Source organism: Dermacentor variabilis, chromosome 1, assembly GCF_050947875.1.
Source record: "Dermacentor variabilis isolate Ectoservices chromosome 1, ASM5094787v1, whole genome shotgun sequence".
In the NCBI taxonomy this organism is placed as follows: Eukaryota; Metazoa; Arthropoda; class Arachnida; order Ixodida; family Ixodidae; genus Dermacentor; species Dermacentor variabilis.
This window is the reverse complement of record NC_134568.1, coordinates 102,867,253-102,939,341: the sequence shown is the minus strand read 5'-3', so window position 1 is coordinate 102,939,341 and position 72,089 is coordinate 102,867,253. Positions and strand designations below refer to the sequence as shown.

General features: G+C 45.9%; 1 protein-coding gene across 1 annotated transcript; it reads left to right on the top strand.

Moving 5' to 3' along the window:
- Nucleotides 1-19,506: 19,506 nt before the first annotated feature.
- LOC142582186 (dual specificity mitogen-activated protein kinase kinase 7-like) lies at nucleotides 19,507-69,863 on the top strand. The gene is made up of 9 exons (XM_075691597.1): nucleotides 19,507-19,689; nucleotides 27,116-27,203; nucleotides 30,223-30,463; nucleotides 34,685-34,885; nucleotides 45,331-45,483; nucleotides 58,117-58,197; nucleotides 58,897-59,039; nucleotides 59,134-59,179; nucleotides 60,832-69,863. The coding sequence occupies exons 1-9, from the start codon at nucleotides 19,536-19,538 to the stop codon at nucleotides 60,922-60,924; spliced, it is 1,200 nt and encodes a 399-aa protein (XP_075547712.1). The 5' UTR covers nucleotides 19,507-19,535; the 3' UTR covers nucleotides 60,925-69,863.
- The last annotated feature ends 2,226 nt before the right edge of the window (nucleotides 69,864-72,089 follow it).

The following is a 72,089-nucleotide window of genomic DNA, read 5'->3' as shown; positions in this document are numbered from 1 at the left end:
TTTGTACACATACGCCCCTCACCAAAGTGTACAGCCAAAATTGAGCTCTTTCTGGAGACAGGACCAATTACGCACGCGTGTAGTGTCGCAACGGAATACCCGGAAACAGCGGAAACAGCGAATTGCGCTTGCGCTTACCGACCCCCTCTGCGAGGTAGTTTTTAGCGACTCACAGTCACAGTTCGCAACTACGCGCGCGGGCGCATTTCCTCCGAAGCTCTCCAGATTCTAAGGAAAGCTGGTCGACAGCACTTCGATAGCACCGCGATCATATGGTTTCAAGCGCACGTCGCCACCCCCACCGATGAGGGCCTCATTAACTTGAACGAGGTAGCACACCGCTCTGCGCGAGAACTGACCCGCCGCGCAGAATCGGAGACCGCCTCTTCGAGTTCGGAACTCCTGGTTCAAAACACGCGAGAACGCCTGGTCAGGTACAATGACATCACCAAGCACTACCAGCTAGGCAGGCGGTTGCTGCCCCCACCTCACCCTATGCTGAAACGTCGCCAGGCAGTCATCTGGCGACAATTGCAAACACAAACATTCCCCAGTCCGGTGCGATTGCAGCACATTTTCCCCGCGCAATACCCGACTGCTCTTTGCAAATTATGTCAGGAAAATAGAGCGACGCTGTCACACATGTTGTAGGAGTGTCGGGTTACATCAGCTACAATGACAGTAGCTCCGGAGGCTCTTGCGTCGAAGTGGGCCGCCGCTCTGCGCAGCTCCAACCTCAAGACACAAGAGTGGGTTGTCCAGCAAGCCCGAGAGGCAGCGACGAGGCAAGGCCTCGAACTCCCCTCATGGGAGACCTGAGCCCGCGTCGTCAAATTTGCCGGATTCAAAATAAAGTTGTTTCCATCCATCCATTCCTGAACACACAGAAGTCCGGATACTGGGGCTTTTCATTGATCAACATAGACGGTCGAACACTACCCTGGCAAAGCTCCGTAAGGTGGGGGACCAGGTTGGCCGCATGGTCCGCCGGGTTTCCAACAAACGCGGGGGCTTGCGGTGCAAAGACGAGGATGCACTCGAAGTCATCCTCCGCAAAATTATTAAGAGAGCCCTCGATCTCCCCGTGAACACCTCCAACCAGCGTCTCCTGGGTCTAGGCATGGTGAACACGTTCCGGGAGCTCCGCGAAGTCATCCTCCGCAAAATTATTAAGAGAGCCCTCGATCTCCCCGTGAACACCTCCAACCAGCGTCTCCTGGGTCTAGGCATGGTGAACACGTTCCGGGAGCTCCGAGAGGCTCTACACACGCCTCTCTAAGACACTGTCGGGTCGCCGCCTCCTTGCCCGACTACACATCCAACACACCACCCTTATGGAAGAGCGAGTACGACTCCCTTTCGAGTGGAGATGCGCCCTCCACGTACACCCTCTTCCTAACAACATGACACGTGAGGACCATAATGGTCGGCGCCTGGCGCGGGCGGAAGCCCTGGGCCGCCATTATGAGTCGAAACCCGGCACTTATTACGTGGACGCCTCCGGCCCCCACCATGGGGGATGGTACACGGCCGCAGTCGTCCACCAGTCCAAAACAGTTAACGGGCTTACATTTCGCGCCCGCGACATAACTCATGCGGAGGAGGTCGCCATTTCACTGGTTGCTACCCACTCTGATTCCAAAACAATTATCTCCGACTCGCGAGGGGCCTGTCGGAACGTCGAGTAAGGCTGGGCTCCATACTTAGCCTACCGACCACTTCAAAGTTGCACCTACACCGGGGACTCCGCTCACCGGAACATAGTATGGGCTCCTGCTCATATGGGTCTCGAGGGGAATGAGGCAGCCGATGCCGCCGCCCGCGCGCTCTCCCTCCGGGCTTCCTTTCTCGACCCCCTAGATCAGGATCTTGAATTTAATCCTGCGTATTCTTTTAAAGACATTGTCCTGCATTATCAATCTGGTCACAGCCTTTACCCTCGCCCGAGTAAAGGGCTATCAAAGACGGAGGAGCGGCTTCTACACCGTCTCTATATGAACACTCGGCTATGCCCGGCAGCACTCAAACATTTTGATCGTTCTTTCACGGGCAGTTGTCCGCACTGTGCGGAGAAGTCTTCGGACATCTACGACATGGTGTGGGCCTGCCAATCTAACCCAGCTATTGCCCCTCACCCCAACCCCACTCGGGATGACTGGGAGGCGACCCTGCTCGGCTGCTATGACGCGCCCGGGCAGCGGCCGACGCCACTGGGGTCCCGTACTAGGGATTCCACCTAGTATTTTAAGGGCCGGGCCCTGAAGGACCGGCCCATATGCGTACCTCCACGTGCTTCTCGTCTGAGAGCAATACAAGTTTTTCACCACCACCACCTTCAGAGAACCAGCGAGGACAGCGCTAACCAACCATGAACTTACTTCAGAGAACTGCGGACAACCGGCAGCCATGCGGCGGGAGTCAGCCCAGGGGAGTGCTCGAGGGGAGTTAATTGGCGGAGCCTCCCCATGCGCTTTTCTAGACACCAGACAATGGACCGCGGCGGGGGCCACTGTGCGAGGTCCGCTCTGGAATTTAGAGGCGCCGGCTGGGGTCGGGCGTGACCACTTGGCTACGGGGACGCAGGACAATGGACACCACGACGACTGCGCTACAAAGGTCGTCTGCCCGCCGAGGGGGCACTGAAACCTGTGTGTGCGTGTGTGTGTTTATAAAACGTCCCGCAGAGAGGCGGCCTGCTTACGATGACGTCGAACGTTCTGCCTCACCTAGGGATCTAGAGAACACGAAGTGGATATAACCAGCTGTTGTCGGCGGCTAGAGTGTGCTCGTCGTCGTGCTCTGTGCTCGTCAATGTACTCGTGAGCTGTGTGCTTGTTTGCTGTATGCTTCGTCTTGCGGGCTCCATTTGGGAGTCATGCTAGACTGTGTAAATGTATCCCATGTTCAAATGTAAATACTGTAAATAAACCCTGTTCGCCTAGTTCCCCTCTACGACCTTCAACGCTTACAAATGGTGGCAGCGGCGAGATCGTCCGACAACTCCTACAACTGGTAACAGCGGTGGGATCGTCCGACAACTCTAATAGCGCAGCGTTTTCAAGAAAGGAAATGCGGGTAAGACACATGACGATTATTTTTGTGTGGCAGATATGCACCCCAAAGGGTGTAAACTTCTTTTGAGGGAACAATAAATGTCATCTGCCTTGCCCGCATTTCCTTTCTTGAAAACGCTGCGCTCGTTACTTTCCTGTCGAGAATGCTCTGTCATGCTGATAAAGCGCATGCCGTTCGTGACTTGGAAATACCGGGCTCGCAACGTTAGAGAAAGGAAATGCGGGCAAGACATATGACGATTATCCTTGTGTGGCAAATATACACCCCAAAGGGTGCAACTGTATTTAGAGTGTGCCCACCACAACATAACAGCCATTGTGCCCCGACAACATAGCCGCTACAGAAAACACACACACACACACACACGCACACACGTGACTTTCTTTACGCTTTTCTCCTAGCGCACAGAGGGTGTGGGTATGGTGCAGTGGAATAGGGTAGTGAGTCGTCCGGCGGCGAAAACGTGCCTCTTTTTGCGATGACCGCCGGCAGTGCTGGAGCGTGCAGGCACTAGAGTTACTGTATATGCTACCATGCTACCTTTGGTAGCACATACAGTAACTCTAAGCCGGCACGGACGGACGGATGGATGTTATGAGCGTCCCCTTTTGAACGGGGGGGGGGGGGGTGGGTTGCGCCACCAAGCTCTTGCTATTATACTGCTTAATGTCCTGCCTAAGCTAAGAAAGAAAAAAAAGAAAAAAGAAGCACACTATGACCTTACACAACCAAATTTTCTGACCCCCTATTGCTAACTTTGCTTCTGTACGTCTCCGTTCTTTTGTCGTTTCTCATATTTTCTTCCACCATTCTTCCAATCGCCTCTTACTAATCTCTATTGCGGACATGTTTACTTTTCCCTGCTCTCGCTGAACTCAAGGGTTTCAAAGATGCCAGTGGTGCCTAAATCGACCGCTGGGCCGACGTCTTCACATTCTAATAAAACATGCTCCATAGTTTCCCTAGCTTTACCGCAGCAAGCACCATGTTTCTTCTTCCTTCTTATATCTCGCTTTATAGGTGCGTGTTCTAAGGCATCCCGATTTCGCTTCGAAAAGTAATGAGCTTCCCTTTGAGTTATCATAAATTCTTTCTTTCCTGATTTCGTTTTTTCCTCTTAAGTAGTTACTCTTGGCCGGTTTCTTAATTTTCTATTGCCGCCACCCATGAAATTATTTCAGCCTCTCTGATTTTCTGCTTGACGTTCTTTGTTGCTGTGTTGCCCACTCTACAGGCCGCATACTTGCTGGTAAGCTTCCTAGTTCTTTTCCTCCACTGTGAATCAATGTTTTTCCTGTACAGATACCTCAACACTCTCCCAGCCCATTTACTTTCTTCCATATTCCTCAGTCGTTCTTCATAATCAATTTTACTGTGAGCTTCCCTCACTTCAAAACTAGTCCAGCCCGTATCACACTGCACAGCTTCATTTGTAGTCTTCTCGTGAGCGCCCAATGCGAGGCGTCCCACTGACCTTTGGTTCCCATTGAGTCCTGATTGTACCCCTCATTTCAAGCAAACCGCATTTCTAAAAGTAAGTTCTGGAACCATTACACTTTTCCACATACCCTGGAGCGCCTCGTACCCATTGTATCCCCATAGCGATCTGTGCCTCATTATGACTGCATTTCTCTTCCCCTTCACTGTTATTGTTTTTTCCTGTGTTTCCATATATCTATTGCTTTCGTTTATCCATATACCAAGGTATTTATATTCTCTTACCCGAGGTGTTTCCTGGCCCTGTATTGCCACTGTCTGTTCACTGTTGTCATTGAATACCATAACACCTAATTTTCTCGTCTAGCCCTGTGGCTGTGCGCTTAGGAATTTTCTCTTCCGCTTTCTTCCAGTTGAAATTTCTCAGCACGAGCTCCTTTTCCATCTGGTTCTATTTCATGCTCTTTTTAGAGCGCAGCTCTTTGGCGTCCGTTCCTGGGTTTCGCGTCGTCGTCGGCGTTGTCGTCGGCCTCGTAACCAGCTCCGCCCCCCTTTCATCCCCCCAGCGCTAGCAGCGACCGACTGATACCGCTGGATGCCGCTGACGCCGCTAGAGAGTCAAGATAACGTGACTGCATAGAACACCGTCGCCGCCATGCAGAAAGAGGAGGAAAGGGTCCCCCCCCCCTGTTCTTGTGTGGCGGATAGGGTGCTCTTCAGTTGCTGACGCGCCGGTTATTTCACGTAGGCCCCGGCACGTCGACGAATACGTGACCACCTTCCCACGGCTAGACCTGGTTCTTAGCGCTGCGGAAGCGAGGGTATCATATTGTTTGTGTCGGCATCGGCGGCGTTGTCCCTGAAACCAACTCCGCAGCTGGGGTTGACTCACTATCGGCGTCAGCGGCATCAGTCAGTCGCTGCTATCTCTTCCCTCCTCCCTTTATCGTGTTGTCCGCTTGCTGCGCGCGCTTCTGCCCCCATCGTTTGCCGCTGGGTGTACACGCCGCCCCCCTCCCCCCTCTTCCTGCGAGTCTCCGGTTGTCAAAGCGCCGGCTCGAACTTAATTCCTTTCTTCGTTCCTCCTCCAATGCAACCCCTGTGCGGTGGCAATCAGAGAGCCAGATCGGTGGCGGCGGATCTGTATATGTGCACCGCCCGAGCCGAAATTGCCGCTGCCGTTCGCCCTGTGCGGTGGCAATCAGAGAGCCAGATCGGTGGCGGCGGATCTGTATATGTGCACCGCCCGAGCCGAAATGGCCGCTGCCGTTCGCCACTGCGAAATTATCTGCCAGTTCTTTCTGAGCCATGAGCGAGACGACCGATGGAAGTCCTCCGTCTGCTGCTGCTGCTGCTGCTGCTGCTGCTAAACGAGCTGCCAGAGCAGAGGCCCAGCGCCGTCGCCGTCAGAATCCAGAGGTGCGTGCCGCCGAAGCAGAAGCTTACCGTCGCCGCCGTCGAGATGATCCAGGAGTACGCGTCGCCGAAGCAGAGGCTAAGCGCCGCCGCCGAGAAGACCCTGCCGTTCGCGCCGCCGAAGCGGAGGCTCATCGCCGCCGTCGAGAGCAACCAGCAGTAAGCGAGGCTGAAGCAGAAGCTCATCGCCGCCGCCGAGAAGACCCTGCAGTTCGCGCCGCCGAAGCGGAGGCTCATCGCCGCCGTCGAGAGCAACCAGCAGTAAGCATACATGTGTTGCTCGATTTCTTTGCCTCAATCTATCGAAAAGGTGAAACAGCTTATTTGCTGCGCTCAAATTTCGCATTAGGAAGTAACGTAATCGTCGGTAATTTTTTTTTCTTCCAATATACAACCTCGTCATTGCCTTGGAAAGATTCGGCTGTTATTTTTCGGCTGTAATTTAAAGCCGCTTCCCCTTCCAGTTTGTTTCCATCTTCGTCTAGGATATTTGTATTGTTGTTGACGCCCTGCCTAATAATTTTATATGGTTCCAAAATATTCTAGGTGCGGCCTTCCTTTTCTCACGTATTTCTGACAACCAACGTTCACATTCACCTTTTATCTTATCTTGCACCAGCATTTGAACCAGATACTTTTTCTCCCGGTATATTTCCTATTTACTGGCTACTTCATCCTGCGGCAACTGCGCCTTCTTTGCCTGCCTGTGCTCTCGGGACCATTTCTGTCGTTCGGCGATCGCTTCTCGTGTCTCCCTGTTCCACCAGCTTTTCGGTTTTTTTTTCCTTTCCAACGAATGTGTTGTTTCTCTTTCCGTATTTCTGTCGTTATTACACTTAGAAGCTCACTGTACTCCCACTCTTTACTTAGCCATTTGCCAAGTTCTTCCTCGACTCTTGTGATTATATTTGTTATTTGCTCAGCGTTCAAATTTGGATTGGCCATTTTGCACTCCTTGCTCTATTTCCCAACTACACATTGTTAAGAACGGCCCGCTGAGGTGCAAGTTTTGCCAGCCAGTTGCGAATGCGGCGTCAACTTTTCCTGGAACGCCACCGCAACCCTCTAGCCACACGGCGTCACTAAGTCTAGTGTGTCCGCAGAACAATGCGCCACGTTCGCCACTCTGCGTCGCAGGATTGCCGAGATGAGTTCGACGAACCATGCTTTGTGACGGAACCCGCCACCGCCGACCCGGTCTGCTGTGAACAAGGGAGACCCCGAGGGAACGCAGTTCGAGGCCCCTTCCCACGCACCGTTCCTGACGTCAGCCCCGAGTTCTGCGAAGACCATCTGACCTCGGTTGAGGACCGTGAACCTGTGCGGAACTGTGTGTGTGTAATCCCTCGCGCAAAGAGGCGGCTCGTCTACGGTGCCTGGTCGGCCGTTTCCCTGACCTTGGGATCGAGGTAGGACCTAGTGTTTATAAACCGCTGTTGTGCGGCTGCTCAGTGTACTTTCTCTCGCAGTCATGCTAGACTGATGAACTGCAACGTCCTTGTGTAGATACTGTAAATAAACCCATATTCCTCGTCCTCGATGAGAAGCAATCTTTCCCTTCAACAACATCCTCAGCGTGGATAAGTTGGACGACGGCATGGGCCAGCTACCATCTAATTCATGCCCGAATCCAATCTTGACAACTGGATACGAGCGGTGGGATTGACCTCCCAATCCTCACAACATGCCATTTTCAAAATGATTCATTTATGGTCGCTCCCTATGCTGATATACCCTTCCTAATCAATGATCATTTCTCTCAACTTATCATGAATTCCTTCTATCATCAGACAATAATCAATTGTTGATTGCCGGTTTCCCACTTCCCACGTGATCTACCCTTTACACTTAGGCCCTGTATTCACGATAACGAGGTTATGTTGCTCACAAAGGTTTAGCATTGGCTTCCCGTTGTTGTCGGTATAGCCATCTAAATCTTGTATGTGGGTATTCATGTCACCTAATAGGATAATTTCAGCATCATTCCCGAAATCCGTAATATCAGCGCTATGCATTCCACTTACTCTTTATTCTTCTCTGTGCAATTATTTCCGGTCCACAAATACTTAACGTCCAGCCAAGTTTTTCCCCATTCATTGTGCCTGGTAACCAAAGATGCTCTTGACATTTTGAATGTACTCTTTTCCATTTGGCTCCCTGATGGATGAGCATTCCGACTCCCTCTCCCTTTCTTTCCGACTTAGTTCTGTTGCACCCTTGCCAAACAAATTTCTCAATCACTGGCGGCTCTTCCGAGTCTCTAAGGTGCGTTTCAGTAACGGCATACGCCCCTATTTGTTCTCTATTTAACTGCTGCTCAATCTCTGCCCACATTTCCTTTCTTCTGCCGCCCTGCGTGTTTATGTGGCCTATTGCATGGCGAGCTCTCACTCTCTCTTGCTTTCCTCCTTTTCATGTTTTTGACGGCAATGCTATTCTGAGGTTCCCCTAGGGGACCTTCTTCATTACTACCTACTATGGCCTCCTGAGCGCCCGTGGGCCCCCTAAAAAAGCAACAGCGCGACCAACAAGTCGCCAGCTCACTTCTCGTGCAAGCCTGTAATTGATATCCCGTCTCGTTTAAAACCACCACACCTTCTCCCTTCCCCGTTTACTTCGACAACCTCGAAGCCTTTCTCTCTGCTCATTTTCCATATCGCCTCATTAGCAGCCACTACTGCTCTTTGTACGTGACTGTCATGTACAGACACCTCCGGTACCGTGCAAACTACGATCTGCACCTGAAGGGATAGCTTGCACAAGTCGTCAACCCCCTTCGCCAAGCACTGGGCTAGTCCTGTCCCTTTCCTGTTTAGGACGTCATTTAGCCCAGCTGCTACTATGAAAAGGTTGCGCACGTGGTCACTTTCCGCGAGTTATGCTCGCTCCATGACTGAACCCAGTGTCCGGCCTGGAAAAGTCCCTACCGCCACTCTTCTATCGCCTTTCATCCTCTCCACAATTGCTTCTGAGCACCTAGCCAGGTTTGAGTCGCCGGCAATAATCACCATTTCACTCTCTCCCTCCTCTGCCTGCTTCCCTCTGTCCATTTCCGCGTGATTCGGACTCGACAAGGAGCATTGACCCCTGTGCTCTTTCTTTTTCCGCGTGGCGGCCTCAAGGTAGGTGCCGCTCTTTCCAACTAACCCTTCACCACGTTGCACGCATTCCTCGTACTTTGCTGGCACTCCCTCTCCTATCACGTAGGGCGACTGTGTTCCATTGTCACGACCATTCTCGTTCACAATGGCGGCCCTGTTCAGCATTTCCTCGGCTGCTTCAAGTCTTTTTTCCACTACCTTCCGTGCATCACGCTCCCTATTTAGCTCATTTTTGAGCTCTTCCACCTGTTTGGCACGCCGGTCTACTGTAGCGCCATGTGTTGCTGCAGCCTGGAGTCATTGCTGGCAGAAGGAAAATAATGGTGCAACACAGGGCCTTCGGGATTGGCAGTTATGGTTATCGCGGAGGTCATGCATGTAGGTTTGGAGCTCGCCGATTGCTTGCGGTGGTTTTTCCTGCCGCGTTCGCACATCCTTTATGTGCACGGCAAGCGCTGGGTTCGCAAATGTACTTTGCGGGGGCGCGCGCGCGCGTGTGTGTGTGTGTGTGTGCACGCGCGTGTGCATTGAGGTTCTTGCATAACGGTCACAACTCTGGGCTGCTTGATGGAGGAAGAAGAAGCCGAAGTGTGTGGACGAATTCAATTCGGCTCTTGTTTCTACCAATGTTTTCGTGGCGAATTTTCACGATTTCACGGGAATATTTGTGCACAACGGCTTCGTGAAGTTGCAAGGACTCTGTGGACACTTTCCAGGACACTGTGAGTGTTTATCTCTACCTTTACAGCGGTTTTACCATCTTCGCTTGGCCGCCTCGCTAGCCCTAACGAGGGGAGCCTCTAATCCAACGTGGCGAGCGCACGCTAGCGCGGCGCCGCTTCTGGCACGTTGCTCTTTCTTCCACGTCGTCACCGCCGCCGCCTGGGCTGGAATTTTTGTGCTCAGATATGGAATACCAAGTGGCCGTGGCGGACATTGCCCTGGATGAAATCACCCCGGATCAAGGCTGGCAGACTGCCACGTCTCGCCGCGCCGCAGCCAAACGTGAGAGCGTTAACGCTACTCCGCCATATATGCGAGTTAAAACGTGGAGGAACTGAGACCCGCGGCCGTGAAAACGTTATAAACACCATCATTCGCGCGAGCAGACTGCCGCCATTGCCAAAAGATGATATCCGTATTATTTTAAGGCCTCGTGGGGGACTTAACATAGCAAAGCTAGGTTGGCCCTGCGGTGCTTGCCGACGCCATTGCCACTTCGGCCGGCCTGCACAACAACACTCGGACACGCTATGCCCCAACAACAAACAGAATATCTTAGTGGCAAGCACTCCGCTCAGAGAAAATGCTAACCGCTACGTGCGAGTAAAGCAAATTTGCATCCAAGGCGTTACCCACGAGATCAGCGCTTAAGAAGCGGCACCACAGTCCACTTGCAAGGGAGTCATCCGTGGGGGCCCCGTGCAAGACGGGCCGACGGACATCTACTCGGAAATCGTCAATGACAGGAATCCACTGGCATTGGCCGCCAAGCGCATAGGCACCACCACCGCAGTAATCGTGGCATTCGACGATCATCGAGTGCCCAATTTCGTGCGCTACGGATCGGTTCTCATGCACTGCATGCTATACCGCAGGCAGGTCGATATATGTTACGCCTGTGGTCGGTTCGGCCACCATGCGGACGTGTGCCCAATCGCCGGGGACATTATCTGCCGAGGCTGTGGTGCCCCAAACCCCACTTGGGAGCATCCCAGTGCACCCAAATGTATAAGCTCTGTGTCGGCTCCCATCTCACCGCCGGCAAAGGCTGCATGGAACGCTGCCACATTCCATACTTGGTGCGACGACGGCCATTGGATCGGTCGACGCTCGACGAAGATCGGCGACGACTGTACTATACAATGCCCAAGTCCGCCATCGCTACCACCGAAGACGACTACCCGCACTTCTCTGGAGGTGCCCGGGCCGCTGACAACAACCGATCCCAGTCCAGATCCAGGGGCCGATCCCAGAGCCGCTCCAGGCGGGCATCGACATCCCGGAGCCGACCCTGGGCCCGCTCCCGTGGTGCGCCACGCGGCGCGTCTCGGGACCACTCCGTTTCTCGCTCCAAGTCCGAGCCCGCGTCCCATTCCGGCTCCCGTTCTGGATCCCGCTCCGGGCCCTCCTGTCAATTATTGTCAAACTCGCCGGCACCAACAACGAGCAACAAGAAACGAGGCACCCTCACCTGGACGGACCTCGTCCAGGGAAGAAGAAACGACACCAGATCATAGGTAGGGTCGGGCTCACTTCCAGAGCACGATACAGACACTATAACACATCGGAGATAGCGTTACTCAAACGCGAAAACGCCGCTATGAAAGAGACAATCCTCAAACTTACGGCCGCGATTGCCGAACTACAAAATGACAGGAGCGCGCAGCCATTATGCCCGCCGCCGAGAACGCCGCCAAGGCAGTAGCCCCGTCACCACAGCCGCAACCTGTTAGCGCTGGTAGCGCCGACGGCGAGAGCGCGCCCAAGAAACGCTCCGTCGCTCGCGCCCTATCAGAACTGAAGCCCGATGTTAGACGAGATTAAAAGTACGCTGTCGGCAATTAAAGCGAGCCTCCGCTTTCTCGGAGAGAATATGGCCCGCGTACAGTACACCCTCACGGCCCACGGTAATTGGTTGTGGACAGTCGAAAATTATCTCGAAAACTTCGTAGCCTCCGCCATTGCCGCTAGTAAGCCGGTCCCGCCCCAACACTCCACGCCTAATCCAACCCCACACGCGGCCCCCATCCAACCGTCAGGCGCCCGGGCCGACCCCCACAGGTCAGGCGAGATGAAGTGTTCCGCATCTGGCAATGGAACTGCAGGAGTTTCACTTCGCGGAAAGCGTCCCTGAAACAATACCTACGCAGCCACGACGCCAAACCCCACGTAATCCTACCGTAGGAAACTCTCACACACACTGCCACGTTCACCGGTTACCAGTGGTTACCCGGCCTCGCGGGAGGACGTGGTACCGCCACGCTGGTCTCTAAAAAGCTCACCTGCCTCGCGCATGACCTCGGCACGTCCGAGGGGGACAACGTGATGACGGAGATTCTCCCAAGCGATGCGTCCCGACAAAGTATGTACATCCTCGACGTGTACAGCAGCCCCAGACAAAAGAATCAACGTTTCCGACGCCTATTACAGAGAGACATCCGTCTTGCAGGCCCGCTCGTGATAGCTGGCGGCTTTAACGCTGCGCATCGCACCTGGGGTTACTTGTATGACACCCCTAAGGGTACCGCGCTGTGGCAGCATGCGAACGAGCTGACTCTCACCCTAGTGACGGACAAGGCGTTCCCTACCCGCATCGGCACGTCTATGCACAGAGATACCGCCCCGGATCTCTGCTTTGTGAAGAACACAGCCGATGCCCGCTGGTCCAATCTTGCGGAGGATCTTGGCAGCGACCATCTCATGCTGGTCGTGCACTTACCCACCATGATCAGGAAGCCCAAGTCGTACACGTGGGTCGACTGGGACCTCTTTCGCAAGACTCGCGCCTCACGACTCCCTCACGACTCCCTCCCGGCACTGCCCCGAACCTCGAGACGTGGACGGCTCAGTTCAAGGCCGACGTCGGTAAGGCGACGAAAACATTCAGCACGGATATGCCAACCGAGACGATGGACAGCCGCCTCGCCCATTTGCTCGAAGCCAAACAGTCTCTACTGACACGATGGAAGAGCCAGCCTCTCAACCGCAGGCTCCGCAAAGACCTTGCAGAACTGAAGAAGACCATAACGGAACACTGCAGCACCCTATCCAAACAGCAATGGGACGAGGTCTGTAACTCGGTCGACGGACAGGTCCGCAATGGGAAGACGTGGAACCTCCTCAAACACCCGCTCGACGACACCAACACCCCCACGAACCAGCGCCACTCGCTCACCAGAGTCCTTCACCAGGCCAAAGGCACCGCTTCGCCGGATGACGTCGTCAAGACACTTGTGCATAAGTACCTGTCGATACCCACAGGCCCGCCGACCCTAAATCCCGATTACACAGGTACCGACAACACCCTCCTCGACGCCGAATTTTCAGTCAGAGAGGTACGCCGAGCTCTCCACGAACTGAGCGGCAGTTCCGCCCCGGGCCCCGATGGCATAACTAACAAGCTCCTGCGAAACTTAGACGACCCCCCGGTCGTGTACCTCACGGGCGCCATCAATGACGTGTGGAGGCGGGGCGAGTTACCTGACGCCTGGAAACTTGCCCAGGCGATCCTCATTCCAAAACCTGGCAAGGCGCCTGGCGTCGATAACCTTCGCCCCATCTCGCTCACCTCGTGCGTGGGTAAGGTGGCCGAGCATGCAGTACTCAACAGGGTCGGCCGGTATCTCGAAGACCAAGACTGTTTCACACACCACATGATCGGCTTCCGACCCGGGCTCTCGACGCAGGATACGATGCTTCTCCTGAAACACCAGATTATAGACGCCGGGGCCACTTGGGACACCCGCGCCATACTCGGCCTCGACCTGGAGAAGGCGTTCGACAACATCGAGCACTCGACAATACTTAAGGCGATCGCGGACCTAGGGCTCGGGCGCCGGTTCTACGAGTTCGTCCGCTCTTTCCTGACCTGTCGCAAGGCCGTGCTCCGTGCCCGAAACCTCACGTCGGAAAAAGTCGAGCTCGGACAGCGCGGCACCCCCCAGGGCTCCGTCCTCTCACCGGCGTTGTTCAGCCTGGTGATGATTGGGCTCTCCGAACGCCTCTCGAAGATACAAGGCCTCAACCATACGGTATACGCGGAAAACATCACCATCTGGTGCTCCGCGGTGTCGGACGGCTTTATCGAATCCGCTCTGCAGGAGGCAGTCGAAACCGCCGAGTCCTACCTCGACCACACGGGCCTCAAGTGCTCCTCCGCCAAATCGGAGCTGTTGTTGTACTGTCCAAAACGACAAGGCAAAAGGCCTAAGGGGTGGAAACCTCAGACCGAGCGCAACCTCACCGTCCGCACCAGAGACGGTCGCCCAATCCCCAGGGTCGACTCCATCCGAGTACTGGGAATGATAATCGAGGTGGGCGGATCAAACATCCAAACGGTCCACAAGCTGACTACAAAGACGGACAACGGAATATGACTCGTACGCAGAGTGGCCAACCTTCACCACGGCCTCAAAGAAGACAATCTGCTGCGTCTCGTAAGCGCGTTCGTCTTACACTCTACACTCTAAAAACAGTTTGCACCCTTTGGGATGTATATTTGTCCCACAACGATAAGCGGTTTCCTTTCTTGAAAACTCCGCGCTCGCTACTTTCCTGTCGAGAATGCTGCGTCACAGTGACAACGCGCATGCCGTTCGTGACTGGGAAGTACCGGGCTCGCAGCGTTAAAGAAACACTCTTCACTCTTAAAACGGTTGCACCCTTTGGGGCGTATATTTGTCCCACAACGATAATCGTCATCTGCCTTGCTTGCGTTTCCTTTCTTGAAAGCTCGGCGCTCGCTAATTTCCTGTTGAGAATGCTGCGTCACACTGATAACGCGCATCCATTCGTGACTGGAAAGTGCCGGGCTCGCAGCGTTAAAGGGACCCTGAAACGCTTTTGACGATTTTCTACAAACGTACTGAGTCGTTAGAGTAGGTCCTTCTGATCATTAATTGACACATCTAAGTGCCCCGCGTAAAGCGTGTAATTTATTCATCATCATCATCATCATCATCAGCCTGGTTACGCCCACTGCAGGGCAAAGGCCTCTCCCATACTTCTCCAACAACCCCGGTCATGTACTAATTGTGGCCATGCCATGCCTGCAAACTTCTTAATCTCATCCGCCCACCTAACTTTCTGCCGCCCCTTGCTACGCTTCCCTTCCCTTGGGATCCAGTCCGTAACCCTTAATGACCATCGGTTATCTTCCCTCCTCATTACATGTCCTGCCCATGCCCATTTCTTTTTCTTGATTTCAACTAAGATGTCATTAACTCGCGTTTGTTCCCTCACCCAATATGCTCTTTTCTTATCCCTTAACGTTACACCTATTATTCTTCTTTCCATAGCTCGTTGCGTCGACCTCAATTTGAGTAGAACCCTTTTCGTAAGCCTCCAGGTTTCTTCCCCGTAGGTGAGTACTGGTAAGACACAGCTATTATATACTTTTCTCTTGAGGGATAATGGCAACCTGCTGTTCATGATCTGAGAATGCCTGCCAAACGCACCCCAGCCCATTCTTATTCTTCTGATTATTTCCGTCTCATGATCCGGATCCGCCGTCACTACCTGCCCTAAGTAGATGTATTCCCTTACGACTTCCAGTGCCTCGCTGCCTATTGTAAATTGCTGTTCTCTTCCCAGACTGTTAAGCATTACTTTAGTTTTCTGCAGATTCATTTTTAGACCCGCTCTTCTGCTTTGCCTCTCCAGGTCAGTGAGCATGCATTGCAATTGGTCCCCTGAGTTACTAAGCAAGGCAATATCATCAGCGAATCGCAAGTTAGTAAGGTATTCTCCATTAACTTTTATCCCCAATTCTTCCCAATCCAGGTCTCTAAATACCTCCTGTAAACACGCCGTGAATAGCATAGGAGATATCGTATCTCCCTGCCTGACGCCTTTCTTTATTGGGATTTTGTTGCTTGCTTCATGGAGGACTACGGTGGCTGTGGAGCCGCTATAGATATATTTCAGTATTTTTACATACGGCTCGTCTACACCCTGATTCCGTAATGCCTCTATGACTGCTGAGGTTTCGACAGAATCAAACGCTTTCTCGTAATCAATGAAAGCTATATATAAGGGTTGGTTATATTCCGCACATTTCTCTATCACCTGATTGATAGTGTGAATATGGTCTATTGTTGAGTAGCCTTTACGGAATCCTGCCTGTCGGTCCTTTGCTTGACAGAAGTCTAAGGTGTTCCTGATTCTATTTGCGATTACCTTAGTAAATAGTTTGTAGGCAACGGACAGTAAGCTGATCGTTCTATAATTTTTCAAGTCTTTGGCTTCCCCTTTCTTATGGATTAGGATTATGTTAGCGTTCTTCCAAGATTCCGGTACGCTAGAGGTCATGAGGCATTGCGTGTACAGGGTGGCCAGTTTCTCTAGAACAATCTGTCCACCATCCTTCAACAAATCTGTTGTTACCTGATCCTCCCCAGCTGCCTTCCCCCTTTGCATATCTCCCAAGGCTTTCTTTACTTCTTCCGGCGTTACCTTTTGGATTTCGAATTCCTCTGGACTAATTTCTCTTCCATTATCGTCGAGGGTGCCACTGGTACTGTATAAATCTCTATAGAAATCCTCAGCCACTTGAACTATCTCATCCATATTAGTAATGATATTGCCGGCTTTGTCTCTTAACGCATACATCTGATTCTTGCCAATTCCTAGTTTCTTCTTCACTGTTTTTAGGCTTCCTCCGTTCCTGAGAGCATGTTCAATTCTATCCATATTATACTTCCTTATGTCAGCTGTCTTACGCTTGTTGATTAACTTCGAAAGTTCTGCCAGTTCTATTCTAGCTGTAGGGTTAGATGCTTTCATACATTGGCGTTTCTTGATCAGATCTTTCGTCTCCTGCGATAGTTTGCTGGTATCCTACCTAACGGAGTTACCACCGACTTCCATTGCACACTCCTTAATGATGCCCACAAGATTGTCGTTCATTGCTTCAACACTAAGGTCCTCTTCCGGAGTTAAAGCCGAATACCTGTTCTGTAGCTTGATCTGGAATTCCTCTATTTTCCCTCTTACCGCTAACTCATTAATCGGCTTCTTATGTACCAGTTTCTTCCGTTCCCTCCTCAGGTCTAGGCTAATTCGAGTTCTTACCATCCTGTGGTCACTGCAGCGCACCTTGCCGAGCACGTCCACATCTTGTATGATGCCAGGGTTAGCGCAGAGTATGAAGTCTATTTCACTTCTAGTCTCGCCGTTCGGGCTCCTCCAGGTCCACTTTCGGCTATCCCGCTTGCGGAAGAAGGTATTCATTATCCTAGGTCATATTATTCTGTTCCGCAAACTCTACTAATAACTCTCCTCTGCTATTCCTAGTGCCTATGCCATATTCCCCCACTGCCTTGTCTCCAGCCTGCTTCTTTCCTACCTTGGCATTAAAGTCGCCCATTAGTATAGTGTATTTAGTTTTCACTCTACCCATCGCCGATTCCACATCTTCATAGAAGCTTTCGACTTCCTGGTCATCATGGCTGGATGTAGGGGCGTAGACCTGTACAATCTTCATATTGTACCTCTTATTAAGTTTCACAACGGGACCTGCCACCCTCTCGTTAATTCTATAGAGTTCCTGTATGTTACCAGCTATATTCTTATTAATCAGGAATCCGACTCCTAGTTCTCTTCTCTCCGCTAAGCCCCGGTAGCACAGGACGTGCCCGCTTTTTAGCACTGTATAGGCTTCTTTCGGCCTCCTAACTTCACTGAGCCCTATTATATCCCATTTACTGCCCTCTAATTCCTCCAATAGCACTGCTAGACTCGCCTCACTAGATAACGTTCTAGCGTTAAACGTTGCCAGGTTCATATTCCAATGGCGGCCTGTTCCAATTTATTATAAAGTTTTAAACATGCACATCGCTGCCGATCGCAGCACACTGCTCGGTGGAATTTTAAGCCGCCCCTACCCAGTTTAACAATAATAATCGTCATCTGTCTTGCCCGCGTTCCCTTTCTTTAACGCTGCGAGCCCGGTACTTCCCAGTCACGAACGGCATGCGCGTTATCAGTGTGACTCAGCATTCTCGACAGGAAAATAGCGAGCGCCGAGTTTTCAAGAAAGGAAACGCAGGAAAGGCAGATGACGATTATTGCTCTGGGACAAATATACACCCCAAAGGGTGCAAACTGTTTTTAGAGTGTAGAATGTATTGTTGTGGGACAAGATAAGCCCCAAAAAGTGTAATGCTTTTTAAGAGAGTACTTCTTTAATATCAGTACACTCTAAAACAAAATCACACCCTTTGGGTTGTATCTTGCCACACAACGATAAACGTCATCTGTCTTGTCCGCATTTTCTTTCCTTAACACGGCGAGCCCGGTACTTTCCAGTAACGAACGGCATGCGCGTTATCAGCATGATATAGCATTCCCAACAGGAAAGTAGCGGGCGCGGCGTTTTCAAAAAAGGAAACGCAAGCAAGGCAGATGACGTTTATTGTTGTGTGGCAGATATACACCCCTAATGGTGTATCTTTTGTCTAAGAGTGTACACTCTAAAGAAAGTTTACACCGTTTGGGGTGTATATCTGCCACACAACGATAATCGTCATCTGCCTTGCTTGCGTTTCCTTTCTTGAAAACGCCGCGCCCGCTACTTTCCTGTCGGCAATGCTATGTCATGCTGATAACGCGCATGCCGTTCGTTACTGGGAAGTACCGGGTTCGCAGCCTTAAAGAAAGGAAATGCGGACGAGACAGATGACGTTTATCGTTGCGTGGCAAGATACGACTCAAGATTGTAAATTTTTCTTAGAGTGTACACACTCTTAAGCAAAATTACACCCTATTGCCACACGACAATAATCGTCATCTGTCTTGTCCGCATTTCCTTTCTTTGACGCGGCGAGCGCGGTACTTCCCAGTAACGAACGGCATGCGCGTTATCAGCATGACATAGCATTCCCCACAGTAAAATAGCGGGCGCGGCTTTTGCAGGAAAGGAAACGCAAGCAAGGCAGATGATGATTATTATTATGGCAGAGATACACCCCAAAGGGTGTAACTGTGCCTACACTCTTAAGACGGTTGCACCCTTTGGGGTGTAAATTTGTCCCACAACAATAATCGTCATCTGCCTTGCTTGCGTTTCCTTTCCTGAAAACTGGGCGCTCGCTACTTTCCTGTCGAGAATGCTGCGTCACACTGTTAACGCGGCGCCGTTCGTGACTGGGAAGTACCGGGCTCGCAGCGTTAAAGAAAAGAAACGCTGGCAAGACATGACGATTATCGTTGTGGGATAAGTCCCAAAGGGTGTAAATTTTTCTAAGAGTGTACACTCTTAGAAAAATGTACACCCTTTGGGGTTTATCTTGTCCCACAACGATAATTGTCATCCGTCTTTCCCGCGTTTCCTTTCTCTAACGCGGCGAGCCCGGTACTTCCCAGTCACGAACGGCATGCGCGTTATCAGTGGGACGCAGCATTCTCGACAGGAAAGTAGCGAGTGCCGGGTTTCAAGAAAGGAAACGCAAGCAAGGCAGATGACGATTATCGTTGTGTGGCAGATATATACCCCAAAGGGTGCAGACTTTTTTTTATAGTTATATGTATGATAAAACCATAGAGTTTCTCACTATGCAAAACTCTATGGATAAAACAGTGCCTCGTACCAGCGGCCATTTTTTGTTTTGTAAGTTTCTTTTGGGGCGACAGTTTCTTATACAAAATTTTCTTTGTAATACAGTTTAAGTTGTTTTGCCTTGTTCAATTTGAGGTTTTGTTATTTTTATAGATGTAGAATTACGATACGGCTTGCTTCATGTGAATACGCACTGGCGGCATCTAAAGAAATAGTAACTGTTCAGAATGGCGACCATGGCGTCGTTTCAGAATAAGCTAGCTGATCTGCAGGCCAGACTTCGTGCGGAAAATGACGCTAAGAAGAAGGACAAACTACCTCGTGATCTCAACTTGAACTTTTCAAGCCCCCAGCACACGCCACGGTCCCGGCCCAAACCTTGTAAGTACCGTTCACGTCGTAGCCCGCTGAGCCAGGTAGGCTTAAGTGAGGAGAAAGGCTCTTCTAAACTAACGCGAACTTGTTGATAAGCTGATTTCAATCGAGTTCTTTCTCTTCACATGTTGACATTAGTGTGGTGTTTGCTTGGTTCCGCTCTGTGCGTAACTGTGCAAGTATCCTACCTGGTAGATTGTGCGTGTGTGTTTGTGTGTGTCGGTAGTTGACGAGGAAACTGGTATTGCGCTTGGAGCGGATTGCGCTAATTTACGCCGTCAAGATGTCGCATTCGCAACAACTCTACGTTTCACATGTATTCTGGCTGTGCAGACATAATCCCATCACCGTTTCTTAGCTTCGAGATCATAATGTTATCGGAGTTTCACAACGGCACAACCCTTGCAGTGTTCGTGAAACCACGATTCGATCACCAAATGCGGAGTGAGTGTTCTGTAGATGTTTCGGGCCCAAATGCGTTAACGCAAGCAATTTTGCCTGCTTTATCGAGTCAAGTCGAATATTGTGCGACAAATGTGTGAGGATTGTGCGGATTGCGAGTTTGCCGCCGATGGAGATTCTGGCCTTGAACTTGTCATTGCCCCAGGTGACAGAAGAGAGCGCTAACCCGGTTGATGCTCTTGGTCGCCCCATGTGTTGAGCGTGCAGACAGGCACGTGCTGAGCTAGTTGCTTCAGTGTCTTCACAGAGCCCATATTGCACTGCCAGAAGTTTGAGCATGGGGCTGCTAGTTTCGGGATCCAGCAGGGCGTGTGCGTAATATTGTGTGAAGTGCAGTGCCTGTTTCGCAGAAACTTCAGTATTATGTAGCTGAAGTATGAATACGTGCCTGTGCGTGCGCGTGTTTCTTTGTTTCTGCCTATAAGTATTGCCCCATCTTTACCTGGTTTTCTGAAATAGTTTGAATTTTCAAGTCCGGCATATATGTTGTAGGCAAAAGTCTCATGACAGTTGCACAGGTCTCCGCCCGAATTGAGTTTACCATGCATTGTCTTTTGTAGCTAACTGTCTGGCTCTTCATAGTTAGAATGCCGATTGTCAAAGTGATGTACCTGGCTTGCTATGTTGTTTTGATCAAATGTGCAATTTATTGACGTGTAAACAACTTAACAATGCACATGAATTCCTGTAATATTAGCAGTCATAGTGCACCCGAGAAGCACCAGTTCCTGATAAGTATAATCATGTTAGTTTTCAAGAGGTACAATTAGCAATATTCCAAAGCTGTAAGTTGAGGTCTATGTATTGCCCATGACTTGTGATGTCAAGATGGTGTACTTTGTGTGGGAGGTGTTAAAATACAGTATTTTAATACAACCAATGATTAATATACCCAAGTGATATGTTTGCAACTAGCAGCCATCTTTTAGCAAGGATACTTTTTGTGGAATAGCACAGCTAGTCAAAGCATGTGCAACAAATGCATGTGCCAGGCCTCTGGCAGGCTTAAGTTAGCCACTAGCCTGTAAGGGAAGTGTGTTTATATGGGAACCATCATCCATCATGTGTTGGCCTTCATTTCTTTTGTTGTTGCATTCATTGGCCATTTTATCTGAGGGATGTGCTTGTGTTGCACTTGTAGGCAGTGCACATGTCTGACTTGCACTCGCCAGCATTTGCACCATGAGTGTATCATGTGCACACTACACCTTCAGTCTGAGACATTACACTAAGGGCAGGCAGCTTGGAATAGGCAAGCGACTGATTGACTTTTCAAGGTTGAGAGGCTAATGTGGCACAATCTTCTTTAGTTGCTGCTGCACAAGCACTACAAAAAGTGAGTAGCCTCACTTGGCACTAGTTGCTGGATTGTATGCAATATAATAGGCTCGTATGTCTGCCACTGGGAGCAAGTATAATTGAAATTCTGTGCATCGGCACTCCAGAGTAGCCAACAGTACTATGAAATGAGCATTGTTGTTTCCACAGCTAAGATTTATGTACCTCTTTGAAATTTGTGTAAAGCTACCTAGCTTGCCAAAATGGTGCCTGTGTAGCCCTCAATAACAGTAAGTACATATAATACACTTGCTGTTATTCATAAAAACATGCTGTGAATTTAAGTATAATCGCTTGTCTCCTTCATTGTGCACACCTAAGTTTCATATGGGGTCTTACTTATTGAACTCTTGATGGCTGCGTGCCATTCAAAGCGTAACCCCCTACTTGGATGTAATTTACATGAGCTTTGTGCAGCAGCATGTGTAGTCATTTATACCATAATGGAAGCTTTTAAGAACAGCATCAAGCCAGATGCACTTCATTTGTTTTGTACAGCAAGCTTTCTCTTAGCTGCATCACTAAAGGAAAGTTACAGCAGTGAATTTTCTTTGCAACTTGTTATGCATTGGCTGGAACTTGTGTAGCTGCAAGCATTGCCATTATTACTGGGCCAGTATAATTCCTATTTTTCGTTTGCCGGATTCTATTCAGTACTTGATTGCTCTGCATAGGCCGTATCGGGCACTCATCTTAGAATATTAATCTGGCCCTATGAATATTATTCTGGTTGTTTACTTTCGGGGTTACTTTAAAACCTGTTTGGTATTTAATTGATTATTCTTTGCTACATTTGCAGTAAGCCTAAATTTTACAGCCAGGAAATAAGATGGCAAGCGACCTCTCCTTGTCCTCAAATGATCTTTGATACTCAACCTTCAATGACTGCCAGTGACTTCACCTCAACCTTGATTGAGATTCAATCCTCAGCCATAATTTGCGAGTTTAAAGTTGAGTCCTTGATGTTGAATCTACAAAGTTATTTGTGGTGCACACACCTGTAAACATATCCTGAGGCCTGTGATAAAGATGTGTCAAAGCTACTATACTATAGAATTACATATATTTCTTTTTAAAAAGACTTTTTTTTGTACACGAAATCACCTTCTACATTCTATTTAAGGTATCTTATGGCTTAGATAACTATACGCAGACGAAGATGTGTTTCTAAAGATGTAAAAATTTTTCATCTGAAAGAAAATGCTTACATGTTGCCTACTCATTACTTCAGAAAGAGCCGATGTGATGTTTATGAAAATATCACTTTCACAGGGTTTATACGCCTCCTTGAAATCCTTAAGAACCCTTGAATTTGAAGAAAGATTCAAGAGCCCTTAAAACTCCTTGAAAATAAATGGGCTCCTTGAATTCCTTGAAAATTGGTGTTGGGGGTGAATTTTGAGCATTCAAAGTAACAAACTCAGCATCGGGGCGATGCCATGGACACTGTCGGGAAACTGACCTAGATATTTCGGAGTGTCACTTAGCGATGCGTATCCACAGCCACCAATGACTGGCTTGTTTAAATTGTCATTGCCATTGCCATCGAGGAGTGACAAAGCCATATCAAGCAACCAAGGTGCCCCACCGTTTTTGTTGTTTTGTTAGTTGGTTCATACTGCTGCTACCATGGCTCCATTTTTGTGCCCCAAGCTTTACAAATGCCTGGCTGCAAGTAAGTTTCAACCTTTTGGTTTTAAAGGAGCAAGTATCTTCGGCTGAAGCCGAGCACTACTAACCATCCTGCTAGAAGGTGATTTACGTCCTTAAAATGTGAAAGTCATAAAGTCGTTTTTCAAAAGCCACCTCAAGAGGTTGAAGCATGTGTTCAACTCAGCAGCTGATTAGCTGCAAGACATTTGTAGCCAAGAAAAAAGTAATTATATTGTTGGAGTTTTTTGTGACCAAAACCACGATCTGATCATGAGACACACTGTGATGGGAAACTAAAGCTCTATTTTCACCACCTGGGGCTCTTTACCTACACCTAAATTTAAGTACACAAGCAGTTTTGCATTTCATCCTATAAAAATGCGGCCACTGGTCGGGATTGAACCTGTGACATTGGGCTCAGTGGTGCAATGCCATATTTACTATTTTTCAGTGTATGTGTAAGAATAAGGTTTGTTTCTACTTCCTTGAATTTTGGCCTCTGCAATCCTTGAATTGTCTGCGTAATGCGGAGACGTGGCTTCGTATCCCACCTGTGACCATTTGTTTTTCGTCCACTTTCATTTCCATTTATTTATAATTTCTTCACTTCAATTAAAAGCACAAATAATTTCCCGTATGCTTTCCTTGGGGTCATTGTCTGTTGGCTGATGATTGTTGAATTGTCCTTGAATATTGAGTTGAATGTTCTGTACGAAGTACACTTTCACTGTTGTGAGACCTTGGCACCCTTATTGCTAAATGTTTTGGCATTACTGTGAAAGGTGATGCTACCATAGTGTTTATGAACCAATTCTTGAGTGTGCAGTGTATAACCTGTGCACCTCCTGTACCTTGAAAGTAAATCAGAAAAGTGCAACAATGGACAAGCTCAGCTGTCTGCTGGTTGTTTCTTTTTTGATGAATGCCAAGTTCATTTTCCATTCATTATCATAGTGATCTTTCTTGTGATAGTACTATGCAGTGGTATAAAAGTGGTGGCTGTGGATGCTACTTATTTGTCTGAAAATGTATATGAAGCGAGGGCAGTTTGAGTGAAAGATGTTTAATACATTACAAACCTTTGCCAACATGTTCTGACAATGATCTAGACATTGGATTTGTAACTCTCCTTATACCAGCTGGACTGACTGTTGTAACAAAAGTGGGATTCATTTTCTGTGCACCGCGAATCAACTAGCACAGCACTCGTATTTTGTCTGGTGTCATGCATACTTCTGATTTATTCTGGATGGAACAAGCAATTAAGGCACTTGAACTTATATTAAACTTCATGTGCTAGAAAATGCCACCTTGGCGCAAGATTTGAGCACCAAGTCAGCATTGTAGCCATAAAAGTGACTAATACTGTCACTCCTATCTGAGCAGCATCCAGGATTTTATTTGCCTGAAGGTCCACATGTGCAGAAATAGCTAGTTCTTTTCATGTGGAGCTCCTGTTTTGAGCATGGGACAAATGACATGAAAAATTGTGTTATCAACGCTAATGTTTCTCTGGATGTTATGTCTTTGTAGATAGTACCTCATATATATCCCATTATATCTGTGAGGAATTCCAGAAAAGATTCATGCTTTCCTCCCTTTATATAGACCAGTAAAAATCGTTTGAAACATGTTACACTGTAGTGTCATACATGTTATTCGGCCCCTTTCTTTTTCAAGCCTTTCATATTTGCTTTTAAAGAGGAGTTGCTGCTTTGAGCGTGTCAAAAATTGCATGCAAAATTAAGTTGATGTCATGTCTTTGTAAATAGTATCTATATATATTCCATTACATCAGCCAGGAACCTTGTTCCTTGCTGTTCAAGGAACAGTGTTCTTGTCCTTTCTTTTTTCTTCCTGCTTTCCCATCTTCCACTGTAGGTTAGCAGATGGGGTGCAACCTGGTTAACCTTCCAGCTCCCCATCTCTCTCTGAGCTGTTTATGTGAACTGCTTTCACGTAGCACTTGCTTCCAGAAGCATTCCATGTCACGTGGGAGTATTGTGCCACTTGCTAGAGCCATGTTTACAGTTTTCAGGCTTTAGTTCAACAGTATTTTAGAAAATGGGTGTTTACATGCAACATTGTGTTTTTAATTCTTTCTGTCCATTGTCATTGACATTGCTGCATTATCATTACTGCTGGAATCAGCCTCTCAGCATGGCAAATAGTAAAAAGTGAAAAATGCAATGGATCACTACAACATATGTGCCTTGAACTGCTTTTCTGTTTGCACTGTTGATATGTGACAATGAGGAATGTCCTGCAGTAAAGCCTGCTTATGATGAATGTGAGATATTTCAAATTGATGTCAATTGTGAACGGGTTATATCTGCTTGGAAATCTTTTGTTAAACTGAAAAGTGTTGTGTGCCTATATCATACCACAGCGGCATTTGGAACACCAAATTACATGAAGTTTCATGCTCCTTAATGTAGTATGCTTTCCTACACCTAATTCTTGCCGCACTGTACCCACTGACCTTGGCCCTTCAGATTCATTGTATTTCTATGTATTAAGGTCTACTGCTGCAACTATTGATTAACAGTTTTCTCTTCAGTGAGTTAGTCAAGTTTACAGAATGTGGACAGCATGTGAAAACTCTACAGGATTGTCAGATATCACCTATGCATCAACAATTTAAAGTATTTCACACCAGCAAAGCACCTATCCAGGCACTTGAAATGTCTGATGTAAAACAACAAACATGAAAAACAATGAAAGGGAACACACTACTTTACAACATACTGATGCCAAGAGCAAACACCTAGCATTCTACATTGCAACTTGTTTTACAGAAACACTTCAACATATTATCAGACTTTCTGCATGGGTCCAATCAGAAGTGTTTCAAGATGTATTCAACATGTGTTAAATTATTTTCATCAGTGCTTTTGATTTCGAAACATTACCTTGGCGTGAACAATTGTGCACACAGCACCTGAATGAGTTAATTATGGCACAAACACCATAGCTAGCCATGTCACCTTTGTGGACAGCATAAGTTCTTGTGCCTGCAACACTGTTTCTATTGTTGCAATAGCTCATAGAAAAGAGTTGGGACTCGGTCAGTCATCAAAGAGGGCCCAGGCAGAGACAAGGCAACATACAACAAAACATACACTTGCTTACATTGTTGCATAAAGAGCTGTCAGCTCTCGAAAACTGCCTGAGAGAAGGTTATGAGGAGATGAATGTGTTTACTTTTGTACCCTCTTGGGAATGCAATCACCTACATTAGAGAAAAAGAACCATTGGCCGAAGCATAGGTGCTTGGTCATGTTTTGACTTGCGGTGGTCCTGCTGCTGAGCTGTCATTTCAGCTCCTTTGTCGAGTGTCACTATTTGGAGGCATGCCTGAGCCTGCCTCTCCCACGTCCAGTGTGGTCAGCGAGTAGGTTCTGCACTTACACGCTTGCCATTCGTTCATGTTTTCCACTGGAAACACGGTGCTTTCAGCATTTTCTTGTGTCTGAAATGTCTCTTATGTCTCAGCGGTAATTTTGAGGATCACATAGTGTTTTTTTTTTTAGCTTGAACATTCCTTTTTTGTGGCAAGCAGAAATCTGCATAATTTTTTAGCCATCATCATCAGGAGAGCTTTTTGTTGGACAAGAAAAAAGGACTAACAGGACAAGGAAAAGAGACAGACAGAGCACTGACTTACAACTGCCTATATTTTTTGTGGTGAAGTACATAATACACAAAAGGAGGGTTACAGGACAGGGGAGTGACGTGAAGGAAGGAAAGACGAGCCACGACGTCCACATGGGAGCAAACTAACCCCTTATGTAAGAACTGTCTACAGGGTCCTTGAGGTATTGTAAATAAATAAATACTTAAATAGAACTAGCATGTTTCGAATACAGCCATGTTTTTTTAATTGTGACAGCCAGCATTCTGAACCTGTCTTGGATTTAAATTTATTTAATTTCATTGCTTGGGGGAGCATAAATGGTTGTTTGGTTTTGCTTTCCAGTCCTGCTGAATGAGATGGCAGCACCTAGCAGACCTGTGAAACAGTTTTCTCTGCCTACATCGAGTCCAATCATCACACGACAAGATAGGTAAGTGAAAAGCAAAATAATATCTGTAAGATTGGATTTTCTCAGCATAGTTGAAGATAGCTGCCAGATCAAGACGATAGTGTTGGAAGGAACCTCATGTGTGCAGTTAGACTAGGTTTTGGGGAAATTGACTGTTAGAATGCAGATGAAACAAAACTTCCTGTTGAAAGCCTGGTAAAGATATCAGTATTCGTTACCTTGTTTTAACAAGCACTGAACGTACAGCCACCCAACAGAGCTCTCTAAGGTTTGAAGCAGAAACAGGTCAGTGCTTCTGTTGTAAACAATCGTGACGAACCAACAAAAAGTGCACTCACTGCTGCTATTGCCAAGGCAGATGCCAAGCCAATTACTGCATGTGGAAGTCTGCCATATCCAAGTCATGCTCCCATGTTGAAAACGAGCCAAGAACACGAGATGTTGAGCCAGATGCAAAGTGCTACCAGCCGGATGTACCACAAAGTTTTCTTACCATGGGATGCTGCCAATTTTGTCCTTGCTCTCTCTCCCTCTCCTTTCTTTTTCTTTTTTAAAGCAAAAGAATGTTCATAGCCATTTTGTGCTGCATATTTCCTTCCAAATGATGTTGGACGAAGAAGAAAATGCGTGTTAGACGAATAAAGAACAAAGCTGTGCGCTTTTACTCGGTCTCTTGAACCATATGATGTTGTGAAACACTCTAAAAGTGTGCTTGTGCAATCAATATGCCAACAGCTATTGTTTTTGAAGGTACAAGGTGCCGTTAGCCAGCTACGGCAGTCTTGGTGCATGTGAAAGGACCCGACGTTATCACTGTAGTAACTGCGGTAGAGAGGTTTTTTTTCTTTAGTAGTCATAAGCAACTGCTGATTACCTTTCATAAGAGCCTGCACAATCAATTACATCCAGGTCATGCGTTTAGTGATGAGCTTTACTCATCTGCTTGCTGCAATAATAGATTTATTTTCCTGTCTAGATACGTGAAAAATTCATCCACACACGCACTCTCTCTCTCTCTCTGGCATAAAATGCCACAGCTGTAGTATTATTCAATGTTCAAAGTCATTTGTGGCTAACAGGTGCTTTTAGCAAATATATAGTGACTTTCCATCCGCATCCTTATGAGGTCTTACTGTACAGAGCAGTGCCTTAAGTCAAAGCATTCATGAGTTGTGGCCACATTATTCTATATAAAAAAGCAATGCCTCCTCATGTTGTATGGTTGCCACCTTGTCTTCAGTCTTCGTTTTTCAATATTCCTGCTCTGTTAATGCCCTTCCTACTGCTATAAGGCCGTTTCAAGAGAGAACTGGGGATATGGAGTGCAGAACCCCATTTACCTTTTATGCTCGGAGGATGAAAATTCAGTGTCCAGACTTTCCTGAACAATTTCTTGGCATGATGAATGGTTGGCAGCTATCTATTTTCTATGTGTAATTGAAACACTACTATAGTCAGTGACAACCTAAAAACGGGGTTGCAAATACACTGCTGTCCAATTTTTAAAAGTATTTGCGTAGATATGCCTGCCAATTATGTTTGCTCATTTCTGTGACGTCAAGGCAGAGGCAAACTGCTTTTTGTAACTAACGCTTTCTAATGCGGAGGCACAGACAACAAGAGCAGTGCAGTTTTGTAGGCTTGTTGTTATACTGGATCATACTAAGTTGTCACCAAGTATACATGCCACAAATTGTCCAGAAAAACAAAAAGGTGTGACCATATTAGTGGAAACATCAAGTAGTCGTAACACCTCGCGAGTTTTTTAATATAATGCCGTCCAGTTGAAATTGTTGTGATGACAAAAGCTTTAATTTTCTGCAGTGAAACATGGCTTTGGCAATGTTCCATGTTTAACCGAACACTTAGTGCAAGAAAACTTGTCCTAGGCACAACTTAGGTAGTAGTTGAGTAAAGTTTAAGTAGCATTGCTTACATGGACATGGTCAAGGTTTCACTTTAAAAATAGTGTTGCTTCAAGAGTTCTTGAAGCATAATGGCACTCCATCAGATTTACTTGAACAGCTTTGATGGCATTTCAGCTGTTGTTTTCATACATAATTATGCCTGGTTATGTTTGGCCACATTCACAACGTTTGGGTTCTGAAAGCTTTCCAAACACTCCTGCTTGCGGTAACATAACAAAGGCAACAGATTCTGTTTTGGCTTGCTCATTGTCACTGCAGGCTTCCATGTCTGATTTTCGGCTATAAGTTTGCACTTAGACATAAAATAGCTTTGGGAGCATGCTCAATTTAGCGTCTGTATCATTCACCTCTGCTGCTGCTCCTCTAGAGTTGAAGTTTTCGTGTGCTTTTGAACCTTGCCTGCCTTGTCTCAAGCCGAGACCCATTGACAACCATCTATAAACACATTTGGGAACATGCTAAGTTATATTAGTGGGTAAGCTGCTTGTGTGTGCTACTTGCACTGTATTTAATAGAGTGTTGTAGTTGAGCGTCTTTACGGTCCGCTCCGTTTTGAGTTGCCCCGCTAAGCCACAGCGGTGTGGTGGGCGATTTTCACCTTTTGGTCACACGTTTAGCGTAGTGAAGCGGACGTTTCGCGGTTGCAGCGCCCTCTGGCCAAATTCAGGGTAATGAAACAAAATAAAAACACCCATTGATCGCTTTTATGAAATAAAACGAATATATATAACTTGTTTGACCATGAAGTATCTAGACGTGTGCTTATAATGCCTTACCAGTCGATTTTATCCAGTGGTAAATCAAGTGCAGTCTTGGGGAACGCCACATGATAGCCAGCGAGCTTGCTTTCTGCATCTAATCCGATCCTTTCTGATGCCAATGCTAGCCAGCGTGCTGTACAGCATGCTCTGCTCAAGCAGCTTGTAAGTGGACTGTGTTTGTCTCTCCGCTAGCCCGCTTGCGGTTGACCAGAGCTGAAATGGAAATCCACTCTGGTCAGCTGCTGAGCGGAGCGTAATAACGCCAAACTAAAACACACTAGAGTATAATGCATAGCCATGTGGTTTCCAGCTAAGGATGTTTTATTTGTGTTTTCATTCTGTGAATTACAGTGGTGGGGATTCCGAAAGCAAGTTGAAGGAGATTCTGAAGGCAGGAAATGTGCTCACCATTGGTGGCCAACAGCATCGAGTCGAAATGGCTGACCTGGAGAAACTTGGTGACCTAGGGTCAGGCACATGTGGCCATGTGGTTAAGATGCGCCACCGGCCCACAGGCAAAGTGCTGGCTGTCAAGCAGATGCGTCGTTCAGGGAATCGTGAGGAGAACAAGCGTATCACCATGGATCTTGAGGCAAGTCCAAGGCACATTCCAGCATACTTTGTAACCCAAATCCTTACTGAGGAATTGCCGTATTTTAGCTCATTCCAACTTGCACCTTTACCAATGTTTTTGCCATTGTCATAAAGGATTGCAAATTAATTAGTTTTCACTATTTTCGCATAGGTTGGTGGCGGCGGCGCTCAGCTTTTATTATGAAAGCTCATTTAAATATATTATAGTGGAGCTGGATCGCACATTCTTCAGCATTTCGAAGACCTGAATGGGTTGCAGTAGAAGTTGGCACGCTTATTAGTTGAAGTGTGAGCCACCCTTCTGTTTGCAGTTGTGGAGTATGTGTGAAATGCCAAAAACAGTTGAGCCACACATTAATGAAATTAGTGGGGAAAGTGAAAAATTCTGTGTTGCTTAAATTTTGTGGCAAAATAAGACATCACAGACGGAATGAGCTCAAAAACAAAAGTTTACTATCAAAAGTCTGTTTGCCTACTTCGGCGAGTCTTGCTAGAGGCTATCCAGAACTGCATTGCCAACAACACAGTGTGCCCCCATGCTTCAACAACAGCATATCTGCAGTGCTAAGCACGCTGTCCTGGCATAAGGAATGCCGTTGTCCATGTGTGTGGGACACTCACCTGTAGATGCTGATGCATCTCACAAAAGTGATTGACCTAGAATAAAACTTTCTTCTATCAAATCTCCATCTGGCAACACTGAATCCTTACACGATGTCTGCTGGGTGGTACATAAACCAGTGTGGTTGGATGAGGGACCTTATTCTCGAACCATCACTGTCAGTGGCACGATATGGCCCCAGTTCTCAGTCCACGGCTGCAGGCGCGGTAGCCTATGCAATGGCCACCGTCTTGGGCACCATAAGCAAGCCCACATTGGTGGGATGTCTACTTTGTTTTCTCTGCTCGCCACAGGTCAACTTCAACGCACACTGAACCACACACTACACAGTGCAGATAGACGCACCACATGCAAAAAGCAACCCAAAGGGTAAAAAATAAGAATAAAAAATAAAAAGAAATTCCGCATTATATGATTATCACGACAGTGCAGACCGAAACAAGAAAGAAGCAAGAAAAAGTGCTGTCCCCTGGAGCGCTTTGTCAGCCAAGTAAAAGTGGGCATAGCCTCCGAGACCGGAGGGTGTTGCGTGCTCTCTCTGAAAGCATGCGCCTCCCTATCTTGGAGGCTATACAGCAGCGGGCCACTGGAAGCCAAGCAAGCGGAAAATTCAACATGGTAGCCTCCAAGATTGGGTAGCGTGACTCGGAACGAGCAATTTTGCCTGGGAAATTGGAACTTTGGCACCTAAATTCGTCCAAAAAATTGGTTGCGAAAATGCATTTGCCCTTTGGGAACCCTGAAGGTGCATTTAGGAAGTCCGGAATATCCAACAAGTCTGAATTCTTGGATTTCGAAAAATCCCTCTGCTACTGTATTCAAATGTTGTAGCAGTCCCCATTGAGTTGGAATTCTTTGTCAACGACTGTAGTTGCTTTTGGGGCATTGCTGTTTTTGTAAGCAAAAATGGCGGCGGTCATGAAGTGTGCTGTGTTGGTATTTTAAGCAACTTAAAGGGACTGACAACCAATTTTCATGGTACCAATTTTTTTAGTGCAGGGAAAAGCTTACTGGTCCGAGTGTCTAATCATGAAGTGGTAACGTAGAAAATGCTGTGGAACATTCTTTATCAAAGTTTTTCTATCTGCAGTGAGGATGTAGTCGTTAACCGGAGGCATGTTGAAAACGGTGATAGGTGGGCGTGATGGCGATTATATGCCAACATTAGCGGGAGGCAGATGACAAGTGCGGCTGTAGCTGTGAGAAAGTATTATTTTTATTTATCAAGTCGATCTTCCTGCGATTCATGTTTTCCAAACTGTTAAAGTATTTTTGCCATAATAGCTACGTGTTCTTGTAGTTTGCTGTCCATATGCTTTGGTATTTAACCAGTCAAAACGAAACCAATTTTGCACATGTGATATACAGTTCACCGTGTTGCCGTAGTCATGCATGCGCTTGTGCTTTCTGAAGCATAGAATAAAGCGCGATTGTCTAATAATATACCAACGGCAATTTTAAGCAATAATTCTGCTGCACTTTATAACAGGCCACTTACGTACAGTAGTCACATAGAATACTTCCAAAGTACGAAGATTTCACCGCCAGGTCTCACCGCTTACTGGTTTTTGAGACTTCCTTTGCGAATTTAAAATTGTGATTCCTACCTAAATTGCGAACAGTGTGCTGGATTCTATCACTATAAATCATGGTAATTTCATTTCCATCAATGTCTCGCTACACATTTTGGCCAGTTTCTGTCTCTTTAAGTATGCAGAAAATGCATTTGAGCACTTTTTGGGACTGTATTAGCGTTGCACAGATAAATAATGTGAAAACCAACGTTCTGGCAAATTTTGATAATGCCGGAATGCAGTTCATTGTCGATAGATATGAAATGTGTTGAATGCTTATGGGTGTTCACCAGGGATACGAAAATTATTAGTTGCAGCGAGAGTTTTGTTTAGGGCTTTCGTATTATTTCAATTAGACTGTAATCAAACACTGGACTGCTTAAAGAACGTTGTACCAGAGACCACAATGAAGAGCTGCCTGACAATGATGACATACCATATTATTTTTACACTCTGCAAAGGCATATTCTCCAGGTTTCTCCATGTATAATTTGGAAAAATTGGAGACCTGCTACTTTTTTTGTTGTTTTAAAATCGGTGCATGTTACAATTGGGTGCACATTTTTTCTCGCATTGAACCCACAAAAACTGGATGTGCTTTATTCCAGTTAAATGCGGTAGTTAGCATAAATATTTTTGAGGAATGGCTTTATTTACTTTTACATTGCCCATCTGAGCCCTCGTCACACTTGTCTACTGATGGCTTCAACTTTTTCCTGGCCATGACGTGCTATTTGGTGTTCAAGCACATTTTTCTTTAAACATTGTCTGCAACACATTTTTTTCTGCCACAAGCCTTCACACCCTTGTTGCTGCCTAGCTTTCCAACTCTTGGTTAGGGAGCTTCTTGTGTGTGGAATTCATTGTGCTTAAGTAGGATACCAGGTGCTATAAAATTTTGTGCAGTATTTGCTTGTATAGTACGGGCAAGAGCAAGCGTGTAGGCTGCTTGGTGTAGTTAAGGACCCACTTTTCGGACATGCCTGATAAATCAGACTCCTATGCAGCACTGCCACGTATAGAGCCAATGTATAAGGACGTCTGAAATTTTGGATGCTAAAACTCGGTCTGATTTTCCGGACGTTCTACTATGACCGAAGCCCTAAAGTGCCATTAATTGAAGCCATCACTGCTGGCATTTTGATTATCTTGCAGCATTGAACCAGCATGCTTGCATGCCGATCCTCTACCAGCCATAGCCGCTACGGCAATGCTCGGCCTAGGTGCTTTGACATTTGCTACCAAATGTTTCCTGCTCTTCGGTGCTGCCTATTTCATTGAAAGAATTCGCTGCTGTCAGCAATGGCACCAACTCCGCTTTTGTCATCCTCACTGATAGTCTCAATGCGTGAAAAGTATGGCAAGGGTCAAGCAATGCATAATGCAGGTTCCTGAAAGTCAGCTTCGCAGTAATACAGTGGTGTTACATAGTGAAGCATACGGAGCGAGGGAAGGGGCCACTGTCACGGGACAGAGTATGTATTCTTTATTGAAGGAAAAAGCCAGTCGCAAAAGACAAAGGACAAGACAATCAATTGCGCATGCTCTGCTGGCCTTGCTGAGACCATGCCACTTCTAATAAGGCTCAGTTGGTAGTCCAGTCGTTGTGGTGTGAACATCTCTTCTTGTCCTTTGTCTTTTGTGACTGGTTTTTTTCCTTCAACTATGTACCAACTGCCCCAGATGTCAACCCTTCTACAATCAATTCCTTAATTATACATGTCCAAACCTGCCATCTCCTGCCACAGTACAAGCACTGATACACCCAATAAGTGTACTGGCAGGCCATCAGAGCTATCTTCTGATGTGCCTGTGGCAGTTTTGAGCCCTTAGGAGCAGTAAAATGCATGCATTCATTCCTTTATGATGTTCTTGCAGCCCCTAGGGGTTCCAGAAAATTGGGACATTGACTGTATATGCTAAACTTCTCGAAGGTCAAAGTTTGTTTGAATGTCCCGAGTGTTTTCAGGTACAGTTAACAACACGGTCTTGGAACTAATGGTCTCATATTTTATATTTGCAGGTGGTTCTTCGTTGCCGGGACTGTCCACACATTGTTCAGTGTCTGGGATACTTGATTACTGAGGGTGAAGTTTGGATTTGCATGGAGCTCATGGAGACGTGCCTTGACAAGCTGCTGAAGCGCCTCAGGCCGCGTGCTCTGCCTGAAGATATCCTTGGCAAGACAGCCCTTGGAGTCCTTCGTGCCCTTCATTATCTCAAGGTAGAGGAAGGGGTTAACAGATGCACTTTACCTCTGTAAGCTCTTTTAGTGAAGAAATACCAGATGATTCAGAAACAGTAGAAAACAGGTGCCAGCAAAATGCAGTTTTCACGTAAATTCACTGAAACATGAGATATTTTTTGCAGTAAAAGTTGTTAATTCGGATGTAATGGGACCAAAAAAAATGTCCTAATTATCTGAATGCCGTATTAACAAATAAACAAAAACGGTATTCAGATCAAGCTGGAGCAGCATACCTTTGAAGTACTGTGTATAGACATCTGCCTTTTGCGCAAATCCCAGCTGACGTGACAATTCTTATTAATCGTTCTAAGTGGTCAACAGCTCACAAGCTGTTGGAAGTGCCTAAACAAAAATCTAAAGTTGTGGGGAACACTGTTATTGAAATTATGTTCATCATTTTTTTTCGCCAAAGCAGTCAACGACCGATTTTTTGGACCCTCCAGGGAACGTAAAGACGTCCAAAAATTCAGGCAGTACGAAAAAACGCACCTTTTTTCTTTTTTCTCGAATCTAGAGGTAAAGGGTGAAGTACCAGGCTTCTGAAACCCTGCCAAAGCATCAGTGAAGTGGCTATAAAAAGAGGCGTTCAAAAACTCTGTATGCATCCGACTGCCGGTTTATTATGTACATGTGCATCGTCGGGCAGCCAGTGCTATTGCTGCAGTGGCTTGAAGAACTTGTTGATTGTTGTTTGACGGCATTCCGGTTGCATGCTATCATATTCGCCTCGATCTGAGAAAATGTCACGTCAGCACTGTACACCGATGAAAGAGTCAACAGTGCTCGCGTCAACACGGAGCTTGTAGACGGCGCAGGCATTGGCTCCTCATTTTCAACATTGGAGTCTTCTGAATCCCCCATAACCTGACGGACTATTTCCTCGTCAGTCAGTTCTGGGCAGAAGTCGAGCTCATTGTCAGCGTCAACAAACTGTTCATGGAGAAACAGTGGAGTTCGCTGACGAGTGTCGAAGCATCTAGGCCTAGCGTTGCAGAGCACACTTGACACAACAGCACAACCACACACCACGCTAGCCAAAACGTGGCCTGCGCAAACAAACGAAATGGCGCCGCACCGGAAACTCCGCCGGAGGCGGAAGTGCGGGGTTGAACATAGCCAGCGTGGCCAGACCAAATCGGTGTGTGACGGCTAGATTCGGCTAGTTGTGGTTCAAAGCGGTGATATGCTTTGGCTGCAAGTCGATTTCCTTCGCAAGGGCGCTGCGCGAGGAGCCAAAGGACCTTCCGTCTCGTCAAAAAGTCCGGAAAATTGGACAGCGGGGGGTTCGAGCATCCGAAACATTATAGATGCCCTTATACATTGATTCTATGGGGCTCGTGGCGGTGCCGCGAAGACGTCCGAAATATCAGGCATGTCCGAAAATTCAGTCGTTGACTGTATTAATGAAACTTTACAGTCTTCTTATGATTTTTGTGCTGATTTCAAATATGTAGTTCTTTTTCCAATAGGCCATTTAGTTCTGAAGATAACTGAAATTCATTGCTCATAATTTGCAGAAACAATAGAAAAATAACCGGGCTAGGTACAAAAATTCATACTGGCACATGCCTAGGTACTAGAAAACATAAGGAACACAATGGTACGAATACTTTTTTGAAGTAACAAATTTTACTAATTCTGTAGCAATTAATCTTCACTGTTCCAAATGTGGGTACCCCACTGTATGATCTAAAGCAGACCTGAAAAATTTTAAAGCATAAATTTCAAAATATCTTATTACCATTCTGTGCTTTGCACTCAGTTATGAGCCAAAAAAAAAATTAGGGCTCTACCTGCCTTGAAGGCAGGGATATCGCTGCCGTAAATCAGCAAGTAGTCAAAAATCGGTGTTTTGAGAAAATGAGAAAGAAAAAAATACATTCACTTTTAATCAACAGTGTAGAAAAAATTTTGCAATACAGTCGAACCCACTTATAATGATGCCAGTTTTAACAATGTATCGGTTACAACAATGAGAAGCTGCTGCACCGTCGACTTTTGTATGTTTTCCATGGTGAAATAACCCGGTTACTACAATGCCCCGATGCCGCATTATTGGTTATAACGATGAAGTCTGGCTGCTGAGTGACTGAGCTGAAAGGTAGTGAAATGCGAAATCCTTGAAAAGAAAAAAAAAGAAAACTAGAAATTCGAGCCGCTCCACGATGGGCCGCTGCTCCAACAACCGCCGCGCGCTCATTTTCCAGCCATCTCCGCACGGCTCTCTCCCCTCGCCCTTCCACCCCTCTGAACACAAATGGCCTACCCTCCGAAACACAAATGGACCGCGCCAACTGCGCTGCAAGCAGATTACTCGCATGTTGGTCACTGGCTCCTCATTCAGTGCAATTCTGCGAACAGCTTAATCGCGTGTTCGTTTTTGTTGGTTGTGTCGAAGTCGTTCTTGGCCACATGGTTTCTCATCTTCGCTTGACTCTCCGCCGAAACGGAAGATGGCTGATCCGCCTGCTGATCATTGGCAATGCACAATGTTGCTGGTGAAAAGTAAGCGCATGGCTATAGATTTGGAAACTAAGTGCTTCTAATCGATGAGACGATCATCGCGAACGTGCTTTCATCGGATAGTGAGGGCGACGACGGCAGCGATCACGCGGCAGGGCAGGCTGCCTCAACGTTGTCCTCACAGGAGACCCGGCATGAAAAAAACGAAGCCCTTTGGGGCTTCGTTTTTGCGACGAACCTTCTGCTGCACTACATGGCGTGCCTTGATGCCTTGGAGAAGGATGTCGGCAAGCTTCGCGTAAAGCATGCATGGCTGACGGACATACCGTATTTACTGGAACCTGATGTACACCTTTTTTCCAATAAAACGGATTAAAAAATTGCATGCATGTTAGAATCGAGTACGACCCTAAATTCGCGTTACCATATCACCATCGGCATTCGAAAAATGGCCGCCTCGTATGTGCTTCTAGCCTAGCTGCTATAGCTTCCTTTATGTGCATACCTCCATGTTGTACGTGTAACCAGGCGCTGGTGTAACCTAGTCTACTGCCTGTCTTCCAATTTTCTGCTTTAATTCAATCAGCATGGAAACGCCAACTGCGAAGACAGTCAGCCGACGATTGCGGCTCAATATAGCGCGCGCGAGGGCGGAAGGGCCATCTTCATTCGCCCGCGAGGCACGAGGGGGGGGGGGGGGAGTTAGCCGAGAGAGGGGGTGGTTCTATTCTGGCAGCTGCTGCTTACAGTGTGGCTGCCGTATCTTGAAAGCGATCTGCAATGTGGACAATGTACGTGCCTGTGCGGGCCTTACCTTCAAAGTAATCTGCGATGTGGAAGAAGAGCGCCCAGTGCCGGTAGCTTCATATGCACTGTGCTTTCGACGTTCAGTTTGAAGTTGGAAGATAAAGACAGCACGTAGGTCAATTTGTGCTGCTGCTGCCGCATTTATCTTGCTTATGGGGGGACGTGGCAATTGAAGTAGTCGAATTGTAAAAATTTTCTGATTTACTTTTTTCGCGGTCTACAGACCTTTATTTACTTTGTGGTGAAATATTATGAAAAAATATGGAGCAGAAACCGAGAAAACACTTTCCTAGAGTGCTATCATCAAAAATTGAAAAAAAAAAAGGGTCTTCGAAAGGCACCGTCGCACTGCAGTTTGCTCGGCCATCCGTTGGTGCAGCGCCCCCATCTTGGTATCATCGTAAACAGGAGAGATCGGAGCTCAAGATAATGCAGCGCCGTGTTTCTGCACCATAAAATAAACCAGCAAATGCGATTGAAAAAAAAAGGCACAAGCGCCATTGCGATTCGGCGCAATAGTCACGTGGGGCACTCGGCGTGATCTATTCGCTGTTATAGATTCATACTGGCCAACTCTTCTGAATTCTCCGTAAAATGTACGTATTTCGAGCAGTCTTACGATTTTATGAATCTGGCTTGAAATTTGTTGGAAAACATTTTATTTGTGCAAAAAAAAAACTTGAATATGTAGTAAAACTACACCCTGATACTTTGCAGTGCCACAAGCGGGCAATATGTATGCGTGGTATCATCATCATCAGCTGCAAGGTTGTGGTGACTTCTGTCGTCTACTAGGGGGGTCACGAATCCACATCCAAAGCTTGATAGTGCCGATAGCACCTCTAGCGCCTCCGCGAAGCTGTTGCCATGCTGTTGCCTTGGTTCGCGCAGGCACATGGGTTTGGACTTCAGTCAGCTCCAGTCACTGCAGTGTTAGCCTCGCCTTTTGTGTGACTAGCTGCCACATCAGATGCAGTGTGACTCCGGCCTGTAGCGGCCTTGCGGTGCAATGGCGGGCTCAAAGCTCCGAAAGTACTTCCAAGTGTTTTTGAAATTGTACACAGCAGAATTTCCGTGCTTCGTGCCGTCGAAGAAAGAGAAGTTCGGATTCTGCACCACGTGCGACTGTGATGTGAACATCTCACATGGCGGCAAGTCTGACATCAAGGTCCACATCACTTCGAAAAAGCATCAGGGATACGTGCGAGCCGCGGACAGCCAGCCAAGCCTAACGAATTTTGTACGCAGCGACAACGACCTCGGTATGAATCATGCAGAATGCCTCTTCATGGTGTTTTTAGTTGAACACAACATCCTGCTGAGTGTCAGCGATCATGCTGGACTGCTTTTCCGGAAGATGTTCACCAAGTGCAGGGAAGCGAAACGCTACGCCTGTGGACGAACAAAGACTACATCAATTGTTCGGGAAGTTGCTGCCAACACGGAGACTTCTTTGCTGGATCCCCTAAAACAGCAAGTATTTTCGATCGCTGTGGATGGTAGTAACAATAGGGATATGCCGCTTCACCATTTTGTTGCTACATATTTCATTAAAGAAATTAGTAGAGTTGAAAGCCACCTTCTTTGCCTCTGGACAATCCAAGGGGAAGCGACGGGTCACAAGATTGCAAATCTGGTTCTGGATGTGATGATGTCTCGGAATTTGCCTGTTGGAAACCTGTTGGCTATATGTTCGGACAATGGCAATGTCATGATCGGCAAGAAAAACAGTGTTTCTACTGTATTGAGAGAAGCTTGACCAGGTTTGATAGGGGTTGGTTGCCCGTGCCATCTCATCGACTTGGCCGCCCGAAAAGCAGCTTCATGTCTTCCTGTAAAGGTTGATGAGGCTTTGGTTCACATCTTTTTTTACCTAAAGAAAAGCTGAAAACAGAAAGATCGAGTTCCAAAAAATTCATGACGCCGAGGTCAGAAAGATGTTGAAGCATTCGCCGACACGTTGGCTTTCGTTGGGAAAGTGTTTGAAGAGGCTGCTCGACTAGTGGAAACCACTACTCAGCTTTTTTTCTATCTGAAACAAAGCAGTGCAACAAGCAGAGCTTGTTTTTGGAGCCATACCAAATTTCGAAGACTTCCTCACAAACCCCCAAGAACCCTGCACTGACCCCAAAGTCTGCTACACATCTTCACAAGACTGCTCCAGGCCTTGGGAATCCCGCCACCATAGTTTTACGAATTTCCAAATATTCAGGTTGGCAGGTATGTAGATTTGAATTGCTGACCAGCTGCGCGGTCCGATCAATGTGATTAATGATTGTGGCAGCTTAACGCACATGTTCTGTGATGAGTCCCAAAGGAAGCAAGTTCTGAACGGCCCACGTGTACGGAAGACCATGAAAGGCATGGAACAGAGGGAGAAAACTACTCGTAGAAGGGGATGCCACCAGCTGTTTCGACGAGGCATGACTGGTGCACGAGGGTGACCAAGAAAGCGCAGCGCGTCCATGTGCGGTGCTGACGACGTGACATCAACATGTGCAGAAGTTTTCACATCAAATATTCAGCTGTGGATTTCATCTCCAACTTTCACTAATGAGAGGAGACAAGAGCGGATGTATTGAATTAGCTTTCATCCACCTCTGCACGACGCATGGATGCACGACACAACAAGAATGCTACTAAGGTGCACAAAACGGCTGGCAAGAAGCTAAAACCTACACTAAAACGTAAAGAAAATGTGTCCTCACAGGCGGAGGACTATATCCCACGCGTGTTTTGGGTGCTCAAAGTAAAGATTTAAATGGTTTACAACAAACGAAAGTTTGAGCTCCATGTTCTCAGCTTTAACTTTTTGTGTAGTTGCTTGTAGTCATCCCAGTGCCATTTCGCAACGAATGAACACAAAAATATTGTCTTTTGCACTTATATCCTGAAACATCGATGAGTGCAATAAAGCTGTCCATATTTATCTGCACTGCATAAAAAAATTTATAATGGGCTTTTGCGAATGTCGTTAATAAGACATATGCATAGGAAACTTCAAAGAAAAATTTATGCTCATTTCGGCATTTAAAAAATAAACCAATAGCTTTCTTGCACAGAATGGGCCTTTGTGAACATGCTGATGTGAAAATCTTGGCTAAGTTATGTGTAGTTAATTAATTTGGGGATGACCATTAGAGACTGTCAATTGTTGTAACTCAAAAACTATAGTAGATGGCACAAAACTGATGTCAGTTATATATCGGCATAACAAATCACACCTGCATGCCAATTTTCATCAATCTATTCCCATAAATAAAAAAATTGTTTTCATTGCCACGTCCCCCCTTAATTTGCTATCAGAATCAATGCTTCGCCTTTACGGTGAAACAGCGACCTTTTGGTATGTTTTTTACTTTGGACATTCGTCACTCACACTGTGCAATAAAGTTAGACATTGCGATAAAAGTTTCGGAAGGGAGGCTTTTCGGATGTGATGGACTTTGGATAGAACGGATGTTTTTTGTCGGATTAACAGGGTCCATTGTAACGAGAATTGACTGTATTTGAGAACATAATGGCAACTTAAGGAATAACAACAGTATTTAAGACAAGATTCAATATATTCATTCCAAATTTTTACACTGCTTCTGTTACCATTTTCTAGTGAGGCTGTTGAATAAAACCATCTTCGGTCTCAATTACTGACTGAATTTGAGTTCTATAGTGGCTGCATGCTTGGATTAGATAGTGTGTGTTGATGCTGATAGCAGTCTTTAGTGTGGCTTTAGCATTGCAAAAAATTTTTCACCATTTTGTAAAGGCAAAGATCAATGCAACAATGACTCTGGCTTTGGTACTGGTGCAGTGATGTCTGTGTGGATAGGCATTGGAAGTTCACAGAAGCGCAGTGGCCAGCAGCCATAGCATAGGATGCTGCTATTGATGCTTTGTTGACCTGACTATTATCTTCTACCACGAACCCTATCAAGCATCTGTGAGCAACATGTGTAGCGTTTGCCACCAGTTTCAAGAATATAGAAGGGATAGAACTCCATTGAAAGACGAGGAGAGGAGTGGGTGTTTGGCAAATGCAGTGAGTGAAGAAAACATTTCCAATGTGGAACTTCATTGTACTAGAGCAGTCGAGTGACATCAAGGACATTTAAGTTGCCTTGCAGATTAGATTGCTAGCAGTTATAAAAATCTTGCATGAGCATCTGCCAGTTAGAAAGTTTCAACTCCTATAGCTGCCTCATGCTTTGACAGATGAGCAAAGGTGCATCCATGTTAAATGGTGCTAAAAAAAGCTGGTTAGTTTTGAAGGGAGGCAGCTCAATGTGGTTGTCCGACATTGCTACAAGTGATGAAAACTGGGGGGGTATTCTGTAAGTGTCCACCTAGTGGACATGTCCATTTTGTCTGCTACTGAAGTTGTGATTGACTGCGCTGGGGTATGTGTCAGAACGAGACAAGTGGCCCCAGTCAATGAGTACTTGGGTAGCAGATGAAATGGACCTGTCCACTAGGTGGACACTTACAGAATAACACCCCCCCCCCCCCCCCCCTGGAATAATCAGTTCATCCTGAGAAGAAATGCCAGCTGCCTGTATGGATTCAATTCTGATGTAGATCCACCAACAAAAGTCAAACAGCCATGAACTGTTGACAAGAAAATGGTAGCAACTTTCTTCTGGAAAAAATGGTCATGTTGTGATGATTCCTCTTGAGGTACAAAGGACTGTTTCTGATATGTAAATGGTGTGTAACACTATGCCTCCCAGAAGGTCATACAGGAAAAGCTCGTTAATTCACAACTTGTTAATTCGAAATTTTTGATAATTCGAAGTAGCTGCCATGGTCCGTCTAACAATGTATTCAAAGCAGTATGTAAGGCACCCAGCTAATTCACACAGAAATCCGTACCACCACCGATAATTCGAACTCTGTGCCATCGTGGATGGGGAGAGTGCTAGTGTGTGGGAGCACGTTGGCAATGCTTGCGTCGCCGTACGGGCTGCGCAGCTTTGCTCTTTTCATCTGCGGCCCTTTGTTTAGGCCTTACTGTAGAGAGATGCGTTTGTGCCTGGCCAGGCATGGCCACCGCCTTTGTTGTAGGTCAATTCTCTCCTTCTCTTAAGACCTTCAAGATAAAAATGCATATGCGGCACTGCGTGTTTTTTTATTTAATTTTTTTCATGTTACATAAGGAGGCTATGCTCTTTCTCTGTGAGGTGTCCTGCCAAGAAGCGGCACTAGGTCATGCCTAAAACATGGTGGCCGTGACATTTGTTGATGCTCGCAGTACCAAAAAGCATAGCCTTTGAGATTGGGGGCTATTACTCAAAGGAAAGCATTGATGGATGGATGGATGGGTGGGTGGGTGCTCTGGTGTGTGTGTGTGTGTGTGTGTGTGTGTGTGTGTGTGTGTGTGTGTGTGTGTGTGTGTGTGTGTGTGTGTGTGTGTGTGTGTTATGAGCGTCCCCTTTGGAATGACGCGGTGGGTTGCGCCACCACACCAGGCTCTTGTTATTCTATTGCCTAATGTCTTACCTATATTAAAAAAAGGAAAAGGGAAAAAAAACAGAATTCCCATCACCAAACTTTCTGAACCCTTATTGCGAACTTTGTTTTTGTATGCCTTCATTGTTTGTCGTTTCCCTGCTTTTCTTCGTGTTTGGACGCCACCTATATGTATAGTGGAACTTGGCAGCATGCAACCTCGTCAGCCGGTGCAGCTACGAGAGTACAATGGAGACCGAAGTCTCAGCAGGTTGTGGTGCATTTCGCGAGTGCATTTTAGAGCTCAGGTCTTGTCTCTGCGGTGAGCATTGGTGGCGCAAAGGCGCGTTTATAGTCGGACGTTTTCAGCGCGTGTTGCTTGCAGTCAGTCACGCTACACCACTTGCACTGCGTCAGCCGTAATGCCGTCCCCTCTAGGCTTCTACGCGTATGCCATTGGCTGATCTCCAACCCGCGCTCTGCTTTGAACGGCTATCTGCGATTGCTGGCAAAGCAGCGGGGGCACATTTTTTTTCTCCATGCTATGCATTGTACATCAGTGCAGTTGGCGCGACGAACGTGTGGCTGAAGCAAGAGCCATCTCAACGTCGTACTGCGTTGGCTGCATCCGGTTACGCTGGCTGCACCAGTGCTTCTAGCTATAGACGTTGTCCTCACCAACGTGGTGTAGCGTGTGCACGCGCGCACTCATGCTATGTCAAACTATATATGCACTTTAACTGAGCGACTTTTTCCTCTGGCTTTCATTAGTTCGAAGTTTGTATAATTCGAATTGTTGTAGCACCCCCACGGTATTCGGATTGACGAGCTTTTCCTGTATTGAGCTGCAAGAGCAGTGAGCAAGGAACTGCACTGAAGAGCGTCATCTTGCACAGTGATTATGTGCTTACGCACATAGCAAACATCGCCCTTCAGCTTCTGGAACTCACATGGTTAAACTCATGACTCAACTACTTTACAGTCCTACTTTGACTTTATGCGGTTATTTGCTGCTTCTTATAGTGAAAAACTAGCATTGTGAGAGGTTCTGAAGCCCTGAAGAAGCTGTCCATGCCTATAAGCATGCGCTTGCAGCCCTCTGAGAAAAATGAAGGGAAAGATTGTTTTCAAAAAAGTTTACCAGAATGAAAAAGTGCATAGAATGTCATTCTGAGCATCTTAAAAAATGGAATAGTCTAAAGGCTGAAACTCTTCATTTTTGATGATTCCAGAACTTTCATAGTGCTCCTCATAAGCTAAAGCTATTCAGACAGTTTATTTCATAGACTTGGCCATTTGCTTGAACTAACAACTTTTTCAGCTAATCTTATGTAATTCGGTTGCTTATTTTATATGCAGTGTCTGGGGCATATATTGTATTTCCTCCTTGTTCCCAAATCGGCTTTCAGTTATTAAAATTATAATAAAGTTCGAATGCATGTACACTGTCAGTACTTAGAAACTGGGTTGCACAAACAACTAATGTGGGAGGTGTCAGTTTACCATATTTCTTGTTATAAATGGTAGCAAAGAAGATGCTGGCCTTCTGTGAAGTGTTTCTTAGGGTGTTCTAGAAATAATGCACCCAAGCGGCCTTGCATACGCAAAGCCCCATGTCTTGCTTGTGTTCTTTATTTGCCCAGCGGTGAATTTAGGTGTGTAAAACCTAAAATTCCCTGTTATGCCTTTGCTGTTGATAAATGCAGGAAAGCCATGACCTGATCCACCGAGATGTGAAGCCGTCCAATGTTCTACTTGACAGACAAGGCCGTGTTCGCCTTTGTGATTTTGGCATTAGCGGCCGCCTTGTGGACTCCAAGGCACGCACACGCTCTGCTGGCTGTGCAGCATACATGGCTGTGAGTTTCATTGATCACTTGAGAAGTTCAGTTAATTCTGAAGCTTGTTGGGGGGAAATCTGCTGACACTGCTATGCTTAATTGTCTGTTTCTTTGTTATTTTTCTGAATGCTTTATGAATTATCCCATTCTACAGCTGACAACCTCTGTGAAAAGTGTATAAAAAGGATAGACTGATGAGCTAGTTGATATGCTATCACACACAGTGTAGCGCAAACGGAACACACAAGGCGACAGAAAAACGGGGACACAAGGCCTGCACTATACTGTACATGAAAATGATATTGTTTGAAATTTTATACAAGTATTTTCATTGTATACATACAGTGGACTCTCTTTAAATGGAACCTCAATGGACCAGGGAGATTGGTTCCATTTATCAGGAGTTCCATTTACTGAGGGACAAAGCTGAGTACAGTTGCACGAATACAAAACTGACCAACCATTAAGGTGGTGTTTCGTTTAAGAGGCAGTTCCTAAGTGATTTCTGTTTATCGAGATTCCACTTGAATTGTTTGTATTGTATACTTTTTTTAATGAGTGGGCTGCTGAAAGCGTTTAGCTGCTTGCTTTCTGTGTTACAATCACCTAGTGCTTTTGGATTCTCAATTTTTCACGGGGATACCTATTGTATAGACATTTTGGTAGTGATCTTACTACAAATTCAAGACTGCACCTTTTGAAATTACATCCATATATAACAGCCGATTTTGGAAGCACTGCACTGATAAAGCGGATAATGCAGCTCAATGTCGTTTTCTCTGTGGATGCACTTCTTAAAGGGGTGGAGACATCAAAATTTTCGTTCATGCGTTTGTTGATTCAAACGTTGCGTCATGCTTCAGTGAGCATGATACACACAGCGGGCTTCATATATATCCGATAAATAATTTAATTATAGCATTATTATACCGAGCGATTTCGGTTTCGGTTTCTGGGCTCCGGGGGACGCTATAACGTCACAGAGGAGGAAATGCAACATGGCTTGGTCATGTGGGCCACAAAAAATAGTGACGTAAAACTATGCTGCGTCGTCTGCTCGCGCATACGCGTGCTCTGCCAGCAGAGGTCAACAACTGGCGATTCGAAGTGCATGTCGCGATTATTATAATTATTGCCAAGAGCGACAACAACGGTAAGAAAATATTGCGGCTTGTGAGAGTCGGTGATTCATTCCGAAGCGCCGTAAGCTTTAGCTTTGAAGTGAACCGGAAAAGGCCTAGCGACGATATCGGTGGCGCCGAACGATCAGAGGCGGTGAAGCTGCCGTCGGTGCCAGGGTGACCACTCCTCGGTTGCTGATTGGACGCTTCGCCATACGGCTGCCGCACAAATGGGTCCCAGGCCCGTCCTCTCTACGGTAAGGAAATCTCGCCGTTCGCGAGCAAAACCGCCGTCACACAGGGGCCCGCGAACGGCAAACGGCGTGCGGCGAGTTTCCGTGCCGGTAACGTGGACGGGCCCCCATATTGAGAAAGGCCAAGTGAACGAGAGACCGCTCCGAGCTGCCGAACTATGCGAGGAGGCATTTCATCGCTACTCATCATACGTCACGTTTTTGTGCTAGTGTGCTATGACGTCAATATTTTCGTTCCTCCTCTGTGACGTAGTAACTGCCACGCTAGCGATGGGTCTCGACTACGAGAAGGAGTTTTTAATGACTTATTGGAGCTGAATTAAAATTATTTTGAAAAGTTTGCAGAGTCTAATACCTCGTTCTGGGTGTCCTTGCATACAGAAGCAGCCTACAACATGCTTTTTATAGCCTCAAAATTTGGTGTCCCAACCCCTTTAAAATATGCTGTAAGGAATAGTGGTGAGGGTGTAAAATACCAAACGGTAAAATCCTTTCCTGTACCTGGGGATCCTTACTTGTTCATTCAGTTTATCATAGGTTTGATTATAACATCACTTATCGTCTTGCAGTAAATTTGGGATGAAGAGGCTGGGCCGCCCACAACATATATGTATTTGTCTACTCATGATTTGTTATGTGCATGCCGTGTTCATTGCAGATTGATATAGGCACTTGTGAAAGAAAGGCATCGATGTTGCATATTAGGAAACGGTTTTGCAATTGGCGTATCAAATGGCTTACGAGCTTGCATTGGTGGCATGACTCGACGTACTGCTCATTACCTGAGAAGCAACCTCACCGCTGTGAGCACATTTGCCAACATGATGGCTAAAATATTGTTGGGTCACAACACATCGAGGGTGTGCTTTGATGTTTCCAAACCACAGGCATTCGTACCAGTCTGTGGCTTGCCCTACTGAAGGTATTGGTGACATACACAAGCAGCTCCTATGTGCACAGGTCACCCATTACCCTTCACATTTGTGGGAGCACGCATGAATTTTCTGAGCAACCTGGGAACCGCTCAGGCACAGCAGTGTACTTAGCACAACAGCACTTAGGTTTCATTATAAAGAATGGCTCATTAGGACCAGGAGCCATACTATGCGACAATTAAATTTTCATTCTTTTTTAATCTGTTGCGCCAAGTGGCTGATCCAGGCAAAAGTAGTAGCACAGTGGCATTTGGGCCAGTGATGAGTGGCCGAAAATATGCAGAATGAAATGTATTGTTGCAAAATGCTGCCCCCAACTATAATACTGTTGACTTTCATTAATTTGACCTTGACAGGACTGACGGAATTGAATTGTTCGGCCAAACATACTGCTGCTTCATTTGGCAGTGCAGTCCACCCCCATTACAATGGATTCGTATACAGTCGAAACCACTTATAATGATACCGGTTTTAACAATATATCGGTTATAACAGTGAGAAGCTGCTACACTGTCAACTTTTGTATCTTTTTCCATGAAGAAACAACCCGCTTACTACAATGCCTCGATGATGCATTATCGGTTATCCGAGCCGAACGGTAGTAAAATGCAAAATCCTTGAAAAGAAAAAAAGAAAACGAGAAACTCAAGCCGCTGCACGATGGGCCGCTGCTCCAACAGCCACTGCGAGCTAATTTCTAGCCATCTCTGCGCGCCTCTCTCCCGTCGCCCTTCCCCCCCTACGAACATGAATGGGCTGTGCACACAGCTCGGCTGCGCCCACAGCTCGGCTGCGCCCACAGCTCTACACCGCCCCACTCTCCGAAACACGAATGGACCGTGCCAGCTGCACTGCACGCCGGTTGCTCGTATGGTTGCTCGCTGGCTCCTCATTCAGCGCATTTCTGCAAACAACTTAATCGCTCGCGTTGGTCTTCGTTGTTTGGTCGGCCTGTATTATCAATGCAACAAATTCTGTGTTTAATGAACCCAGCTATAAAGGACTATCGGTTGCAATGTTCAAATATTTTTGTCTTAATTTTGTTTAGATAGTGCAAATACAACATGCTTTGCTGCGATGATGTGTGTGTGTGGCAGTGAACTGCAGGTAACTATTTCCAGCTGCTCGCGGAATTTGTGACAATTCACTTTTTCATAAGAAACAAATACTCTAGTGGCAAGCTTCCAGGGATGGTGTGCTGTGCAACGCCCCACCGGTGGGGAGTTTTCGTGTCTACCACGCTCACCTCTGCTCACTGCTCTTGGTTCAGTGCCAAGCAAGTGCTCTTGGCGTCGCTAGACCTAATCAGCTTCAAAGTGAAGCCATAGTATATGGCGCTTCAGAAACAACTGCTGATGATTACAAAATGCATCCATTCGAGAAAACTTTATTTCTTATAGCATCAATTTGCACGAGAAAGAAGATAGGCTGCTATTCGCAATGTCCAGACACCGAGGCACCTGAGGCATTTGAGCCGTCTCGTGCAGTGCACCGGCGGCCAGACATGAGCTTCCAAGTTGAACTTCCCTCGTTCCGCAGCTCTCATTTGTGCTACAGATGTGACAATGGTTGTTGCTTGTCATGAAAAATGAAATTAAGACATGAATTTATTCTATTGGCCACTGTATTGTGTGAAAAACAAACTGTGGCTGATGTTTGGGTCATCAGTGGCGCTCTCAAGCTGGACGGCTGGCATGGCAGCACTGGCTAGCCATCTCCCTGCCATTGTGTCGGCCATTAATGTTGCCGTTCTAGCACGGGGAAGCTGCCAATTGTCAGCAACCAGAGTCTGGAAAACGGCAGACAGGAAGGCACCATGGGGTTGCATGATTACTGCATAAAGCCACACATATATACAGTCGAACCCACTTGTAACAATATTCAAGTGCCACAGAAATTCCATTGTTATAACTGATAATTGTTATGACAGGGTTGCGTGAAAAAAATCAAAATAGGGGGATGGCAGAGCTGATATGATAGAACTATAATGATGGGGAGGCCAGAGCCCCTCGCCACCACCTTCCTCCATCCGGGTGCTCCGATCGCGTGTAACAAGCCACATGTGTCGGCGTTTTAAGAATGGCACTGCTATAACAACTGCAAAGAGGTGTCACGGGTGGCAAGCGATATGCAAGCACTGCCGAGGCATCACTTTGGTGGCCCCAAAAGGGGCCTTTTAAAGGTTGTGAGAACGCTGCCACGGCAGCCTCTCAGCTTGATAAATCCAGAAGAAATGCTGAGGACAGATCGCCACAAGCATCTCACCATGTACTTCTCACTGGCTTGCACGAGAAAAGCCTATGTCGGTCAGCCATGCTAGCTTTATGCGAAGCTTGCCGACATCCTTCTCCAAGGCATCCAAGCGTTCCTTGTAGTTCAGCGGAAGGTTCCTCGCGAAAACAAAGCCTCGGAGGGACTGAATCATGCCGGGCCTCCGGTGAGGACAACATTGAGACAGCCTGCCCTACCGGGTCATCGCTGCCGTCGTCGCCGCCGCTATCCGATGCAAGTATGTTCGTGACGATCGTCTCATTGGTTAGAAACACTTATTTTCCAAATCTATAGCCATAAACTTTCATTTCTCTGGCGTGCATTGCTGATGATCAGCGGGTGGATCAACCATGTTCCGTTTTGGTGGCGAGTCAAGCGAAGTTGAGAAACCGCGTGGCCAGGAACGACTTCGACAAAACCAACAAAAACAAACACAAGTGAGTAAGCTGTTTGCAGAACTGCACTGAATGAGGAGTGAGCGAGCAACATGCGAGCAATCTGCTTGCGGCACAGTTGGCGCAGTCTGTTTGTGTTTCAGATGGTGGGCGGTGTAGAGCTATGGGCGCAGCCCATTCATGTGCGGAGAGGTGGAAGGCCGACGGGAGAGAGCCATGTGGAGATGACTAGAAAATGAGCGCATGGCGGCTGTTGGAACAGCGGCCCATCGTGCAGCGGCTCGAATTTTTCGTTTTCTTTTCTTTTCAAAGATTTCGCATTTCACTACCTTTCGGCTCGGAAACCCAGCAGCCAGACTTCATCGTTATAACCAATAATGCAGCGTCGGGGCATTGTAGTGAGCGGGTTATTTCACCATGGAAAACACACAAAAGTCGACGGTGCAGTAGCTTCTGATTGTTATAATCAACATATTGTTAAAACCGGTGTCATTATAAGTGGGTTCAACTGTAGTTATTTATTTTAATTTCAGTGTTTTCATTGTTTTTGTGATTGCCTACAGGTTAGACACCGGTGTAAGCAATGTTACATCATTTAACAACAAACCCTGACCCTAATGTTTGATATAATGGACGCTTTTCTCTGGGTTATCACTGTATGTCGCAACAAGCGTTACTCGAGGTGGGTGCAGTCTTAAAGCTCTTGTCAACCTTGTCAACCAGGAAATTCAAAGGGCACATAGGCCATTCCCCTCGCTGCAGACTCCTAACACCTTGCGTACTGGCTACGTGCCTTCTAAACATTGCACTACTAATTTGCTGCCTGATATTACCACTTCTTGTTGCCTTATCGCCGCACTTTCCAGCGTCATACAGGTTACATATTGAAAAGAACTCGAGGGTTGGGGGGAACGCAATTGCCCCCTGGCTTTTGTCCTTCTCCGCACTAAACGTTTCTTTCTTTTCAACCTCATCTGGCATCTCAGGTGTGCTCTGACTGCAAGCATTCCAAACGAGAAACACTCCTTTCTAACTGTTTCACTGCTCTGCCCACAGGTTTTAGTGGCTTTCGCTTTATTCTGTCACTTTGCCTTCTCTGCTGAATTCCTGAATTTGCAACACCTCTTGGCACTCTTTCTGGTGCTCATTTCCAACTTCCTTTCTTTTCTTCCCATTGGTGGCTATTAGCCTGACCCTCTTCCTGAACTTCTCTCGAGGAAATTGGAAAGATTTCCTCTTCTGGCTGAACTACGTCTCTGGAGCTAGTTGTTTCGTCCTCTTTTTGTGCACTTTGTTCTTCATTGTGACTTAACTGCTGAGCTAGTTCGCATGCTTTGGACCTTGTCAAAACTATGACCTTGGCTTCAGCAAATGTGCACCCATTTTTAATCAGTAGCGACTCTGAGCTATTCGAGAAAAGGTTTAGCATTTTTCTGGTAGCCCATTGGAGACTGCTGCTACTGTCTCGATATCTCCGAAAGGTCCTTCAATTTGTACCTTTGCCATAGGTAGGCACGCTGAGTCTTTGCCGACAGCCTGCCTTATCCACGTGCATTCATGCACATAGTCCTCACTTTTCACTTACCTTTAATGGACGACATCTATGGTGGCCGCAGAGTCCCCGAGTACCTTACACTCTTCGCTATTTATCATTAGGTCTGTCATGTATGGCTTTAGAAGATTGATGCTAGTTGGATGATTGCTTATGCAAGTGCAATCATCACCTTTCAGGTGATTTCGCTATGCCTTTGGCACGCCAAACTGCGACTAGTATCGCCTCGTTCTTTCTTTGTGGTTTGTTACCCTCAAGGGTAAGATTTTGGCCGGGGAGACGGCTTTTGATAGTACTGTGCACTGCTGCTCTGTGGCCTGAAGCCATGGCTTGCCACATACTTATCGGTCAGCTGTGCTGCACTCTTTACAGACACTCCTTTCTGCCTTTCCTTAACCCAAAGGCGCATGTCCTCCGTCAGGGTCTCGTAAAACTGCTTTAAGCAGATAAAATCTGACAGCTTACTGGCGTTATCCACCCCTGCTCCTTTCACCCACTCTGAAAAATACCCTTGAGGCTAAATGCAAACTCAACAAATATTTTGTTAGGCTTCTTTCTTTCCTGTCAAAATCTCCTGCTCCGAAATTCCTCTGTGGAAAGCTTACATTTTGTGAGCAAACTCCATTGAATTATATACGCCTGCCTTGGCTGTGCTCAGTGGGGCTACGACTTGTGAGGCTTCTTTCGGCACCAACGCATAACACAACACGTAACTATTGCTGCAGCATCAGCTTCAGCATAAACAGAAAATGGCAGAAGAGAAACTGCAGCAGGATATTGTCTGCTGCAGTGACCGAACGAAAACGAAACTTTATTGCTGAACGTTCCGCGGTCCCCCCTTTTACTCAGTGACATTCACTATTGTGAACTTGGAGTCAGTGAATGCTTTGCTGATGTTTTCAAAGTGCAATACTTGCAACGGAGAAGTTAACGTGGCCAAAGGTGACCGGGAATATGGCCTTGCTGTCAAGCTGCTGCCTGTGTGTGCAAACCGCGGTGAGAGGTCGTCAGCGTCGAGTACGCCCTGATCCGATGCAGGACAACAAATCAACCCATTTACTGTTAATATGCTAGTCTCACGTGTAATGCAGGCTACTAGCAACAAGCAAAGCATGCTGAACGACATGTTTTCAACTATGAACATTTCACATTGTGGCCTCCACACGAAAACGTGGCAGACATACATAAGGAAGCTGAGACCTGCAGCTCGCTACTAGTGCTGCCGAGAAACTGACTAGTGAGTGTGCGAGTTTGGTTCGTGAACTTTATGGTGAACTAAATTTGGACAACTCAGGTTATGTTGCTGTGTCTTACAGCGAATCGTGGATGATGCGTGGGGGTTTGTTGGATATTAGCATCGGTACCCTCAACAGTAGGCTTGTTTTGGATGATGCTGTCCGCGGCAACTTTTGCGCCAGGTGTGAATCGGGCCTAAAGGGTGTTGACGCCTCATAAAAAGTGGGAAGAGGGCCATCTGTGCCGGAAAAACACGACAAAGAAAGCTGGTGAAATGGAGGTAGAGGCTGCCTTCATCTTGTACAAGATGTCTTTGGAGCGCCACAACTTCTGATACATAACTTTGCTTTCGGATGGCGATTGTCGAACATACCTTGCATTGCTAGAAGAGGAGGTTTATGGCTATATCCCATCAATAAGGAAGACTGTGCAAATTACACCAAAAAGCGTATGGGCATGGCCCTGCATAATTTAGTTGCCATATACAAAGGCCCGAGCTCAGAGACCCTATCTGGATATGGCTGGGTAACTGGCAACCTAATCAACAAATTGAGCTCATATTACGGCTGGGCCCTAAGGACACACAATGATGTGCATGCCATGAAAACTGCTGTGATGGCCACATACCACCATGTGAGATCAAATGATACAGTGACCAACTGCATGTTTTGCCTAACGGGACCTAACTCTTGGGGTTCACAGAATGAGGTAATGGCTAGGGGCGAGCCTGCACTTAGACATCCTCACTGCTTGCCTCCTCACATCTGTGAGGTGTTATTGGTCATATACAGAGGCTTTCTGACAAGAAGCTATTGGTGTGATTCCAATGGGCAAAGACCCAGAACAGCGATGAGAGCTTGCACTCCATCATGTGGGCACGTGTGCCAAAAGAGCGCCATGTCTCATTGTTCACCATTGAAGTGGCCGTGGCTAAAGCAGTTATGAAATTTAATGCAGGCAATGTAAGAAGCTCAGGAGACATTCTGAAAGAGCTTAGCCTGAACCCTGGTATACAAAGCACAACATGCATGGCTGAAAAAGATTAGTGCTGTTCTGTGGCTTCAGAACATAAGCACTCATCCGGTGAAAACCTGCAGCAGACCTTGGAAGAAGACTCTGAAGGGTGCTAACAGTCTAGTTTGACTACATGCCTGGGGCATATTAGTCCATTTTATGTGTAAATATATTGATATATTTTACTGCTGACTACATAGAATTACATAGCGTTTGCGGAATTTTTTCTAATTTTTTCTGAACCCAATCTTTGGCTACTTCTTTGCTGCGTCAATATGTTTGGACCCAAGACAGCTAAGGATATAAAAAAAAAAATGTTTGCAGCATGCAGCTATAAGTGTAGGGAAGGTGATGTTGAGGGCAAATTATTCCTTTACAGCTGCAAAAATGTTCTAGTTTAAGTTTAATTATAATCCTCGTTATTCATGCTGAAAACGCTAAACTTCATTGTAAGTTGAGAAATAATTCTCAGATTCCAAACTGGCTTGCAGTGCTTCACTTCTTATGCACTCTTGTGTACACCCATATGTTAACAACTTTATGTAAAATGGGTGTATTTTTATTGCTTCAGCAAGCAATATAATGAAATTACTAATTATTTCAAGAACTACATGACATATTTAAACTATCATTTGGCATTTAAAATCAACACAAAAGCTGAACAGAGTTGTGCAGATTAATCAAATTTGGTCAAGAAGTAACAAAATTATCTTATCAACCCGTGCCCCTTCTTAAGTTAGCCTTCAGCATTTGGTTTTCATGTCTTTTCATAGTAAGGCCACATATACAGTGGTACCTCGGTTCATAAATTAAATTTGTTCTGTTACTCTGGTCGTAAACAAAAGCAGAGTTTCCCTGTTGGAAACAATGTAAATGTGATTAATCTGTTCACACTCAAGATATTTCCGTAATTTATTCAAACAAATATAAAAACAAGTTCACTACTGTAAAGTGACTGTATGGAGAGAGATAGCACACACTTTTGGTGGGAGGAAAAGGAAGAAAGGGTGGTGTCTGGCAGTTACCGGTTGAAGTCACTCTCAGTAAGAATATTGAGGGAATTTCCTTCAAGGGCTTCCTCCTCTATTCTTTGTCTCTTAGCTGCATGCTCAGTTCTGGCAAAAAAAAAAAAAAAGAAAAATGTCTGCTGTGACTTGCCTTTGGCTGTGCTGCACATTCATCTGGAAATGAGACCTCACTGTAATTCATCAGATTTCCACTCTTTTCATTACAGTCAATGTTGGGGTAGTGCTTCTCGAAGGAGTCCTGGCACTCGTTTATTTTTTCCACAGTTGATAGCACTGCTTTTTGCTTCTCTGTCATCTTCCTGAGTAGAAAGTTCCTTGAGAAGGACCGTATAAGTAATGTTATATTAAAGTTCTTTTTAATAGCTCGTGGGACATCATCGAAGTGTCGCACAAGCTATCTCTGGGAGCCCGATATGAAGTTTGTAAACTCAATGGTTCATGAAGAGAAGTATCCGTAAACCAAGGTACCACTGCAACTGATACAGTGAACTTTTTTTTTTGTCATAATTAAAGTATGTATTCGATTATAAGGCAGTCACGTTTATAAGGTTTGGGTAGCCCTCAAGAAAAATAAATGTGCACACTAATATAAGACAATATACAGTAGCCAGCAGAGTAGAGTGCTTACTTTAATCTAATGTGCATATTAAAAAAAAAAAATTTCAAAGAAAGTGGGTCTGAAAATTGCCTGTGCGTTACAATAGGATACAAAACAAATCATAATCACAACATAGCGACAGAGCACATTTTTGTGAAGGTTGCTGAGAGTTCATTTTGTGCTTGATGGTGACCTGTGTGCTTGGTATCTATGCTCAGTGAAGCGCAAATGGCAACGACGTGCTGTGTTCACTGTGAAAGCTCGTTTTAAAAGAAAAGTTATATTCTTCGTTGAAGCTAGTGGTGACAGGCACAGAGTACGACATCCTGTGGTCAGTTGACAGCAACAAGGAGCTCTCCAACAGTTATGACCATGGGCATTGTGAATAAATTTCCATTTTATGACGGTAAAATCCACACATCTCATCTTTTTTGATAGCGAATGGGGGGGGGGGGTATATTTTGGTATCTATATATATTTTAATCGGGTGCACATTAGATTCGGATACTTTTGTTTCTTACTTTGAACCAGCGAAGATTTGGTGCGTGCTAGATCTGGGGGCGCGTTAGAATGGTTAAATATGGTATACGGATTCAGTGAAGCATGCCTGAAAGACCCAATGAACTCTAGTCCAAAAAACTTACTTACCAGGGGGTAAATGTGTGTATTCCACAAGCTGGCGGACTGGTGAATGCACTGTTTCATCTCAGTGTGCATTTTGATCATTTCCATGCTGTCGCTCTAGACGGGAAAGTGTGGTGAGAGCTTGAACCAAATTAGCATCACCTGGCAACTTGAACAGAGAGGTGGACTGCTTTCCACTATCAGAATGATTGCGGTTTTGCAACTTTCATTCTGCGGCACTTCTTGCTTCATCGTGGCACAGATAGTGAGGGTGGAGCTGACTGATAATTCTGAGTGACGGAAATTCCTAACAGGAGACAACAGTGTCACCCAAGACCATGTCACTGTTTATGTTGTGTTAACCAAAACATGTTGGGCGCGTAGATGTGCAGGATGCACATGCAAATGTACAGGCTCTCTTATTTTGTTATAGCGCAAGCTTGACAAGGACAACAGAAGGCACATCTGACACACACAGTGCTGTGTGTGTCAGATGTGCCGTCTGTTGTCCTTGTCAAGCTTGCGCTATAACAAAATAAGATATGCCATACCAGCAAGCCCCCATTGCTATCCTCATGTACAGGCTCGTCAGCCCTGGCTTGGCTTGTCCAATTGGCTTACCTGGCAACTAGTTCTAGTTCATGCCATGAACTAGATTATGAAATCTGCAAGAAGAGTAGCGTCCTTTGGCTAGTTTCGTTATTTTGGAGCCACTGGCAATACACCGAAGCAAAATAAAGCTTGCTCTTTCTGTTCACAGTGGTGTGAAGTTTTCATGCCATCTTGCAGGGAAAGCTTATTGAACGGCTCGCTGTAGCATCACTGCAATTTTGGTAGTCCTAATACATAATGTACATGGGGTCTATTCGTGGCGCCATAACGATCAGAATTCTTTATCTCCGATATAAGTCAGAGACTGAACTGACTGAGAAAGTTTAGTTCATTCCCAATATACTGCAGAGCAAAAAAATCTAAACGCATGCTAGTAAGCATTACTTTCTGGCATTTTCCACAGCTGCTCTCCACCAGCTGTCGAGGCAGGGCTTTGTTCATTTGATGGCTCGTTGATGACAGTGACCAAAGGCATTTGTTCCGTTTGTATTGGAGTGATGGCAAATATCGCTTCACCTGCCAGTGTTGCTAAATCTACGTTGCCGTCTAATACCGGTTTTACACGGGCACTTTCTATCGTAATAGAGCGTGAGCAAAATTTCATTTCCCAATCACGATTGGCTCCATTTCGTGAGCTTGCGCAGAGGAGCAAATTGCGATCAAAAGTACCCATCTGACAGCGGTACGAAAAATGGATGGGCGGCAATGTGATGCTGCCACTGCCACGTTGAAACAATAATTTAAACCATCAGGTTCGCATACATATAAGGAAGGCAAGACGGGAGGTGGCTTCGAAGCTAAAAATCTTCAGAACAATCTTCACCTTATATATTTGAATAGTTAGGTACTGCATTTGTTATAAGTGGGTTTCACTGAATGCAATGTTTGTGCAAAGGTTTGTGCAGTACATTTCTAAAAAAAATTTATTTTGCAAATCCTGTATATTAGAAGTTGCTAGCTCGGATAACCTTGACATCTGATTATTTACTGGTGGATAAATTTTCATTTCAGCCGGAGCGCATTGATCCACCAGATCCATCAAAGCCTGATTATGATATTCGGGCAGATGTGTGGAGCCTTGGCATTTCTATGGTGAGCGTGCCTTCCTAAATAAGGTTGCAGGCAAGTCTTTAGTGGTGGCGAATGAGTTTTTTTGTTGTTTGTAATGATTAGGTAATGGTTCTGTCTTTAGGTGAATTTTGACACATCGAAGTTTCATACCTATGCCATCATTCCCAAAAAGGCATTACAGTGCACTTGTTTTGCAGGCGCCTACATTTCTAAATTTTCCTTTGGTTTAATTAAAAAAGAACAATGGCTCTTCAGCTGTCATTTGCTGTATTCAAGGTCTTGAAAACCTTTAATGGAATCCTTAGAAATGTTTCAACTTCATTTTTGACTAAGCTCCTTAGATTCTGTTTGGTTGATTGGATGCAGTTAAAAAATCTAATTCAATTTCATTAATACATATCTGGAAATTATTTCATTCGTGTTAATGAATAACTTGGGGTGTTCTTTGGCTCTGAGCTTTCTTTTTTTTTATTTGTGCCCAGTTGAAGACAGCATCTGCATTTCTAAGGGCAGTGTTTTTTTTTTTTTTTTTTTGTGTACGCAAACATATGTTGCTTTTAAAAATGCCTGGGCATCCTTAGAAACCTGAATTTTTTCACAAAGACTGCTATGAATCTCGTTTGTTTGCTTGTCTTTGTTGAGAAAATTGACTGTGAGCCACCGTGTATAATTATCTCAATGATGCAATGTTAGTTAACTGTTGCCGACTGCTTCTTGCAGGTTGAGCTTGCCACTGGCCAGTTTCCTTATCAGGATTGCAAAACTGACTTTGAAGTTCTAAGCAGAGTCCTCCAGGATGAGCCCCCTTCATTGCCTGGTGATGGCACCTTTTCACCTGAGTTCTGCTCCTTTGTCAGGCAATGGTGAGTTGACCCCATTTTGTGCTTCTGGAGTTGCAGAAATTTGGTGGCAGCCTTTATAGGCAAGGCGTTTATGTTTTCTGCTCATTTTTTTCAGCCTCACAAAAGACTACAACAAGAGGCCAAAGTACAAGAAACTGCTGGTGAGTATGGTTTACTGTGGATGTCAGCAGGGTAATATTTAGACATCGTATAGTAGACTTCCATTAATTTGACTTTAATTAGCTTGAAGAGAGAAAGAGTAAAAGTAGTCAAGAAGAAGCAGGCCTACCCAGGCACAGTAAGGGTAAAAGCAGACGAATTCAGGCTGGTGCTTGCAAAGAAGTATGCAGCTTTAGAACAGAAAGAAGGTAACAGAGATAATGAGTGAAATCATAACTAGGCTGATTTCAGAAGCAGCAATTGAAGTGGGAGGCAAGGCACCAAGGTAAGCAGTAGGTAAGCTCTCCCAAGTAACAAAGGACCTAACAAAGAAACGACAAAATGTGAAAATGTCAAACTCAAAAGATCAGATAGAATTTGCTGAACTCTAACAAGAGGAAAGTAAGGAGTATTTGAAGTTATAACGTGGGAAAGATTGAGGAAGCAATAAAAGATGGCCACAACATGAAATCAGTGAGAAGAAAACTTGGCGTAGAAAAAAAGCAATATGTATGCACTTGAGGATTAGCAGGGTAATTTCAACAGCAATTTTGATGATATATTAAAAGCAGCAGAAGAATTCTGTACTGTCCTGTAGAGTATCCATAGCAGCCATGCTACATTCGTTCTGAGTACTAGTGAAGAACAGGATACAGAAACTCCTCCTGTAACTAGCGATGAGGTCAGAAGGGCCTTGCAAGACATGAAACGGGGAAGAGCAGCAGGAGAAAATGGAATAACAATCGATTTAATCAAAGATGGAGGAGACATAATGCTTGGAAAACTGGCGGCTCTCTATACGAAGTGTCTATCGACTGCAAGGGTCTCAGAAAACTGGAAGAATGCAAACATTATACTAATCCACAAAAGGGGAAATGTTCAAGAATTGGAAAATTATAGGCCCATTAGCTTACTCCCAGTATTATAAGATATTCACCAAGATAATCTCCAATAGAATAAGGACAACACTGGACTTTAGTCAACCAAGGGAACAGGCAGGTTTCAGGTAGGGATACTCTACAATGGATCACAACCGTGTAATCTATCCAGGTAATGAAGAAATCTGCAGAGTACAATCAACCTCTCTATATGGCTTTCATAGATAACGAAAAGACATTTGATTCATTAGAAATACCAGCAGTCTTAGAGGCATTGCATAATCAAGGAGCACAGGAGGCACACGTGAATATCTTCACGTGTGCAAAAAGTCCACTGTCATTAATTGGGAACTTCTGTCATTGTGCTACGTTGCTACCAGTGCACATTAGGTATTCGTCAACTGCATAGATTTCACGCGCCCTTATAACATGGACATGGCCCTACAAGAAGTGCCGGGTTCTTGTAATATGTAGTTGTATCCTTGCTTATAGTGCTGGTGGTTAACAGCAGAGAGTGTGGATGGTTCTGCTTGTCATGCTGCACTTGCATATTGCTATTAACAGATCTCATCTCTGTACCAAATGTTTTCTCAGTGGGTTTTCTTTAGACAGTATTTGGCGCTTTTTGCCATTCTAATCATGTAAGGCATGAATTAACCAGTTTTCATGTATTCTTATGCAATGTGCACAAGAGGCACATCTTGGAGCTCCAGGATCACTATGCATGAAAAGCAGGCAACAACCTAATGAGTTGTGTTGCTGCATCATTGTTGCAGGAGCATCCCTTCATAAAGCGGTACGAGACGAAAGAGGTGGATGTAGCAGCATGGCTAGCCAGAGTGATGGATAACTCCCAAGATAGCCAGTGAGAGAGAAGAGGTGACTGATGCAGGCTCCCATGGAAGCAGCAAGCAGATGCCAAATCGAATGCTTGGTCCAGTTTCCAACCCCCTAGCGGCTTTGCCCTCACATGTCGCCATGTTTTTCACGCGACTAAGCAGGATTGCACAGCACTAGAGCATAGATTCCAGACAAGAGGCTGGCATGTCATGCCCATTTTCATAGCTGCCCGGCTTGGGGTTGCAATCTGTAGGGATGGTATGTAGGATGCAGTGTACACGTGCAGCAGGGACTTCAGTAATGCCTTGCCACTGTATTCACACTTTGCCCACTGGGCACACCAGATACCAGAATTTGTGGCTGTACAGTTGTAGGTGCTCCCCTGATGCCAGCTTTGATATCTTGTCATGTGATGCTATGAGCTGGATAACGAACACAAAGGTAGACAGGGGAAGCAGTCTACTTGAATTGGAAGAAGACACTGGCTGTGTTTTAGCTGTCTTTTATAACAGTGGTCTGTATTGCAGGATATCAATCTGCTTTCTGTGTACCTTGCTCTATGAAAAAATGCTTTTTGCATAAGGCCTAGCTTGGCCTAAAGAGCAGCACAGTCATTTGGATGCTCCAGTGCCATTGCAACGTTACTGAGTACCTCGCCTAATCTGCGTGTTCTGTTCCTGCTTTGAGGACTAGAAAACATCAATGGCCACTGAAAACTGCTCACAGGGTTGAAGACCATGGTCAGCTACTGTAGGTGTTTTTAGCGGGGGGTACGAGTTGTGTGTGTGCTGTTTGCCTCCGATGACCAGTTTCCCATGCAAAGGGAAGGTTTCTTCTTCTTTAGTATATTTAGGGAAAAATAAGTATTTACTCTGAACAAACGAAGATCGACGTATTGGGCACAAGTAGGCACAATGAGCATAGCTTGACTGTGTTACAATTGGCAGAGTATGGTTCCCATTTTAAGAGTTCAGCACTTCTAGCCTTTGCGTTTACTTTGTTTTCTATCTGGAAAGGACTCGTGAGGCATTTTTTAAAGGAAACTGGGGAATGAGATTTTTACAAATTGACATGTTCTTGAAATGTATAGAGCCATCACTGTTTTGGATGTTATGCTAATTATAAAAATGGTTAGTGCTGCTGGTTTTTGGTAAACTGCAGTAGAAGATAATGCGTAATGCTCTTTAGTCCTCACAGGAAAATTGAAGCTTGCCGAGTGCTGCTACTCCAGCCTATCAGTTCTCCATGCAGTCACCCTGCTCAGACAGAAAGCATCCAATCCTACTGTATGTGCCCACTTAAGTGGCTTTGAATTAGGACCTTGTTTCTATGCATTTATTGTTTGTAAATGCTTGTGAAAGCACCCTGGCACATAGACTTTGGTACTTCTTATTAGTGCTAGGCATTAGTTTGAAAGTACCATGTCCTATATATTGCTAAAAGACATGTTTTTTGCCGCAATTGAACACTCGCAAAAGGAAGACACATAACACCTTTTGTGAGTGTTCAATTGCGACAAAAAACATGCCTTTTAAAAAGCAAGCACCAACTAGGCCAACAGGCAGTTCTGTTGCAACATATTCCCATATAATGCTAGTTGCACACCGTTCATAAAGGAGACAGTGCTTTGTTCTTTTTCATTTTTTTTTCTTAACAACTGCTGTTACCAAAGGGTCTAATGCTTTTGTCCATAGCATTCTTGCTGAGACTTTCTAGATTTGCTGGAAATCATCTGGAAAGAAAATGCCATGGTCACATAAAATTTCTTTAGCACTACAGTATAATTGGTTCATTGCACAAAGAACCATGCATGGTGTGCATGACTTAGTGCATGACACCTGCATAAATGCTTAACCCTTTGAGGGTCACGGTTTTTATATTGCACATTTAAGTTCTTCAGAGCGACTTATTTCAATAAACAAACGAATCATTTTTCTGGCGACAATAAAGCGACAAATTTTTTAAATGCATGCATGAGAAGCCAACTAAACAAAGACACCAAGGAAAACATAGGGGGAATTACTTATACTTACTAATTAAAAAAGAAATGATAAATTAATGGCACTGAAAGTGGATGAAAAAACAACTTGTCGCAAGTGGGGAACGATCCCATGCCTTTGCATTACGCGTGTGATGCTCTAACCAATTGAGCTACCGCGGCGTGGTTTCTCCATCCCATCCACTTTCTTGGGTATTTATGTGTTACTACCAGAACTAACCTTGGGAGTTTAACCAGCACCACCACTCACAAACCTTGGCGGCGGATGTGGCACATCCTTTCTGCCGCAGGGGTCACTAGTACGGGATCTTTCTAGGTGAAGGCAACTGGTCAATAAACCCGCACATGCTACCTGAAGGCATCAATGTTGCAGGATTCGAGACCCTCGTTATGTATGAATGAGAAGAAAGGCGGTTAATTGAGGGGCCCGATTTTTATTAATTATATCATGAGAAGCCAACAAACAAAGACCCCAAGGAAAACATAGGGGAAATTACTTGTACTTGCCAATTGAATTATCAATTTATCATTTCTTTAATTCAATTAGTAAATACAAGTAATTTTCCTTATGTTTTCCTTGGTGTCTTTGTTAGCTTCTCATGATATGATTAATAAAAATTGGGCCCCTCCATTAACCCCCTTTCTTCTCATTCTTAAATGTGTGCAGTGTCACACACAGTTTATGGTTAAATACTTGCAAAAAGTAGCAACATTTTTTTACAAATGTAAAAACATTCAGAGAACTTATGTTTTAAAGGGCCCCTAATCCATCTCCAATATTCTTTAAGCATTTGAAGTAAACACACACATTGGGTTCAAAATTTCGTCATGATTAACGGTGCCAAACATGGCAGGTGCTACGCGCAGCGGCTTTGCCACAAAATAAAAAAACAATCCTGTGCTCCTCTTCGGGCCTTTCCATTATTCCCAGCACTTGTCGTGATGTCACCAGGGTGCATCTGGTGATGTCACCAGAAGCAGATGCTATCGATTGGTCGAACAAGAACCTACTACTTCCAGTTAGTCTGCTAGCAGGTGCATGCGCGCTTGCGAATCGGTAACTACGGCCCGCAACGCAAGTGCCAAATTCAACTGTTTTGCGATGGCTCGAAGGCATCCATGTGCGGTGCGTGGCTGCAAAAGCCCCAACTGGAAAAACGAAGCGAAGCGACACCGTCTGCCTCATGATGAAGCCCTGCGCAATGCCTGTTGTGCAACACACGTGTGCACAACACAGGGTCCATAGCGGCATGCTTCACAGGAGCACGGGCTGGCATGGCAGCAATGGCGGGTAGCCGAGAAGTGCGGAGTCACGGTAACTGGAAGTGGACAGTGTTTTGAAAAGCGCATTGGCAGTGGCGTATCTCACATGACATTTAGAGGAGCACTCGGCGAGGAGGAGAGACCAGCTGACGAATGTAGCGTAGTGAAGGAAAGAGTGAAACAAGCGAGGGCTGCGTTTTGATCAAGTTTTGAAAAATTCTTGCGACTATGTATTTATTGTAGGCTCGTGCACAACTGCAACGTGAAAACTAAGTTTCGAACTCTGGGTGGTTTAGGGACCCTTTAAGTAAGTTTGACACCACTAAGGCCTGTATTTTGACATCGCATGTCGTGCTGAGGGTGTGAACCCAGCAAAGACTGCAGTGCGGTGAGCCCTGAGCCACGTTCCAAGGATGAAAGGCCACAAGAATGGATAATGTAGTAGATTGTAAGAAAATATGGCCCCATGACATGCAGCCATAGTGAAAACAAGGCATGCCATGCCAGTGCCCACAAGCAAATGCATGCAGGGGTGTGTACCCTTCAGAAAAACAAAGCAAGCGAAAAACTTGCAGTAATGAATTGTTAGATCGCTAGACAAGATTCTATCAGTTCTCGTGTTTCTTTCTAAAAACAGTCACGCACGCTGCAGAATTGCTGTTTTGTGAGCACCCGCCTGTAAACAAAGTAATGGCATGCCTATGGGAGAGCCATGCAAGAGCATCTCGTGTTAACGCTTTTAGTGGTGAGAAACAAGATAGAAATCACTTTTCCTGATGCCCGTAAATTGAAACAACAAGCGTGAGGATGTAGATATAAAGTGTAAAAAGCACGGGCACGCAGCAGTAAACCAGGCGAAGTTGGAACACTCCCAAACTATTGCGGTGGCAGCTGCAGTAGGGCGATGTGAAAAATTTGTTCTGGCAGAAGCCGAAGGGCGGTAGCACAATAAGAATTTTTCTAAAAGTCACGGAAGGTTTGTTCGAAAAGTTTGCAAAGTGTTTTAAGTGTTTTCAAACGTTCTGTCGCCGATGTACATGTAGGGTCGTGACCACTTGGTGTTTGTCTCCTCTGCTGTACATGTATGGCAGTGGCTCTCAAAGGGTTAAGTACATGTGGGAATTGCTTATTCTTTACACTGTACATGAAATTAGTGCAGCTGATGTTACTGAGCAAGAGTACTGGAGAGATTCCAAAACAGGGCACTTGTTGCGCTGCTGCTAAAATCTAGCGGTATCCATTCTTTTGGCCTGATAAGTTGTTGTAGGGTAGGTTTTGAATTTTTTAGAAGCTGTGATTAGAGCTTTCGCACTTGAGTTAACCGAAAAATTGCTGTCCAAACCTCTCTTTCTCCATGTTGGTTTACGTTGTCCTTCTCTTGGTCACTTGTTCTGCAGCTATTGACAGAAAGTGCCCAAGTACTGTTGCAGATTGAGGAGCGTGGTTTGCAGAAGAAACTTGATCAAGATGTCTTGTGACAAATGGTGTGTTATATGCTTCCTCTATAGTCCGCCTTAAAGTCCTGTCAGTAGCCCCAATTTATTTTCGTACAAGATTTTCCTTCTCAAATTTCTTTTCACTTCATCTCGCTTCACAAGGACTACACTGTGGTTAGTAACTGCTTGAACTGAGTGGTGCCTTAGCTGTTCCATTAATCCGATCCTGTCTGAAACTGTAAATGCCACGTAGGCTGCGCCCAGTTAAATGTTTTTTCTCCTTGTACCTCTGCTTGCCTAGATACTGAACGCTCGTTTCAGGTTTATGACGGTCTTTCTTCTCAGACATTGAAAGAGACATTCTTGTGAATATTTGAGATTTTTCCACCATGCATTGCCTCAGCCAGCTTCCATATGCTATTTTTTAACTAGGTGTGCCTGTTAAACAGGCTGGTGGGTATGCAGTTGTTGCTGTTACATTACATGGCTAGGTCTGCCTTTGTGATATAGATGCTTGTGGAGATGGAACAACTTTTTGTTCACACTCTAAGCTGGTCTTCAACCCTGGGGGAAGGGGTGTACAGCCGTATTTATGTATAAACACAGCTGCTTGTGTCTTGTCTCATGTGACTAGGCTAGGATCTTCTCTTGCTCTCAATGCGTTGTCCTACTTAAGTCCCCCCTAGCCAGCTGCTTCCGTGTTTTTGCTGGGAAGTAGCATGTGCAGATGTGATGTACATAATGTTTCACAACAGTGTAACCTATATATAATAGTAGATCTACATACTATTCTGATGTAAATAAATTGAAATGTGTGTCTGTAATCCCTCACTGTCGCATGCAGAGGGAAAAGTCTTGTCGAGTAGAGGGGCAACCTGTGTGCGTGTGCTTTTTTTCCCCCCTATTGTGAAAATGCGGCTAGTCAGTTTTTCTACATTTATTCACATGCTGCACTGAGTGATGGGCTACAGTCATTGCCTGGCTGCTGCCTCAGTGTGCAGTCATGCGTACACAACCTCTGGAGACTTAATTTAGGGTCTGGCTGGATGCCCATTGCATTAAACAGCCTTTAGTTTTCTTTTGTGCCATTGTACATGTGCAGGGGCTGTGATGCTTTTTTTTTTTTTTACCTCATTCTTTGTGATGAGTTAGGCACACTAGGGAACTGGAGTCGAGTTGACATTTAATCAGCTGTGACTAAAGTCTGCATAGTTAAAAGTGTGCTTGTAAGTGGCATTCACCTTCAGTGAAGGGACCCTGAAACAGGTTACTTTAGTTAAAGCAACGAAAGGGGCTAGTTGGTGCACGGTTATGATTATGTTAAGCTGAGTTTTACCGTGGCAAAAAGATGACGAAGACGGGAAGAAGGATGCAGACGGATGAAGCGCAAACTACCAACTCTTTATTTTTGTTAGAGAACACATTAATATACAAAGTGAAAAGGGAAGATGGCGGGGGGGGGGGGGGGGGTAGGCGGATGCTCACTTCATGTGGACACTTACTCAGGTTACTTTGTTTTTGTGATGGCCATGTTTGGTGGAAGTGAGCTGTTTGTCATGCTGCTCATTTTTTGGCACTTAAACTGCTAACAGTACAAAAGCCAAACTTCGTTCATGTAGGCTACATTCGTGCTCCTTGGTGGGCAAAAGTGGGGCTTTGTTGCCCATGAATGTATAACCAATATCTCAATTGTATGATTGCATTCACAGCAGTATAGACTGTCAACATGATGATGCTGCTGGTGGTTCCTTATCAGCCACAAACCTTATGAAGTTGGTGCAAAAGTGTAGGAAGGTGGGAGAGGGAGACAAGTGCTTTCCTGTGGCTGAAGTGACCATGAGCTGTGCACCACCTTCCCAACTGTTGCAGGGTCCCCTCAACGAAAGCCAGTGTTGTAGCACACTTGTTGGGTGCGAATTTTGTTGGGGGGGTTCTGTGCAGAGTTTTTAATTAATGCAGGAATTGGCTGACAAAGTATACAGGGTTAGGTTGAGAAGCGTTGTGGGTGCATTGATCTGGTATGCAGTAGGTGCGCTTGCACTTGTAGCTGTCATGTCGTATTCTTTTGCTGCTTCAAAGTGTCTGGTTGTGTTTCCTCTTGTCAAACTTACGGGTTGTTTCTACTGCTCATTTTTCGTCATGCCCATAGTAAGGAGATGCCACTAAACACCACGGGGAGGGTTTGCTGCTTTGTTGCAAGTAGCTAAGCAATAAGCAATGAAAGCAGCTACTGCCCAGTGCAGTAGCTAGCTTCCTTTCTGACAAGGAGAGCCCACAGGCATAGATGCACCAAGTTTTCAAGTATAGGAGACCATGCGTAAAATTCTTTGGCCCTGGTCCTAACTTTTTTTTTTTTATTCCATCTTATTTGATGCTGTTGTGGGGAATATGAAAAACTGAGCACTGGGCTTTAGCTGTGCTGGCCAGGCCGGCATGTGATGTGGTCATTGGTGTAAAACAGTGGTGGCTAGTTTATTCTCCCAAGTGTTAAAAATACCATTGTTGCCATTGCACACACTGTTTGGTGTCGGTACTGTCCTACCTGCAATACAGGATTGGAGCAGGTGAGGCACTTTGTCTCGCCTGCATGCTCTCCACTCTCTCTCTCCACACTGTCTTATTAGACAGTTCTAATTTAGCGTCATAGCGGGCTAAGTGAAATAGCGAGATCTAAATGCACATGCTCAAAATGCTAAACGACCTATGGCGTTCAGCGTACGTACGCTATTTCTCAGATTTAGCCTTACCTTCTTTGCGTGGTTTACATAGTTTACGCTAAACATGGGGGCGGTCCTGGCCGCCCACTTTGAGCTGAATTTGGCGTTGCTTTTGTAGAATTCTTTTCATTTGTAGTAAATGACTGTGTAAATGGTTTTCGCTTAGTCTGAAGCCACTTCGATGACAGAGTATTATGTATAACCTTGTAGAGTTTTTGCGATAGCTTCTTGTTTCAAACGCGTCGAGGCTTAATGAGAGAAACCTTCAAGATGCCAGTGCTACCTATCGGTGAAGTTGGGAGATACGAGTGACAATGACATATGGTCTTTGAGATGAGAAGATCTTGGTGGCTACGGTAGACAGTCTCCGCGGATTGGCAGACGTGGAAAGTACAAATGCAATGTGCTCCCGGCTTCCATTGTGCTGCCTCTCTCACTTTCTGGACGCTCTCACAACAAAATTTAGCAAATAGAATCACTTAGGTGCGTTGTCTATGCAAAATTTATTGCAATGGAATAGAGTACTGCGCGTAAACTACGCTATCGCACTATACTAAAACTCACTTTCTGCAGAGTTCATTTGCGGAACAGTAATGCTATATTCCTTAACTGCTATTACGCTAAACGCTAAAATAAAACTGTCTATTGTTTAAAATGCACTCGTGCTGCTTTTCGTGGGCAGTTAAGGCAAGCCTACATCACGAGTAATTATTACTGGAAACTTGCAATTTGAGCCTTGGGATATGTCTTCTTGTGACTGCTCTGTTCTTGTCCATCAAGTAATTGGGTGTCAGCCAGTTCAGCACCTTTTCCTTGGCCCTGTTGCAGACTGTGTGCACCACTTCATATATTTCGCCTGTTTTCGTATTGCCCAGTAATTATTGGACACACAAGCAGTCGTAACGCCATGTTTGTGACCAAACACTCGTGGCCCTCCTTAAGTCGCACCACTTGAAGGGAATTGTGCTGGAATTCGCAGCATGTGGTAGTGGCCACATACTCAGGCCATTGTGTTCTGTGTGGGTGTACCAGTACCACCATCACACGGTAGAGTGTGGAAAAAATGTAACTGCAGCACTGGAACAGCCCACTGTAGCTTTTCACCCATAGGGTGTCTACTTGCATCAGTGGGTGAAGCTGGTGCTTGCAGATCGTGAGCACACATTGATGTGGTGCCACTTTATCTTGCAACCTGTTTATCTTATCAAATGATGCACAGAGATGATCTTTGAAGGCTGCTGCTGAGTGCATTTATTGAGGCCATTTTTCATTTTAAACTTGAGCGCAATTGCCTCCCCTACCAGTTTTTTTTTTTTTTATACTATGAGACATCAAGCAGTATCTAAGTGACCAGTGTGTGTTGGCATGAACGAGAGGCGCCATGCACAACCTGCCTACACCTGGCAGTGCCAACTGTGCTGTGTTGGGTGTTCTACCTGCCTTGCTTGCTTGCTGGTTCCCTGTGGCAAAATCTCGGCAGATGTATGCTATTGTCGACGGTGGGGCTCAATTGTTTTGCAAGATGCGAATAAAAAGTGGCATTCTGCTCATGACACAGCGACTGTTTCTAGCATAACACTGGTGTTAGCATTTGCAGGTGGTACCATGTTTTTGCAGTAGAAAGCACCTACTGTGGCGCATTGCACTGGCTACACTGTCACAAAGCCACTTTTGTTTTACTGTAGCGGTGCTGCCGACAATTTGGACAGCCATACAAATAGAATACCTTTGTTGTGGACCAGGCTGGACCAATGCCACTTTGCGCTTTTCCGTGGGGAAATAGTAGCGGAGGCTTCCGAGTAGCGAGGGTAGCCCCATGGTAGAGCAGCAGAGTCGTGAGAGCAAGGCTGTTTAGCATTTTCGTTCTCAAGAAGAGGGGCGAATACGCCACATGACAGAGGTTGTTTGGCCTCCCAGCGTCCTCTGCGAGGCAGCTGCAAGATGTGTTGGCGGTCTGTGGGCGCCACCGTACATGATTGTGTGCTTTTGCTTCTCAAGTAGACATGAACAAAACGTTAGCTCCAGCCACCGTTGCTGCTGTTGTCAAGCGCCTCGGAAAGCGAGGACTCTTCTGCTGCCCCGTTGCTTTTGATGCAGAAAAGATTAAATTAGAAAAAGCTAGGAGTCGAAACTCATGATTTTAGGGCTTTGCTGTGGTCATGGTGGGCTACTCCTACAACCACCACTTGCGATGTTCTGTATGGAGCTTATTTTCTTGACCAACCTCGTGTGCCTAATGAAGATGCAGCATCACAATACAAAATGTTCGCTTGTTTAGTTGTGTTACGTGACGCGAAAAAGGGGGGCATTTGTCACATTGCCTAGGTTCGTACACCTTGAATTTGGAAAAACAGATTCAAGGGACCTTAAAACGCCTTGCAAATAAATATGCTCCTTAAATTCCTTGAAAACGGGGGTTGGGCACGAGTTTTGAACGTTCAAAGTAAAACTCCGCGTAGAGGCTATGCTATCGACACTTGTCTATCGGTAAACTACCGTAGATATTGCAATGTGGCGTTTCCACAGCCTCTAATAACGGCTTATTTAAATCGTCGTTGCTATCTTGGGGCTGGGGCAAAGCCAGATCAAGTGACCAAGCTGTGCCAGCATTTTGTTTTACTCTGTTCATACCGCAGCCATCGGGGCTCCATTTATGAGCCTTAGGCTCGTAGACCTTTTCATCAGGCGAGGAGGAAAGGGTGCGCGACGAGCCTTTCGTCCTGTAGCTTGTGCGACCGGCGCGGCGCTGCTTTATGGCGTTTTTCACTGGTCGATCTGGAGCGGCCGCTGAAATCCTTGAGCGAGCGCTCGGGTATCACAAATGCGAATCGGCCCGCGGAGCGCAAAGACCGTGGCGAAGACGCTCCGCGGGGGTCACACAGGAAGTCTACGTACACGTCGCAAAAACCGGTTCCGGAAACCATGCCCGACTTCCGCGCTGTACGTTTCCACGGCAACCAAACTCGCCGTCCCCCGTGCGTAATTTGACCGCAGCAGTCGCATAGTCCGTCATTTCCATGTCGCGCCCGCAAGGATTATGCATGGACAACGCGCATAGAAGGCTTCGTACAGCACCTGCGTCACTTCGTAATCGCTGTCGTCCGAGCTCTCATCGCTAAACGCGAGCGCTGCAGGAGCACCGAACGCAGCCATTTTGTAATGTGCGTACCAACCACGACCTACTGTATACAGTAGGTCGTGGTTACCAACCAACCATTTTAGATCTGTTACCAACCGCCGATTTCGCTTGAAGACGGAAGTGACGCGAGCTATTTCCGCCCGAATCCGCGCCTCTGCTGCGGAGCAAGTGCGAGCGATCCGGCGCGGAGCGAGTTGATCCGAAACGACCAGGGGAACGCGCGAACCCGCTCCAGATCGACAGTGAAATTCGCATTCGTTGTCGCGGAGCAAGAAATCCTGCTCCGAATCGACCAGTGAAAAACGCCATTAATGTGTTGCCGTTGCAAGCTGCTGAACGATTTGAATGTTTTAGCTTGTTCTCGGTGAAGTTTGTGCGATGTCAGGTCATAAAAGTTCGCTGAAGAGCCACTGTGTAACCTTTCAGTGCAGCCGTTACAGTACTGTAACTACAATATGCGAAAATTCTCTTGGCTGCGCGAACATGCAACGTGCATCATTAGCCGCAGTGTGTGTATGTGTCGTGAACTGTTCTGGCTGTATCGGGTTTTCACTCGAAGAGAATCGGCGTCTCAGTTGCCATCGTGAATTGGAAAATCTCACGATCTGATCGCTTGGCGTGGGAACTGAGATACCTCGCG

Coding starts and splice junctions, on each gene's coding strand:
- LOC142582186 (XM_075691597.1), top strand. CDS start 19,536: ATGGCGACCATGGCGTCGTTTCAGAATAAGCTAGCTGATCTGCAGGCC. Junction 27,204..30,222: donor ATCATCACACGACAAGATAG/GTAAGTGAAAAG, acceptor TGTGAATTACAG/TGGTGGGGATTCCGAAAGCA. Junction 30,464..34,684: donor GTATCACCATGGATCTTGAG/GCAAGTCCAAGG, acceptor TTATATTTGCAG/GTGGTTCTTCGTTGCCGGGA.